This window comes from Lipotes vexillifer, unplaced genomic scaffold (assembly GCF_000442215.2).
Source record: "Lipotes vexillifer unplaced genomic scaffold, Lipotes_vexillifer_v1.1 scaffold714, whole genome shotgun sequence".
Classification (NCBI taxonomy): Eukaryota; Metazoa; Chordata; class Mammalia; order Artiodactyla; family Lipotidae; genus Lipotes; species Lipotes vexillifer.
This window is the reverse complement of record NW_006794736.1, coordinates 719,060-782,279: the sequence shown is the minus strand read 5'-3', so window position 1 is coordinate 782,279 and position 63,220 is coordinate 719,060. Positions and strand designations below refer to the sequence as shown.

Below are 63,220 nucleotides of genomic sequence, written 5' to 3'. Positions count from 1 at the left end.
GTGTGTGTGTGTGTGTGTGTGTGTGTGTGTGTGTGTGTGTGTGTGTGTGTATTTGTGTGTGCATGCGCACACGCACGTACACATGCTTTACCCTTGAGATGTTAATCTCATATATAAAAAAATGTTGAAAGAAAGATTTAAAAATTCATTTTACAATAAGATAATTAACTCTAAAAAAACATACTGGAAGAGAATCTGCAACAAAGGAGCTAAACCCGATTCCTGAATCTCTGATGGCTTCCTTTTATCCAGCCATGCTTATAACACACAATATAATCAGAGAGAAAAGAGTAGCCAATCAAGAAAAACAAGCAGTTATCTAATTTGTCCAAATAATTCCTTACAATGATATATTTAAATCAAATATGTTGACATCATGTAATCTGGGGTTAGACTGCTTTTGTTCAAATCTGAGATCTGCTAATTACTATGTGAAATTAGGCTAGTTACTTAATCTATTAATTGCTCAGTTCCTCATTCTTAAATGAAGTGGACACCTACTATTCAACCCAGCAGTCCCATTCCTAGGTAATAGCTCAAGAGAAATGAAAACATATGTCTCAATAAGTATACACCCATACAAAATAATCTGACACAAATACTTATTGTGGTTTTATTTGTAATCACTAAAAAACAACCCAAAAAGTTTATTAATTTGTGAATGGAAAAACTGTGGTACATCCATTCCATGTAGTACTACTCAAGAATAAAAACAAATGAACATTTGCAATAGTGTGGATGAATCTGGAATACATTATACAAAATGAAAAAAGACAAAATAAAAGGCTGTATGTTATATGATCTTATTTATGTGTGGTACTATGGAAAGACAAAAGTGTGAGGGCATAATACAAATCAGAGATTATCATGGGCTGTAAGTGAGGAGAGGGTATTGACTCCAAAAGGGGAGGAGGGAACATTTGGGAGGGAACAAAAGTGTTGATAAGAGTATGATCACATAATTTTATGCATTTATCTAAGTTCATAGGACTGCACATTAACAAAGGTGACTTTGTAGGTTATACCTCAAAACACCTAATAAAAGGGGACATGATAGAAGTACCTACTTCATCAGGTGGTTATGAATATTAAGAAAGATGATGCATATAAAATGTTGTAGGGTTTGACATATTAAGCACTCAACAAATGCTACCTATCATTATTGCCCTACACCTAATTCTTCAGAATTGTAAGGTGAATATTTTACTAAGTGAAAATTATTCCTAAATTAAAAAGTCACTCTTTAATAGCCTTTTATGAAAATTGAGGTTTCTTTGGTTTAATAATAGTCTGGTTTATAGTAAGGCCCACCTGTTCCTATCACATTAAAAAATAACTGCCACACTCTCAGGGCTGTGTTTTAAAGACAGATTCACGTACTGAGGCTGCCCATGAGTTTTCGTGCCAGATGAGATCTAGTTATGAACAGAACTAAAATGAGAGGGAAATTTGCTTGCTTTTCAGAGCTGTCCAGTTTTTCTTTCAGTCCAGAGACCAGGATCAGGACATGTTTTCCATTTCCCCAAGGCCTTGCTCTCTTCTGTCTCTACCTTCTCAGCACCTTCTCTTGACTCCCTTCTTCCATATCCCAGTCTCCACATCTACCCAGTTCTGCACGAGTTTTGATTTGCTAAGCCAGTCAAGTCATTCCATCTCCTTTACACAATGCCTGGTTCAGAGGTGGGTGTAACCTGATATTCCCCAGCCATAGGTAGGGATCAGAGCAGAGTGGAGCGTAGCACAGTAGTTGTTCAGTAGTTGTGGGAAGAGCTCTCTCTCTCTCTCTGTCTCTAAGTATGGTAATGTGCACAGACAGATCCTGCAAGTACCCCCACGTGGGAAGCCAGCTATGAGATGAAAGCCAGCCTAACTCCAATCTTTATCATTTCAGTGACCAATAAATTCTCTTTGTTGCTTAAGCCATTTGGAGTTATAATCCCTTTTACTGGCAACTAAAAGCATTTCAACCAATATATTTCCCTTTCCCATTAACAGTTCAGTTTTCCAAGTCCATTAAGGTTAACAATGGTTTGGAGCCCAACTAATCTGCTAATATATATATTAAGCCCTTAGTGGCATGTAATACACAGATTCTCTCAGATACACATGCACATTTTAATAGACCATTTAGAAATCATAGGGGTTTTTTGTCAATGAAAATTGCACAAAAGGAGGTAGATCTTATATACATGTTTTTTTAAAAAATCATGGAAATTTTCTGAAAACTCTCCACAAATATTGATTTGTAAAAATTTTCTTTGGGGCTTCCCTGGTGGTGCAGTGGTTGAGAGTCCGCCTGCCGATGCAGGGGACACGGGTTCGTGCCCCGGTCCAGGAAGATCCCACATGCCGCGGAGCTGCTGGGCCCGTGAGCCATGGCCGCTGAGCCTGCGCGTCCGGAGCCTGTGCTCCGCAATGGGAGAGGCCATAACAGTGAGAGGCCCGCGTACCGCAAAAAAAAAAAAAAAATTTTTCTTTGGCTTATTGTCCCAATTACAAAGTAGTACATCTGTAGTTCTCTAACTCTGCTTCTTAACAACAAATGGATGTTGGATAGATTTTAAAAAGTGTACAATTTCTTTGGCTTATAAAATAAATAAAGTTACCTAGAATTTGGACAAGGATGTCTGAATTGAATGTAGAGATTGTAGAGATTGTGAGCTAATTTCGCTTAATATTTCTTTAAAAACTCTATAAACAGAATGAATTCTCTTAAAACTTCAGAAAGAGTACATCAGACACCTAGCACAAACTCCAGTACTTTTCAGAGTGGAAAAACAAAAATTGAGAGGAGTAATTTCCATGGATGAAAATAAAATAATTTATTTACTATAAAGTGTTGCCCTAGAATTTTCCAGAACAATTGTTTGCTTGTTTTTGTTTCTTTTCATTATAACTGTGGATTGCAGAAAACTGTATGATCTAACAGTTGTGAGTTAAGTTTTATCTGGGAAACTTACTGAGGACTGTAGCCCAGGAGACAGCCTCTCTGCTCTGAGGAACTGCTCTGAAGGGATGAGGGAGGAGCCAGGATATATTGGAGTTTTTGCAACAAAAACCAGATGGTTGGAACATCAAAAGATTACTACTATTCACAAAAAACAGAAATCTCAACTTAATGATTTTAGTGCTTTTGTGTGTATGGGAAGATGAAGGAGTTAGGGCTCATTGAATTTATTCCTTAATGTGCATTTTAACTATCTAAGGATAATATCCAGAGTGCAGAATGTTTCCTGTTTTTCTGCATCCTGAATTACTGTCAGGGTGCATTGTTGGGGGGTGGGGTGGGGGGGTGACTGCAGTGGCTGATGGGTTGATGGAGGGAAATTATTCCTTATTTACTGGAATGGCAGGCAACATTCCTTTTCCATATAACTATTTTATGCCCAAAGTCATTACATTCTGTCATTCCTGGATTTTCATCAAGATCACTATATATACAAAGCTTTCTTCCCCTTTACCTTACTTATACTTGAAATCTCATAATTGGAACTTTTCCCCAATTTTTGTGAATGATTTTTTCATTAGGAAGTGAAAATACCCTATGAAATAGTTACCACTTTACTTTCTTACTAGTTTTTAAAAACTGGCTCTAAGAAATTTAAACAACCATTTCTTTAAATCAAGTTTTAAGAGGAGTAATTGAGGATAAGTGAAGACAATGAACAAAATAAATATCACTACTAAAATATATCAAATCAAACTGGCTCATCCTTTCTTCATTTCCACCATACACACTGGTGATTCCCATATAACAAGTCTTCTATTACAGGACATTCTCTCCTCTCCCAGTTTCAAAATAACCAGTAAGAGTCTAATATGACTCTCAATTTAAGGGAAAGAAAAAGACAAATTTTATCCCTATTGTATTAGAGTAAAATATATGCTCAAGGCCACCTACTTAGTAAGAAACACAACAGGAAATAAATCCTGCTTGCCTGATTGGCATATAATCTACTCCTAGATTGTGAGGTATAGACAGAACCATGAAAACATTCTAAGAAGGGAAAGATAAACTGTCTAGCAGTGTCCCCAGGGTCTGACTGCCTGGGTTCACAGCAGGGGTCATCCATGTGCTGTCCTGGGACATTAGGTAAGTAATGAATGTCTCTGTCTGTCTGTTTCCACATCTGAAAACAGAAAGAGTACATGGCTGTGAGGAAAACTAGATGATGTATATAAAGGACATGACATAGTACCAGGACATAGAAAGCACGCAATACGTATTAACTATTATTATTATTATTAAAAGACTTCAAGTTGGAAATGTGAGCTGAACTGGATGTGCCCTGTCTCACCCCCCTTTCCTGTTATGAACTGAATCCCCCCCACCCCCGCAAAAATGTATATATTGAAACTCGAACACCATATTTGTAGACAGGGCCTCTATGGAGCTAATTAAGGTGAAATGAGGTCATAAGAAGAGGAAGAGACTAAAGAGCTCTCTCTTTCTTTCTGAGCACACAGAGAAAAGGCCCTGTGAAGACACAATGAGAAAATATCTCTCAGCCAGCCAGGAAGAGAGGTCTCACCAGAAAGCAACCCTGCCAGCACCTTGATCTTGGCTCCAGGTTCCAAAACGATGAGAAAATAAATTTCTGTCATTTAAGTGGTCCAGTCTGTGTATTTTGTTATGGCAGCCCAAGCAGACTGAGGCACTACCCATTCTTGCTCTATCACTTCAGAGACTGGAATTTTTAACAGCTTCTTCCCCACCATTGTGAGGCCAAAGTCTCTGACAAAATGCTGCCGTAAATTTATGTCTTACATTAGGGCTGGCAAACTCTTTCTGTAAAGGACCAGATAGTATTTTAAACTTTTGTAGGCCACATGGTGTCTGTCATCACGACTCAACTGTGCTATTACAATGTGAAAGCCACCACATATGATACATAAACTCTGAATGGGATTGTTCTGATAAAATTTTATTTATAGACACTGACATTTAAATTTCACATAAGGGTCCTCCCTGGAGGTCCAGGGGTTAGGACTCTGTGCTTTTACTGCTGAGGGCCTGAGTTCAATCCCTGGTCGGGGAACTAAGATCCCACAAGCTGCTTGGTGTGGTCAAAATAAATAAATAAATAAATTTCACATAAGTTTATTTTTATTTATTTATTTATTTTTATTTATTATTTTTTTTGTGGTATGAGGGCCTCTCACTGTTGTGGCCTCTCCCACTGCGGAGCACAGGCTCTGGATGCGCAGGCTCAGCGGCCATGGCTCAAGGGCCCAGCTGCTCCACAGCATTTGGGATCTTCCAGGACTGGGGCATGAACCCACGTACCCTGCATCGGCAGGCGGACCCTCAACCACAGCACCACCAGGGAAGCCCAGTTCCAATTATTTTGAAAGAACATGACTCAAAATTATAAAGTACAAAAAGCACAGATATTTGTTTTCCTTTCTTTCCAATTCATCCACATCTGTTCAGTTAGAGTCATCATTATAGCTCTTTATCACCTGTCCCACTTTTTCTAGGTTGTCCATCCTCGGTCTGATCTTCATCACTTCCTACATGAATTAATGCAATATCCTCCTAGTTGCTTGCCTTTCTTCCTACCTTCCTATTTATTTTCCTTCTCAAATTCATCCTCCTCAGTACAAATTACTTGGAAAAACCTTTCACCTAGGCATTTAACACTCTATCTTTATGCTTTGACTCAGGATCTCCCTCCCACCTGGAAGTTTTACTTATCACTTCTGCCCACATAGAATTCTACCCACCCTTGAAAGTTCATCTCAAATATCAGCCTTTCACTGAAACCATTTCCAATGCCCCTAATCCATGTGACTACCCACTTCTTTGCATCTCCATGGTAGTTTGTTTCTTGCATGTGCCATTTATAAGGTCTTATGGCCTTGGATATATTTTTAATCTTTCCCTTGGTAGATTCTATATTTCTGGAGTCACACACTTTATTTCTTAATTTTCACATTCTCAGTCTCACACAATAAATGATCAAGAATAAATGTCTTTTTCATCAGTATGTTCTCCCAATACAAAGTTGATCTTTCTTTGTTAGCTCAGACATTAAGCAAGATTCTTTTTGTGTGAAAAATCACTGTGCTTGACTCACGGATGGAATACCTTTTGGGATAAAGTGGTAAAGCTATTGAATAAGTTTTACAAAAGCTATCTGGGCAATAGAGGGAAATGGAAGAATGACACATAAATAGGGGGTTTAACAGGGGGCAGAGCAAAGCAATGATCAGAGATTGATCAGGGACTGATCTGAGAAGTCTTCTTTAAGGACCTAAGTCAGGGTCTCATATTCATTTCATTACTTAATATAACTAGAGGCACAATTCAGCTGGAGTCACAATAAATAATTTATAGTTAAAATGTTGAAAGTAAAGAATTTGGTGTTAATGGAGTTTTTATTCACTCTTACAATTATTGTTTGAAGTTTTTTTTTTTTTTTTTTCTGAAAAGCTAAGATCCTATTAAACTAAGGACCACAAAAAGTCAAAAATGAACATTACGGGTATTACTAGTTAATGTTAATTCTTTTGGACTTCATTTGGAGCAGGGCCTGTTATTTATGGATACTGTCTCTCTGCTGAAGTCATTCATCCATTATCACTTGTCATTCTCATCATCCTACCATAGACTGGGCAGGCATTGTTGTCAGACTTAATCCAGTAGATGAAGTGGTGCCACTAAAAACAAACAAAAATGTATGTGTGCTAATTTCAGACTTTTAGTTAGAGAAAGGAAAGGTGTTAGGTTGAAAGAACATGTAGAATGGGATAATGCATTTGAATAGAAACTTCATTCTTTTTAAAGATTTTTATTTATCTGGGTTATCCTTTTGTTTTGGCTTGGAAATTTTCAAAGTATTTAACAAAAGACTGATTATATGCCTGACTATATGGAGTCCCATGACTGAAGAAAGAAAGCCAGTGTGAGTTTCTGCTCCCCAGAGACTGGAGATGGGTTTGATTAGCTATGACATTTTGAAGGTTGTGAATGGATTTAGAAGAATAACATAATGGACACTGATTATATTTTGAATTAGCTGCCAAATGATTATAAATTCAAGCACCGTCAATCAATTTATCTCATTGTTTTAGAGGCCAAATGAGTGGAAATATTGCACTAATTTGTTTAAGTATAATTTACATTAGGTTTGTCAAAAGCATATGATCAAAGATATTAACTATAACTTTACACATATGTAGACACAGCAACTAAATAAGAAACTGATATTTTATCTGTCATATAGATATTTTTCCTGTTTCTCGAGATTTGGAATGGTGAATGTCATGTGGATCCTGAATAAAATTGACTGGTGGGAGGGAGGGAGACAAAGAGGGAAGAGATATGGGAACATATGTATATGTATAACTGATTCACTCTGTTATAAAGCAGAAACTAACACACCATTGTAAACCAATTATACCCCAATAAAGATGTTAAAAAAAAAAATTGACTGACTAGATACTTGGATATATTAAAGATCAGATGTTTTCTACACTATGTGTAAAATAGACAACCAACAGCACAGGGAATTATATTCAATATTTTGTAATAATCTATAAGGGAAAAGAATCTGAAAAATTTGTATATGTATTCATAATTGAATCTGCTGTACACCTGAAACTAACACAACTTTGTATATCAATTATATTTCAAAAAAAATAATCAGATGTTTCCTCCACCTCATAGTCTGACTTTTTGTTTATGTATCACAGAATAAGAATGTTGTTTGACAACTCCATTACTAAAAGTAGCGCTGCCCCATTAAAAAGATCTAGAAATAAACCCCAGAAGATCTACTCTTAATTATTTACAAAACTGAAGCAGTTTGAAAACAGTGAGTTACTTATTGAATCTGCCTGGACATCTGGAAATTTCCCAAGATGTGTTCGTGTATCTTGTTTTGGCCTACATGGCTGCCTTAGCATCCTCCTGAATTTCAGTTCACTGGGTGAGTATTGTGGCTTCTCCCTCTAATTTGGCCAATTCACAGAGCTGCCAGCTGGTAGCTGGCCTGGCCCTCAGGCTGTGGTGCTCATTACTCAACAGAACATTCACAGAACACCAAGTTCAGACAAGGTGACTCTGTGCTGTGATAGGGTAAGACAAAATAGGACAGCCATGATCACATGTGAGCACAGCCCAAAAAAGCATACACAAACACATAATGACCAAACCCCCCCTCTCCCAACTAAAGTAAGTGACTGTTGCTCCTTTACCAGTTATGGCCTTAGTTCTCCACCTCTCCTCCTGTTCCATGATACAAACTACTGATGCACCCAATCATAGACTGATGCTCTCTTTCTAACAGCATCCAAATCAGAGAAAAGAAAAACAAAAAACAAAAAACAAAAAAAACTGCTTCCTTAATACCTTCTCAAAATTACCTATTACATGCCCAAATTGTATCACTAATCCCTCCTGACACCCTTGAGACAGCCCTCAGTTGTGCAGGGTGTACAGTCTTCTTTTTGCAACAAAGAATAAACTCAGCTTTGTTTACTAATGAGTGTGTTTTTTGGTGGTCAGTGGCAGGCAGGCATTGACAATTTATTCATTGATCATTTCCTACATGAGTTCTATAATCATAGTGCTCTGGTAGACACCATGTAAATAAAAAACATGAAGATGTCCTTGTTTGTATGTTGTAAAAAGGCATACAGAATTTTAGAAAAAAGAATATTCTCAATGATTCCTCTATGTTAAGCAGTATATTAATCATTTTATGGGCATTAACTCAGCGATCCTTACTACAGTCTCAGAAGGATGGCAGTGCTGCTATCTTTATTGTGCCCACTATAAAGTTGGTCTTACAAGAGTTATAATTTCCACAGTCCCTGTGGCAGAGATGAAAATTCACCATTCAGATCACCTGCTGAGGGGGCATAGTGGACTGACAGCCTCATCTGCCACTCCCATGATTCACCACTGTGTTGCCATCAACAACAGTGGTGATGTTGTTGGTGATGTTGAAATGCTTTTCCCAGCTGCCCCCTCACATGCAAATTAGAGGGCAGTGGGAGTATGAGTGTTGGACCATTCCTATAGGACAGAACTCCTCTAATGGACAGCTGTGGCTCAAAGACTTCCCATTGGCCTAGCCAAACCTTTCTCAGAACGGATCAGCAGTCTGAGGCTCTTCCTACCTAATCTTTCCTTCCTGCCTTTCTATTTACAGGCATCAGATCTGCATTGTGGTCTAAAATATCTTGCTGTCTCTCCCTTGTCTGTCACAGGTGTTTCCCCAATACATCTCTTACACATCTAATCTCTTCTTGACATCTACTTCTTGGACAACCAGAACTCACAATCACTCAAAGTGTAAGCAGAGGAGTTAAATTTTAGTATTGGATAGTATATTCCTGTTCCTAATGTTTTTAAAAATCAGTGAAAAACTGAGGCCATTTTAACTGCCAAATATTGAAGGATGACTTTTAAGATGTCAAAAGGGGAAATTTAACTAAGATAGTGCCCAAATATTTTGTAAAATTTGTCTGAGATGTGCCATGCTTAATTTCATTTGTGTGACATGGATTTCCTTCTTTAATCTCTCCCTCATTTATTCCCAGGACTTGGCCTTGCTTCTTGCATCTGATACCTATATTTAGGTTGTGGATTTCCATATTCCATTAGCTCTGACCAGATCTTTCTTCCAGTCTGTAAAAAATCTTTTATCCTTCAAGACACATTTAGCTTCTTGAAGGAGCAGTATTGATGCATCTGAAGGCTTAGTCTGGGTTCCTCTTTTCAATTCACTCATAGCATTTTGTGTTCATCACACATGATGAAGTTCAAAAGTTCTCCTACTTTATCTCTCTTAGTATCAACAAGAAACGATATGTTTTTAATAATCACAGCTCCTAACAGTTTCTGGTGTAGCATTGTTGATAAACATATTATTATTAAATGAATGCATAAGTGAAAGAATGAATAACCATTGATTAATTACTCTGATTCACCTCTGAATTTCATATTTCTGCATGTACTATATGGTCTTGGTTCCAACCCATGTGAATGTCTGGTATTTCCTCTGCTGCTTGCTACTGTACTGGCTCATAAAATTTAACAGTCATATGCTCTATTAGGTCATAACTTGACAAGCCCTTTATATCTTGACAGTTTTTTCTGAAAAATTAAGGTATTCCTGGATATTACATTATGCATATATGATAACAAGGGATGTAAGTCCCATGATGACAAGTGTTTACTTTATCTGTCCTGTCCATGTTCTATATCCAGCACTTGACATGTTTTAGGAATTCAGTTAATGAACATGATATCAGAGTACATAGAATGCTATAAAACACAGCAGAAGGTAAGGTTAAGAAGATGAGAACTTATATAGATTCCTTGAAGGGATAGAGGCTTGACCTTTAGAGAAGGAGCAGGTGAACTTAACTACATAATTATAAATTATTGGAAACTCTTGAGCACTGGAGAGCTCTAACAATCACACAAACGTTCATTAATGCCCAAATATTCATATACAAGCCTCAGGGATGACAGAGCATAACATACATGACCTCATCAAATTTCAACCACTCATGAGTGTGCTGTGAATTACTGAAGCAGCCATCTTTAGCTCAAGCAGTGAGATTTTTAAAATCCAGAATCCGGATGGGAAGACAGTAAAGTAAATGAAATTTGAAACTGTTCTGTGATTAAACTCCTATATTGCAGTGCATCCAGTATGGTATGTGGCTGAAGTCCTGGTAAGCACTACTTCATTGCACATTATCCATTTTATGACCCCCACAAAAAACGCAAAACCGCTATCTAGGTGAGGTAAATGGAACACACTGGTTGTTATATTTAGTAAAGAATGGAGTTGATGTGGTTAATAGATTTAAATATAAATAACAACCTCTTTCATGTCAAGGGGATTCTATGAAGAGAATTAACTATTTATTTATAGGACAATAAATTTTGAGATGTACTTAAAGTCGGGAGTATCTCTTTTACGTGGTAACATTTCCTGTGATAGTCATGGGTCTACAAAGTACCCAACAGAATACGTAGATTAAAATTTAATATAGTTGAAATAAACATGTAGCTCTTTGGCCAAGACAAAGCAAACATGACTGTGAAATCTTGTTGCTGAAAAATAATACAGGCTTCCTCATGGCAGGAGAAAACTGATGAGAAGGATTTTGAATAAAATCCTTATTAACATTTCTACTCAGTAACAATGGGCTTTCTTTATGGAGCCCATAGGTAAGTAGAAACATGCTAATACTTTTGATGGTCCTGGTGGTAAATTGTTCTGACTAGCCTGCTTTATAGACAAAGTCAACAATATTTCAGTTATTTATTTGCTGCTCCAAAAGAATAGGCTCATGTTGATCTAAATAAACAACAAAAAAGTATAATAAAAATTTAAAAGCAGTTCTTGCCCCAGGCCTACTTCTTGATCAGAAAAGATCTTTGTGCTGCCCCAAATCTCTGACTTACATTTAGTCATTCAATCACACATTTGTCAAATCCTTCCTGATGGCCCAATAAGTGCCTAGCAAGTGGGAGGTGACAAACTTCAATCTGGAAGGGAAGTTAGATAAGACTCCTCAAATTGTGAACATGCTTCTTCGCTTACACAAGCTGCCTCACCTTCCTCATAAACAAGTGTCCTGTTGAAACCCCAGTGCAGGACCAACTGAGGTAGGAGCAGTCACATAATAGGGAAGAAAAAGGATCAACAGTTCAAATTAGAAGCCATCTGGACTCAAATTCTCAAAACCACCTTGGACAAACAAATCCTGAGCTGTTGTACTCAGGGCATTTGCTTCTGGGGGTACAGATCAAAAGGTCCAATGATAACTTGAAGGCTCTCAGCTTCAGTTGAGGAATAAAAAACAGGATTGTTTTTACAAATTAGCTATCAAATTGGAGTTATTAAAATAAAATTTTACCAAAACAACAACAATACCACAAAACACTTCTGATTATCAATCTGAAGCAGAGATTGGGGCTCAATAAACAGACTAATCCAAAAAAATTACCTACATTATACCTTTTAATCACCACAATAACTTGGAAACTGAGAAAGAGTAAAGTTCAATACCTTGCCCCAGGTCACAGTACTAGGAAATCCCAGTACTGGGATCTGAGCCAGGGTCCACCTCTGCTGTATCTTGTGATATTCCAAGGGAATATGTGTAAGACTCATGAATAAAATTTATACAGAGATGAATTTCAACTCAAAATATATAAAAAAAATTTGTAGTAATTATGGTGCTGCATTAATTGAACACACAGATTCTTGATGTAGTGACTTCATGTCTTTAGATTTTAGGTCCTGGGAGTATTGAAGAAGAAATTAACTAGTCATCTATCACAAATAGTATATGTGGCCTGAACTGTGTTTCTAAAGACTGTAAATTATTAAATCATTTAAATTTAAAATATTCTTGTCTCATTTTAAAACCTTAGCTCCAAGGAGCAAAATTCAGTCCAAATTGCTTACATATAGTTTAATTTATCATAAAAAATTATAAGAACAAAAAAAAAGTCTCATGGAAGCCAATAGGTAAAAATACAGAAAGGTCCCCAGGTGAATGAGGATGATGTCCAATTCCACTCTTGATAGACAGGCATATATTATATATATACGTATATATGTCTGTCTATATTACATATATATAGTAAAATAAATATATATATTTCAAATTTATTTAGCATATGTATGTCAATTTTATCTGAATAAATGTTTAAAAAGGTGAATTTTATCTACCCTAGAAATAGTAATACAAATTTGTTTTTCTAGATCTGCATACATAGGCAGATCTATCTCTATCTCTATCTCCTTCTCTATCTCTATCTGTTACTCTATCTATCTAGAGAACTCCATGTATTGGCACAGGTTACCAAATGTGGTCCCTGACAGGGTCTTATTCTCATCTCCTGAAACATAAACCTACAGTTACCTTTGTGTTGCTGGATGGCAGCTCAGGTACCATGACCATAGAGTAACAAGGAGTTAGGGAAATACACATCCCTTCCTCAGTTGAAGTCATGTATCTACCACTGGCAAAACCATTGGTCGTTGGAGTGTAGGGTCACCTAATATTAACATGGCTTTCCAAAATCAGTACACCAACCAGGAATGAGCTGGGTGTGGGGAGTCCTTACAAAGTAGCGTATATGTGCTAGAGAGATTCCTAACTGAAGCTCAGCTTAGTCAGTACTCACACTCTTTATCTCCCTGTTCTTTCAAGTCTCCTCAATACTCTATTCCCAGTCCAATTAAACCTCTAAATTCTAAAACTCTAAATTCCTATTGCAGAAAAGTAATTCAAGTGAGGTAAGATAATTTTTTTTTAAATTTATTAATATATTTTAACATCTTTATTGGCGTATAGTTGCTTTACAATAGTGTATTAGTTTCTGCTTTATAACAAAGTGAATCAGCCATTATTTGATTAGAAGTTATCATAAATTCCAATCATTGTTTCTTTCTATCCCTATTCAATGACATCAGCTTTGCCTCAGGATTAAACCAAATTGCCTCAGGATTAAAAAATAGATCTTACTATTTAACCCCTATGAACCTGAGTTGGGTAGAGAAAAAAAAAAATTCATTTTATGTAGAAATAATGTGATATTAAACCTTCTCTGCATATGCATGATGTTACTATTCAATTTTTAATCTTTTGGTCACCAGCATTCCTCCAAATGGTGACTTTCATGTGAATCTGCTAGACCAGCAGGTTTTTGCTTTTGTTTTTTTTTAAGTGACAAATTTACACTGTCATCCCAGCATGACAGATGAGTCATATGATTTGAGTTCTTGTCCACAAATGGTCAGTGACAGATGTCATAAGTAAGTGATGGAAAAGATTTACATCAGTGCATGTGTTTTGATCAGACCCAAAACATCAAGCAGATTGTCTTAAATTATTATACTTACCCTCTCTGCCATAGGCCTTTGTGTGTGCGTGTATTCACGTGGTTCTCTACATTCCCTAGTACTTTTTCTTCTTCATAAGTTGCCATTTTGCTTTCATTTAAAAAGATATGTTTGCTGGATATAGAATTATAGGTTTAAAGTGATTTTTATTAGTTTTTTTTTCCCCTAAAGTGTTGTTCCATATCTTTTTTAATTGCCTTGTTTTTTTTTTTTTTGAGAGTTTTCTTTTTGTATATTAAAACTGAACTTGTAATTTCCAGTCTGACATACAAAGAGCTTGGATCCTAACAGAAACAACAACAAAAAAGCTGAAAAACTAAAAATCAACAACTCTTCTTAGATCCAACAGAGAATTAGGGTCATAGAACAAGTGACTGAAAACTGGAGAGATAGGCAGATATAGAGAATCACATTTTACCAAGAGCAGAACCACTGCTGGAGGGATACTTAAAGGGTAGTTGACTAACTGCTGGAGACTGAATATTGACTAGCTTGAGAGAGAAAATTTTATGGAGGCCTGACTTTAGAGACATCCCCACACATTTGTGAGTTTTACCTCTAAGGGTTCCACCAGATTCTGTAAAGATTGGAGAAAAACTCCCTCCTACTTCCAGCTAGAAGAAAGGAAAAGTAGCTATTGTGAAATAAGCCTACACTTTTCTATATTCCTTGATAAATGCTTGCCCTCAAGGGAAACTATTTTATAAAATCTAATCAATGTGTGGGAATGGAAATATCCAAGTCCAGCCCCTTCTAGTGTTCCTGTCTTATCTAAAGAGTACAGTAGACAGCTGACAAGTACTTAGAAAGGTCACAGCACAGGTGATAGGATAATAGAATATTTCCTTTTCCCTTACATCTTATTATCACAACAATAAGGCTCCTGCATAATAACTGGAGAGTACAGCTGAAAAAAAATTCAAGACTCAGACCCTATTTATGAAGTCCTTAGAAAAACACAAAGATGGCAGGGGAAACAAAAACTAGGCTACCAGAGAAAACTTGAGCCTCTGACACTTATGGCTATAGCGAACAATAAACAGAACCTATCTCCCAGCCAGACAAATATAAAAACATACAATAAAGACCTATTTACCTTGGTTCCTTTTACCTGCTATATCATGTATAGCTTTCAACAAAAAATTACAAGTCAAGCTAAAAGGCAAAAATACAGTGTGAAGATATAGGGCATACATTAGAACCAGAGCCGGATATGACAGAGATTTTGAAATTACCAGACCAAGAACTTGAAATAACTATGATTAATATGCTAAAGACTATAAAACATGGATAATGTGCAAGAATGGATGGGTAATATGCCTAGAGAGATGCAAACTTTAACAGAGTATCATAAAAAAAAAAAAAAAAAAACCTGCTAGAAATCAGAAACACTCTGACAGAAATAAAGAACGCCTTTGATGAGCTCATAATTAGATTGGAAACAGGCAGGGAAATAAACAGTGAAGTTGAGGATATAACAACAGAAACTTCCCAAAGTGAAATGCAAAGAGAAAAAAAAAAAAGAATGGAAAAGATGGAAAAGAATATCTAAGAAGGCTGGAACAATTTCAAATGGTGAAATATATGTTCGATGAAAATATCAGAAGAAGAAAAATAAAAGGATGCAGAAGAGGGCTTCCCTGGTGGCGCAGTCGTTGACAGTCCGCCTGCCGATGCAGGGGACATGGGTTCGTGCCCTGCTCCGGGAAGATCCCATATGCCATGGAGCGGCTAGGCCCGTGAGCCATGGCTGCTGAGCCTGTGCGTCCGGAGCCTGTGCTCCGCAACGGGAGAGGCCACAACAGTGAGAGGCCCGCATACCGCAAAAAAAAAAAAAAAAAACCTAGAGGTAACATCATACTTAATGATAAGACACCAGTTGTTTTCCCCTTACAATCCTAACTAATTCAAAAAGACAAGAAAAGGAAATAAAAGACATACAGACTGGGAAGTAAGAAATAAATCTTTTTTCACAGATGATATGATTGTTTATGTAAAAAAATCCCAAAGAATTGACACACACAAACAATATCCCCTTGAACTAATAAGCAGTTATAGCATAGTTGCAGGATATGAGGTCAATATATAAAAGTCGATTTGTTTCTTATATGGCAGCAATGAACAATTGAATTTGGAATTAAAAACACAACACTGTTTTCATTAGCAATAACAAAAAATTGAAATAGATATAACTCTAACAATATATGTACAAATCACAGAGCTGTATGAGGAAAACTATAAAACTGATGAAATAAATCAAAGATCTAAATAAATGGAGAAATATTCCATGATCATGGATATAGATACATTGTTAGGAGTCTGTTCTTTATAACTTGATCTATAGATACAATACAATCCCAATCAAAAACCTAGCAATCTATTTTGTGGTTATCAATTAACTAATTCTGAAGTTTATATGGAAAAGCAAAACCCCAGAAAAGCCAAGACAATACAGATTGTATGAATTCAAGACTTATTATAAAACTACAGTGATCAAGACTTTGTGGCAATGGTAAAAGACTAGACAAATACATCAGTTGAACAGAATGGGGGTCCAGAAATAGAATCACACAAATATAGTCAACTTATATTTGATGAAAGAGCAAAGGCAGTTTTATGGAAAAAGGAAAGTAATTTTAATACCAGTAAACCTGTAAGACTAAACAAAATATTATAAATTATCCATTCACCATTTGTTAACAAGATACCAAAGAAAAATATTTAAATATTGATTTGCCTCTTCTAGTAAGAAAAAATACATATTTTGAATATACTTCCAATGCAACACTTATGCTTGAGATATGGTGATGTCACTTCACCATATCTTGTGAAGGGACTTAATGTCTAAATTTTATGATAGTAAAATTGGCCTGGTCTGGCATTTTTGCTGCTATGCAAATAAATTGAACTTTCTAGAAGTGGCCCTTTAAGGCATATTAATCCCTCCTTGGTCTTAATCTTGCAAATGAAATACCTACTGGTTAATGTATATTTGCAGACAAATGGCTCACCTAGTAGATAGGTAACTGAGAGCTCAGAGAATTTGATTAGGAGTGTAGTGCTACATTAAAAAAATACATTTTAATTCCATATGTGTATACACTCAGTATAAGTAATCAAAGCAATAAGAATGACTACTATGTATTGTATCCCATAATTCAGATATTTTGTTCACAGTTGACATATGTTGTCATATTTAATATAGAAAAACACCATGGGATAGGTATCACTATCTGAATTTTGTGAATTAGAACTCTAGCCTAATGTAGGTTAAGCTCCAAAGTCCCACAGGAACTAATAAGCAGAGGAACAAGAAGCTGAACATAGATTATTATTTGACTCTAGTTGATGCTCATAATCAGTACTATAATCAGTTAGAGAAAATTCTATTGGAAGAAGGATGTTAAAAATAAAGCAATGTTCACCATATTAGCTATTTACACAATAATTCTGCATAATTAGAACTCTATAAAATTTAGTGATATACAACAATAAACATTTCACTCATGTTTCTGTGGGTCAACTAGAATATGACTAATTAAGCAGAGATCAACTTTGCTCGGTTCCAAGTTGCATGTTAGATCATAATCTACTTTATGTAACTCTTGTCCTCATTAGGATGGTGAAATGCAGATAGCTAGAAAAATTAAGCACTGCTGCGCAGCTATTTGGAGCTTCTCTTTGTTGTCCATTCCATTGGCTAAAGTAAGTTACTGGCAAAGCCCAAAATCAAAAGCAAAGGAAAGTATACTTTCCATTGTGGTCAACCAGAAGGAAATGAGTATTTGCTATATAATAATCTAATCACACACACACACACACACACACACACACACACACACACACACACACACACACTACCATCACCCAATCCTCTAGGTACATATTGCCCATGGGTGCCATTTTCTTTCTAATCAAAGAGTCATTGCTCAACTAAATCACCCAATCATCTTCCACTGTCTCCCTGGCATTTAGTTAGCTTCTTTGAGAGTCCAGATTCAACAACCATCATATTTATAATTTATTTTTTTAAAAAAGAATAAATATGTCCTGCTGGGCTTAATTACTCATATTATAGTTGAAGAAGAAAAAATTTGATACCACTGGAGAGATATTAAAGACACTAATGACTTAATTTTATAACTAAAAAATAAAATTTAAAGGAGTGGGGGTGAAGATAGATTCACCCTGAAGTTGGAGTAATTATTTAAAGCCAGAGATATAGGATGTAATATTTTTGGCTTTTTAGATGTCAAAACTGTCTCCTCATAAGCACAAATAAGCATTGCCATATTTGCTAATTGATACAGTCTATGTAATTTGATAATGTGATCATTTTCTTTGCAGGATATTGGCTTTGTGGTGCCAGACTAAAAGATATATAGGTATGGGGTCACTCAAACCAAGAGGTAGGGGTAGGGATTCATCCATTTAAGACCTTTAAGAACTGACTTCTAAATTAATATATAATGCCTGTGTGTGTTCCTAACACCTAAATCCAGAAGGGGAATAGTAATTTTAGGAGATTACACACTCAGGATCACAGCATGATGAGCAATCCTTTCTCAGTAATAGAAATATTTGCTTTATAAAATCACTGAATGGTTTTAAAAGTCACACCAGTGGCAAACCAGTTTGTCTTATGTGAGTGAGAGTCAATTTAGAAAAGCTGCCTGTGCCTTCCACTACCACATGTCCTGCCTTAAAATTTATTTCTCAGTACTCAAAACAAACACTTGGGAAGATTCTGAGATGATCAGATAAGTTCTCATTTTTCATTGCCAGCTGGATGCAGAATCCAAAACAGCACTATTTCTTCAAAAATGCTTTCCTGGAAAACAGAGAGTTGGGGTTGAATTGAGGAATGCTCTGATTTAATGCTTACTCTGATCTCATCATAATTCCAACCAATCTAAGGCAGGGAAGAGAAAGGGATCCTTTCTAGACCTCAGAATTCAGTCTAAGCTTAGTCATCAACCATATGATATGGTATAGATTCAATTTATGAATTTTTAAAATTTTGTTATTCAAAACAAGGAAGTTGCTAAGGACACTTGTCACTGAGTCTGCCATTCTCAGGCTCTATGCAAGACTATAGTAAAAGCATATGAAAATGAACAATTTTTTTGTGAGGTTATTGTAATGATGAAGACAGGACAGGATTTTGCTTAGAACAGACTGAAACTTTGTTACTATCTACTCTGGAAAGAGGAAAAATTAAAGTTTATAAAATTATGAAGGAGACCAAGAGTATGGACATGGCATTATGGAAGTCTGAAAGACGTGATAGGGAGGCAGAGAAAGAGATGCATAGCTATTAATACTTAAAGGATATAAGTTTTACCTAAATTATATGCTCTACCAAGCAGCAGTTACACACATAAAATTTATCATACAGGGAGTTCAGGCTGTCATTATAAATTACTAAGAATAACTTGCCTAGGTTTGTAGCTATTTTAGAATTCCTTCTGAGCAATTGTTTTCATCAAGTCAAAGATTCATGCTTCAGTATTTACTCCCCATTGACCCTCCTCATCTCCCCAGCACCACCACACTTGTACCTTATAAGTAGTGTCATGTAGTAATAATCTGAAATCCCTATTGTGGTTGAACATTGTACATTAATCTTTTACTGATATTATGATCAACAATACAGTGTTTTCTGCTCTATGGATGCAGGACATGGGGGAGAGCCTTAAATGTTAAAATGTGTATCTAAGTATGTAAGATGCTTCCAGCATCAAAAGAAACAGGAAGGGGTAAGGACAATGTGAATCAGTTCATGACTTGGTTGGCAAAAAACAAACAACAACAAAAAATCTCCACAAAAAACACATTTCTGGAGTCAGCAAGATAGGGATATAGGAATTTCTAGTACTCGTCTCCTCCCAGAGATATCATTGAAGAGATATCTGCCCATGAAAATGCCTTCACAGGCACTAAGGATCCCAGGAGTTAGGGATTACTTCACTTGGGTGGAGCACAGATAACAGACACATTAAAGAAAGTAGCAAAGATAAGTTCACATTACCTCTGTGACCCCCACTCCGGACCCAGTCAGCCGAGCATGGAGAGAGACACCTTCCACTTTACCTCACTGCAAGGAGCCCAGCAACAGGCCTGCACCAGCAGCACTGGCTCCTATGATGTCAGGCCCCCATAGTTCCAGGGCCCAGGTGGTCTCTTGTGGTCCTAAGCTCACAGCCTACCACAGTACCAGGCTGACCTCCATGGACCCAGCCTCCAGACCAGCTCCCAGAGACCTAGAATCCTCTTCTGTCTCAGTGCTAGGCCTGTCCTCATGGACCCAGACTCCCGCCTTGCAGATGCAGGCTTCAGACCCACCCTAGAGCTAGGCTGGCTCTCAAGAACCCAGGCTCCCAGCCTGCACCAACACCTCCCAGTCTGCCTTGCAGACCCAAATGCCATGGAGACCTAGAGTAATCAAAATAGTATGGTACTAGCATAAAAACAGACACATAGATCAGTGGAAAAGATTAAGACCCTAGAAATAAACCCATGCATATATGGTCAACTAATTTTTGACAAAGGAGCCAAGAATATATAATAGGGAAAGGCTAGTCCCTTCAATAAATGGTATTGGCAAAACTGGATAATCACATGTAGAAGAATGAAACTGGGCCACTATTCACTCAAAATAGACTAAAGACTTACATGTAAAATCTAAAACTAAACTCCTAGAAAAAAAGCATAGGAAAAAGTTCTCAGCCTTGGTGTTAGCAATGATTGTTTTACATATGACAAAAGTGCAAGCATCAAAAGCAAAAATAAACAAGGAGACTATATCAAACTAAAATGCTTCTGCAAAGCAAAGTAAACAATAAATTAAGAGGCAACCTACTGAATGGGAGAAAATATTTACAACCTATATATCTGAAATATAAAGAACTCATAAAACTCAATATCAAATAAATACATAAATAAAGTAATGTAATTTAAAAATGGGGACTTGAATAGGTATTTTTCCAAAGAAAACATATGAATGACAAACTGGTACAGGAAAAGTTCTCAGCATCACTAATAATCAGGGAAATGCAAATCAAACCACCAGATACTATCTTATACCTGTTAGCATGGCTATTATCAAAAAGACAAGATTGGCAAGGATGAGGAGAAAAGACATCATTTATGTACTTTTGGTGGAGATATAAATTTGTATGGCAACTCTAGGAAGCAGTATGAAGTTTCCTTAAAAAGCTAAACATACATCCAAACATCACATTCTGGTTATATATCCAAAGGAAATGAATCAGAATCTAGAAGAGATATCTGCACCTCCAAGTTTAGTGCAGCATTAGTCACAATAGTTAAGACATGGAAACAACCTAAGTGTCCATGGACAGATGGATGAATAAAGAAAATGTGAAATATTTATCTCTCTTTATCTACATAGATATAGATAGATATAGGTATAAATACACACAATAGCTTGTTCTGCCCTAAAAAAGAAGGAAATCCTGCCTTTTTGTGACCATGTGGATGGACCTTTAGGGCATTATGCTAAGTCAAATAAGTCAGGTAGAAAAGGCAAATACTGTATGACCACATTTATACATGGAATCTAAAAAAGCTGAACTCATAAGTAGTAGAGTCTGAGGGGTGGAGGAAATGAGGAGATACTGATCAAAGAGCAGAAACTTCCAGTTACATGATGAAAAAGCAGTAAGACTCCAAGTTCCAGATAAAAGCTCTCAGTCTTTACAATTATAACTCCTGGGAGCCTCCTATATTCCTTCACATATATTCCTCCCATAATTATTTCCACAGCTGCAAAATGGATCTTTGGCCAATAAATGCTTCCTCCCTATGGAATGAATTTCCTTTTCCTGGTGTTTCCTATCAAGATAAAGTCTATTTTTTTCTTTTCTTTCCTTTTTTTTCAGATACCACTGAAATAATGGGTTAATATAGAAGGTTTTGTGTACATAATAAAAAGAGGTAGTAGAAAGCTCCCTGAAATTTGAAGGAAAGAACTTGGAGTGCCCTTTACATGCTATGTAATTAAGGAAGACAATGTCCTCTTCTGTTTAAAGAGGACAATAATACTGGATCATTTAAACTTCCAATTTGTTCTTCACGTCAAATAAACTAACCAACCTTCTTATTTTTTTGCATTTTCTACAGTAAGTGTTCATTAATTGATTATAAAAAAGCATTTCTAAAAATAGCTCAAATGCAACCTCCACTCAGAAGGCTTCTTTAGACTTTCCAACTCATACTCAAATATTCCCACATATCCCCTCATTCAGATTTGGGGCACCATTGATGACAAGCACATTTTCTCTTCAACCCTGCATTTCCTCCCAAATCCACAGGGCCCAGGATGAAGAATCCAGTCTTAAGTGTACATGCCAAACAAAAAGTACACTCACCTACTTTAAAAAACACCCAGGATGTTTTGCCTTGAATTTGAAGCAGCACGTGGCCTGGTCCATTCTGGTTTCAAGTTCAAAGGTATCAGGCAGGTCCCTGATTTAGCAGCTAACTTCTTTCAAGAGCTCCTTGGTCCCCTCAGACATGGGAATCCTGCATTTCTGGGGGATATGCTACTCCATCTTTGCGTTATCTAGCAGCATCTCACCAACAGGGAGATCTCGGTCAGGACCTCAGGAGTTCCTTCTTGATCTCAGAGTCAGTGAAAGTGATTCTTTCTATCATTGCCCAGATGATAATGCCCAGGGCAAAGATGTTGGCCTTGGCTGTGTAACATCCCTCCTAGAGTTCACGGGGTTATTTAGAAATCTGAGCTGCAGGCTTAGGGAAGCCAGTATTTATCCACATTCACATTTGTGTTGTCTTGATTTTCCTCTTTGATTTGGGGAGGTGGGAGAGAGGGAGCCGTCCACCACAGACTTTGCTTAGTTCAAAGTCTGCCACCTTGAGGATGGGGGTGCCAGACCTCTCTGTGTCGAGCTTGTCCTCCAGCTTTTATCCCTGTGCAAGATGTAGTCTGAAGGCACTGGTGGTCCTGAGCTGTAGCATGAAGCTTTGTTGGTGGCTGGGTCCAGCCTCCAGGACAGGACAGACTGATTCAGGCCTCCATGTTCACGTAAGTCCATGACAAGGCAGAGGTAGCAATGCTCCATAACCCAGGAGGCTTTCTTCTTTGACAGAGGTCTCCAACAGGCGCAGATAAAGCTATGCACTCTTGTAGCCACTGCTCACACATGTACTGGTCAGTCACACTGTGTGACATACTCCTCAAACTGCACCAGGTTCTGGTGGTACCGCTTGAGGCTGGTCAGGGCACAGAATTCTGCCAGCACCTGCTCCGAGTTCTCCAGGCTGTCACAGCAGATGTTCTTGACCTCTGTGAGGACCTCGCTCTCTCCTAATCCACACAGTAGCTGCTGTACCTGATCTCTGCCAACAGGCTGTAGTGCCCACCAAGCTGCTGCCCTCCACCACCGTTGTGCCAGCTAGACTCGCCTGGGGCCTCAGCCTCCACTGGATGCAAAATTTCATGAAAAGATATGTTAAATTAAAGAAAAAGAATTTTTTAAAAGTTCATTCTTTATTAGCCATAGCTTTCATGACAGTGTGAGTGTAATTTTAATATGAATTAAAAAATATGAGTTATAGCTCTGCAAAGATGATTAAAATCATCATTTCCATTTACTTCTATCTAAGCCCTATTGTAGCATGAGGAATCCCACCTGCCTCATTCCTTCCTACTTGAACAGATGGATCATAAATGTGTGGGCTCACTGAGGTACATTTAGTCCCATCCCATTACACCTGCTGGCCAAGGGAGAGATACAAAACAGCCACTATCCAGTTCATAGATTTATAACCATCCAAGAGAATGTTTCTGCAGGCCTTGCTGGCTAGTTGGGTTTGTCCTTGGTTTGTTCCCAATAATATACAAGTCAATTAATAGTAATTGCTGACCATTAGGTATCACATGTATGCAGGCCTGAAGAACTATATTATGCCTATGAGTAGATGAAGAAAATGGATCCCTAATATGCAAAACGTGAGGAATATATACATATTTTTAAATTCTTAGTTTGAAAAAATGGTCAAGAAATGGGTTTTGTTGAAAAGGACCATAAATTAATAGGGTATGTGAGATAGGCAAGCTCATTTTCAGGGATTCTGTGTAATTTACCCCCAGGAACATCATTTGCATGTGAAAACATGTATTCATAAGTATGTTTATGGAAGTTTACCGTCTGTCATGGATGACAAATGGTTGGAAATAACCAAAATCTGTATCAACGAGGGACTGGATAAATAAACTATGGTATATGTATACAATAAAAAAATATGTTTATAGGCTTCCCTGGTGGCACAGTGGTTGAGAGTCCGCCTGCCAATGTGGGGGACACGGGTTCGTGCCCCCATCCGGGAAGATCCCACATGCCGTGGAGTGGCTAGGCCCGTGAGCCATGCCGCTGGGCCTGCGCATCCAGAGCCTGTGCCCCGCAATGGGAGAGGCCACAACAGTGAAAGGCCCGCGTACAGTAAAAAAACAAAACAAAACAAAAAAACTATGTTTATGTCAATGATTATGAGTGAAATTGAAGTTTGTGACAGGCAAATTTGTCAATGATATATATTTGACTGAAAAGGTATATTGCATAAATTGTCTACTATAGTACAACTAAGTTAATACTTGAAAGGCTGTATGTGTGTGTGTGTGTTAGTAGATATCAAGAATTCACCAAAATGTTAATTACAATGAAATTTTGGTGACTTTTTATTTCTTTCTGTCTTTGTTTTTCTATCTTCTCTGTGCTTTCTGGTATGCTATTTACATTATTTGAGTATATATCACATTTACCAGAAATGACAAATCTCATTTTAAATCATGCTAGACTATATCTCTGTATATGAGGAACACGGGCATTTTAATTCATTCATTCAACAGTTCCAAATGTCTGATATGTTGTAGAGGCCAGTTTCCTTATTATTCCTTAAACCTGTCATGGACTAATACAATAGAATGAACCATAACAAAACGTGTGAAATACAATATAAATGAGTAGCTGAAACCATGATCACACATATTTAGGTGTCATGGAAATATTCAGTTGCTATAAAAAAATGTCTACAGTCTTACACTCAGTTTCTACATTTATCTAATTGCTAACTGGTAACACACAGTTTTTGATTCAACCCAAGTCTGCAGATCACACTTAGAGAGCCACTGCTGTAGAAAATATGGTAGTGATTAAGGGAATCAAAGAATGACATTAAAAAAAGACCATTTAATTAATGAGGATAGGCCAGTCTATGCTGAGTTTAAAAATAAGCCATAAAATCCCAATGGCTTAAACTCATTTCTAATGATGATTTCTCAATCATTCAGAGCCCATTGTGGTTCAAGCCATGGTGCTCTATCTTAGAGCTCATACCACCTGAAACACTTAGCTTCTGGATCCTCATGACAGAGGGAAAGACAAATGAAGGAGGAATAGCAGTTCTTTATTACCTCTGATGGTAAGGAATGCATGCCATTGCTGTTCTCAGTCCATTAACCAGAATTAGTCATATGACTGCAAACTAAGTACAATTTAGGCTGAGATATATGAGAAGAAGTAGATATTTAGTGAGCATTAACTTCATTGAGAAGTTGTTCACCTGAGTTACCTGGCACTGTGAAGATCATAAAGATTATAAGGGAGTTGAGACTCAAACTCAGGGTTTTTTTGTTTGTTTGTTTGTGTTTTTAATAGTGATCTTGGGGTCTTCTTATTTATTTATTTTTATTTTATTTATTTTTGGTTGTGTTGGGTCTTCGTTTCTGTGCGAGGGCTTTCCCTAGTTGTGGCAAGTGGGGGCCACTCTTCATTGTGGCGCGCGGGCCTCTCACTATTGCGGGCTCTCTTGTTGTAGAGCACAGGCTCCAGACGTGCAGGCTCAGTAGTTGTGGCTCACGGGCCCAGTTGCTCCATGGCATGTGGGATCTTCCCAGACCAGGGCTCAAACCCGTGTCCCCTGCATTAGCAGGCAGATTCTCAACCACTGTGCCACCAGGGAAGCCCAAACTCAGGTTTTTTTAATTCCAAATTTAACATATATTTGTGTCAATCTAGATAAACGAGGTTATGCTGAGTAAAAAATTAATGCCCCGATCTCAGGAGCTCAGCACATGATGTTTATTTCATGTACCATTCAGGGTCTTGCAGTCTCACTGTGTGTGTGTGTTTCCAGGGTGACAAGAGGAAGAGAAGAAAGTGCTGAGAGAAATCACACCTATTCTCTATGTTCTGGCCTAGGATAGATACTTGTCATTTTTTCCTGAGTCAGTTGGCAAGAACTGGACACATGAACATGCCAGTGCAAGAATACTGGGCTTTGAGGGAAAGGCACATGTATGTTTGGCAAGCAGTGTATGGATATATGCATATTCTGTAACATTCAACTAAATCAAACCAGCTTTCAATCGTTACTTACAGTTTGGATATTTCTTTTCAATAGCAGGTATTTTAGAATGGTTAAATAGAATCTGTAAAGTTCCTTTGTTCTTCTTTATCTTTCACCCTTGCAAATTTATGTATCTACCAAAAGCCAGTTCAGCCATTTTTCCCTAAATTGTTAAAACCTGTTGGGGGGGGAAATCATTCAAAACTGTAAATAGTTATTTGAAAGGGAAATAATAGTCAAATTTGTCAACCTAAAAATGTGTATAGATTTATCCTCATAGTACCTTCTTTAGGTTTCCAATGATAAAAATGAAAACAGTGACATGCCTAACTATTGTTCTCCTTTTTCATCAACAAAGAAATGTATCATTCTGTTTGCTCTAAAGTGGACTAGAAAATATATGTGGGTACTCACTTATCAGAAAATACCTTTATCTGAGTCAGGTTGTATATGACATTCATTCTTGGAGAACCCTCCAAAAATATACTCAAAGAATGTATATTTTAATTAACTGAAGAGTAGAGAGAGTGATTTGTTCCAGCTGACATGGACTTTCACCAGTGTGAGACAGGAGGAAAGACTGGTGATGTCTTCAGACAACCATTAGCCCACGAGTGTAAGAATCAAAGCCATGTGTTTGAGTTAGATTGAAGTCATCACAAAGGCCTGTTCTTTACTTAAAATATCCATATTTCATCAGAAAATATGAATTCAAAAATAAAGGTAAGCTGTAGGAAAATGGCACCTGAAGTTGTAACTATGACAACAGATCACATAGAACTTGTCAAGACCTTGCAAAAGAGGGTTTTGGCTTTCAGTCCTCCTTATCAAAATTCTGTCTGAGGTGACTTCCATCTGTCTTGGTAGGTATGTGGATAAAATTACCAGTTCTCTATTAGCATATGTTTTAAATCTCAGATGTTTGTTTATGGGGGAAATTAATGTGGCATGAAACTTGCAATTAGTTTTTTATACTGTTAATGACAGGTTCCCATAAAATGCCTTGCATTGAAATATGGAAAGTAATGGCATTAATAAGGTATACAGATGCTCAGACTCAGATCTGAAAAAAAAAAAGAAAGCCAAATCAGTAGAGTTTACTGGTTAAAAATAAAGCCATATGACAGGATCAGTAGGAATTTTGCAATTGGTTATCTATTTAGTAACTTGAGTATCAAAGAGTTATTTCTGGCCAAAGTCTTTGATATAAATTGGCCCTCCTGCTTAAATAATGGGAAGGTTACTTTTACCTGTCCATGTGTATATTGTTATGGTGAGAACTTTGGTTTATATTCTATTGAAAAACTACTCTGGACTTGGTTTGAAAGATAGACATATAAGTACAGCCTGGTTCCTGCCCTCTAGAAGACAGGTTATAGGAGTGGTTCCTATATGTCATTGCACATTAGACATACCTGAGAAGCATTTTCACAAATAGAGAACCCAAGGACCCTCCCATCATAAATTCTTACATAGGTTGTAATTCATTAACCCTTTTTCTTTTTTTAACATCTTTATTGGAGTGTAATTGCTTTAAACTGGTATGTTAGATTCTGCTCTATAACAAAGTGAATCAGCTATACTATACATATATCCCCATATCTCTTCCCTCTTGTGTATCCCTCCCTCTCACCCTCTCTATCCCACCCCTCTAGGTGGTCACAAAGCACTGAGCTGATCTCCCTGTGCTATGCGGCTGCTTCCCACTAGCTATCTATTTTACGTTTGGTAGTGTATATATGTCCATGTCACTCTCTCACTTTGCCCCAGCTTACCCTTCCCCCTCCCTGTGTCCTCAAGTCCATTCTCTACATCTGCATCTTTATTCCTGTCCTGCCCCTAGGTTCTTCATAACCCTTTTTTTTTTTTAGATTCCATATATATGTTAGCATATGGTATTTGTTTTTCTCTTTCAGACTTACTTCACTCTGTATGAGTTAAGTTTAGACACCTGCATTTTTTAAACTTCCAATATCTGAGGTAACTAGTCAATTAACTAAAAATTGAGAATCCCCACTAATCTAGTTCTTTTTGTATTCTTTGAATGTACTATCATCTTCATCTGAAATATTTCCTATTTCCTCTTCAATTTTCCACAACACAGACAACTTAAAAAAAATAAGTAAAACACCTTATTTGACATGTCTTCATGAGACTTCTGAGTTCAAAACCTCCAATAGTGACACTTCCTGATCACTGTTCATTTTATAATGATAGAAAGACAATATACAGATAATTATTAGCTCTTTCTATGCATTTTCCTATATTATACATTTCATATAATTGGAGCCACACAGTATGTGGCCATTTTTGTTGGGCTTCTTTCACTGTGCATAATTTTTTTTTTTTTTTTTTGTGGTGCGTGGGCCTCTCACTGTCGTGGCCTCTCCCGTTGCAGAGCACGGGCTCCAGATGCGCAGGCTCAGTGGCCATGGCTCACGGGCCCAGCTGCTCCGCAGCATGTGGGATCTTCCCGGACCGGGGCACGAACCTGGGTCCCCTGCATCGGCAGGCGGACCCTCAACCGCTGTGCCACCAGGGAAGCCCACTGTGCATAATTCTTTAAAGGTCCATCCACATTTTAGCATGAATCAGTATTTTATTCACCTTTGTATAGCTGAGTAATATTCCACACATTCATTTAGCCATTCAGCAGTTGAACATCTGAGCTGTTTCCACATTTTGGATATTAAGAGTAATGGTCTTATGAACTTTCAAGTAATTTTTTTTTTACATCTTTATTGGGGTATAATTGCTTTACAATGTTGTGTTAGTTTCTTCTGTATAACAAAGTGAATCAGCTATATGTATACATATATCACCATAGCCCCTCCCTCTTAAACAACCATCCCATATGGTATTTGTTTTTGTCTTTCTGACTTAGTTCACTCTGTATGACACTCTAGGTCCATCCACCTCACTACAAATAGCTCAATTTCATTTTTTATTATGGCTGAGTAATATTCCACTGTATATATGTGCCACATCTTCTTTATCCATTCATCTGTCGATGGACACTTAGGTTGCTTCTATGTCCTGGCTATTGTAAACAGAGCTGCAATGAACATTGTGGTACATGTCTGTTTTTGAATTATGGTTTTCTCAGGGTATATACCCAGTAGTGGGATTGCTGGGTCATATGGTAGTTCTATTTGTAGTTTTTTAAGGAACCTCCATACTGTTCTCCAGAGTGGCTGTATCAATTTGCATTTCCACCAACAGTGCAACAGGGTTCCCTTTTCTCCATACCCTCTCCAGCATTTATTGCTTATAGATTTTTTGATGATGGCCATTCTGACTGGTGTAAGGTGATACCTCATTGTGGTTTTGATTTGCATTTCTCTAACAATTAGTGATATTGAGCACCTTTTCATGTGTTTGTTGGCCATCTGTATGTCTTCTTTGGAGAAATGTCTATTTAGGTCTTCTGTCCAATTGTGGATTGGGTTGTTTGTTTTTTTGATATTGAGCTGCATGGGGTGCTTGTAAATTTTGGAGATTTACCTTCCTCCTTCATCTTCTGTGTATTTCTCTGTCTTCTCATTTTGTTTAAGTTACTGTGCTTGGGGTTTCCTTTTTGCAGCCTGCAAGTTCATAGTTCTTATTTCTGGCGTCTGCCCCAATTGGGTGAGGTTGGATCAGTGGCTTGTATAGGCTTCCTGGTGGGGAGGACTGATGCCTGTGTTCTGGTGGGTAGGGCTGTATCTTGTCCTTCTGGTGGGCAGGGCTGCATCTGGTGGTGGGTTTTGGGGTATCTGTGAACTTAGTATGATTTTAGGTAGCCTCTCTGGTAATGTGTGGGGTTGTGTTCTTGTCTTGCTAGTTGTTTGGCATGGGGTGTCCATCACTAGAGCTTGCTGGCCATTGGATGGAGCTAGGTCTTAGTGTTGAGATGGATATCTCTGGGAAAGCTCTCACCAATTAACATTACATGGAGCCGGGAGGTCTCTGGACTTGGCTCTCCTACTTCGGAGGTTCAGGCCTGACACCTGGCCAGAGCACAAAGACTCTGCCAGCTGCATGGCTCAGAAGAAAAAGAAGAAAAGAAAAAAAAAAAGAACAGACATAACCCCCACAAAATTGGTTAAAGCAAAACTAAACAGACAAAAGAGAAAAAGGAAAAGAGCAACCCAACCAGTAAACAAACCCACAAATGAAAACAAGCACTAAAAACTAAACTAGGATAAACATAAAACTAAAAACAAATCAAACGCTGAAAGCAAATCCCAAGTCCACAGTTGCTCCCCAAATCCCCCACCTCACTTTTGGGAACACTTGTTGTCTATTCAGGTATTCCACAGATGCAGTGTTTACCAAGCCAATTGCGGGGATTTAGTCTGCTGCTCCTAAGCCTGCATGGATAAATTTCCCTTTCTCTTATTTGTTTGCACAGCTCCTGGGGCTCAGCTTTCGTTTTGGCCCTGCCTCTGCATGTAGGCTGCCCTCAGACATCTGTTCCCCTCCCAGACAGGAGGAGGTTAAAACAGCGGCTGATTAGGCCTCTCTTGCTCACTCTGGCTAAGGAGAGGGAGGGGTACGGTAGTCACAGTTGGAATGCGGGGTGTGCCTGTGGTGGCAGAGGCCGGCGTGAATTTGCAACAGGCTGAGGCATACCGTGTGTTCTCCAGGGGACGTTGTCCCTGGATCATGGGACCCTGGCAGTGGTGTGCTTGTGGGTAATGACCTGTGCTTGCACACAGGATCCTTGGTGGACGTGGCGGCAGCAATAGTGGTCCATGTCCACCTCTGGGGTCCAAGATGATAGCCACAGCTCATGTCCATCTCTGGAGCTTGCTTAGGTGGTGCTCTGTCATCTGTGGGCACATGGAGCAGGAAGCCACATTCCTCATGTACCCTGAGACAATGGTCTCTTGCTTTTCCAGCAGGTGCAGACTTTTTCCCATACTCCCTCCTGGCTAGCTCTGGCGCTCTAGCCCCCTCAGGCTGCCTTCATGCAGCCAACCCCAGTCTTCTCCCTGGGGTCTGATCTCTGAAGCCCAAGCTTCAGCTCCCAGCCCCCTCCTGCCCTGGTGGGTGAGCAGACAAGCATATCAGGCTGGTGAGTGCTGGTCAGCTCCTATCCTCTGTGTGGGAATCTCTCTGCTTTGCCCTCTGCACCCCTGTCACTATGCTCTCCTCTGTGGCTCCAAAGCTCTGCCCCGTCCCTGCCAGTGAAGGGGCTTTCTAGTGTGTGGAAACCTTTCCTCCTTCACTGCCCCCTTCCACTGGTGCAGGTCCCATCCCTATTCTTTTGTCTCTGTTTTTCCTGTTTTCTTTTGCCCTACCCAGGTACGTGGGGATTTTCCTGCCTTTTTGGAAGTTTGTGGTCTTCTGCCAGTGTTCAGTAGGTGTTCTGTAGGAGTTTTTCCATGTGTAGATGCATTTTTGATCTATTTGTAGGGAGGAAGGTGATCTCCATTTCTTACTCCTCCACCATCTTGAAAGTCTCTCCAAGTAAATTTTTTTGGTGTGCATATGCTTTCATATCTCGTGTATGTACCTAGGAATAGAATTGCTGGGTCATATGGTAACTCGGTTTAATCTTCTGAGGAATTATCAGACTGTTTTCCAAAATGGATGCATCATTTTACAGGCCCACCAACAGTATGTTAAAGTCCCAATTTATCTATACCCAAGACTTCTAATTGTTTGCCTTTTGTAATAGTCATTCCAGTGTATGTGAAGTGGTATAACATTGCACTTTTGATTTATATTTCCCTATTAACTAATGATATTGAGCATCTTTTAATGTACTTATTTGCCATCTGTGTATCTTCATTGGAAAAATGGCTATTCAAATCCATTTTACATTGGGTTATTTATCTTTTTATTATTGTGTTGTAACACTTCTTTATATACTATGGATGCCAGATTCTTATCAGATATGTGATTTGCAAATATTTCTTCAATTCCTGAAGTTGTCTTTTTACTCTCTTTATATTGTCTTTTGAAGAACAAAAGATTTTCAATGTGATTGTCTAATTTATCTACTTTTTTCTTTGGTTGATTTTTTTATGTTATATATAAGAGACTACTGCATAATCCAAATTCATGAAGATATATATGTATTCTTCTAAGAGTTTCATAGTTTTATCTCTGAAATGTAGCTCTTTGGTTCACTTTTATTTGAACTGTGTGGGTTGTGAGAAAGGAGTCCAACTTCGTTCTTTTGCACGTGGATATCCAGGTGTCCTAACATACATTTGTTAAAACGACTATTTTTGCCGTTAAATTTGGTCTTAGGCTGTTTGGATTGCTATGACAGAATACCATAGACCTGGTGGCATAATAACAAGAGAAATGTATTACTCACAATGCTGTAGGCTGGGAAGTCTAAAGTTAGGGTGTAGCAGATTCAGTGTCTGGTGAGAGGCAGCTTCGTGTTCATAGATGGCCATTGTCTCCTGTAACATCATTCAGTGGAAGGGGCGAGAGAGCTCTCTGGGGTCTCTTTAATAAGTGCACTGATCCCATTCATGAGGGTTCCATCCTCAGTATTTAATCACTTCCCAAAGGCCACACTGCCAAATGGCTTCACATTGGGCATAAGTTTCAACATATAAATTTTTTAGGAGACACAAACATTCAATGGATAGTAAATTTTCTTGACAACATTGTTAAACAAAAATGTATATGTTTACTTCTGGACTTTCAATTCTGTCCTGTTGTTCTATATGTCTATCCTTATGCCAGTACTACATTGTTTTGATTACTATAACTTTTTAGTAAGTTTTGGAATTGAGAAGTGAGAGTCCTCCAGGTTTGTTCTTTCCAAGATTGTTTAGGCTCTTCCAGGTCCCCTATACAAATTTTAGAATCAGCTTATAAATTTCTGGGAAAAAATGGTAGCTGGGATTTTGATAGAATTGAACTGAGTCTATAAATCAATTAAGGGAATATATCATCCTAAAAGTTAAGGCTTTCACTCCATGAATACAGGGTGTTTTTTCCCATTTATTTAGGTCTTATTCAGTTTCTTTTAATAATGTTTTGTGTTTTTCAATGCATAAGTCTTGTACTTTTTTTGTTGTTGTTAAATTTATACCTAAGTGCATTATTCTTTCTGATGCTCTTATACATAGGTTTATTTTCTTAATTCTATTATTGGATTGTTCATTGCCAGTGTATAGAAAAAAAATCTTAAGAAGGAAGATAGTCTCTTTAAAGCCTCTATCTTCAAATACAGTTGAACTCTGAGGTGCTGAGGTTTAGTACTTCAACATATGAATTTGAAGGGGACACAGCACAGCCCATAACACTACCTTTAGGCAAACCCATTTGCTGACTTATCATGGACAAGTAGTGTGAACAAAACTTTAGTACACTTTTGTGCATGTTGAGTGACTAAGATTTGAGAGTTTTAGTTACTGTAGCATAACCTAGGGAATTCTGAATGACATATCTCACTCATTAACAGTATTTTATATATCAGTTTGTACAAAAGAAAAAACAATGAGTAAACCCCACAATGTTCCTGCTCTAATGGAACATAAATTTTAGTGTGTGGGAATAAGTGATAAACAGAAAAAGAACTCAGAGTAAATGAATGACAAGTTAAATGTTTTTATTAACTAATCTGGGAAATCAATTCATATAATTCATGTAATTTAATAATATATATAATATTACAATAATGCAATCCATATAAAAGTATTTTAAAACTAACTGAAAACTTATTAGATAGGTATTTACATTGTTTCCTTTTATTATAGTAAAAAGTATATTTTATACTTTTAGAACCTCATCCATGGCAAAGCTGAGAGCCAGAGAGCTTAATTAAATTGTCCAAGGTCACACAGCTAGTAGACAGAAAAAAATAGCCTTGTAAAAGTAATTCTGTTCCCAGAACTTGCATGTTTTTTTGGAAGTTCATCATTACATTTTTGCTTGATTGACTCAGATTTCAATTTTTAAAAAATAGGATTTCTTTGATTCATGCCTTAAAATCCCAGAAGGTAGGTGAACTATTCTGTCCATGAGGAACAACTGTTTCCTTGTACCTTGCTTGATTAAGCATATAACTGAGTCTTTTATTTCTTATCCTTCAAATATTCATTTTCTGGTATGAGCTAAAGAACATAATGTGTCTAATCTATATATATATATCTTGTAATAGGTGGATATTAACTTCTTAAAGTATAATTCCAAAAACCTCAATTGAGGGGAATTTTTTTTAAATCCTGAAAAGTTAAGGCATTTATAGAATTCAGCATTGTATAATTATAATTAGCCTGATTTATTTTAAAATATGCATATTAAACCAGATATTGGCCTTTTTCTGTTTGTGTCTCTGGAATTGACTGTTTTTCTTTGCTTCTACCAAAAGATTTAATTATGGAATAGTGATAATCCTATTAATACATGTGGATACCTTTTATGAGATTAACAGGTACCTTCTCTGTAGTATTCAATTACATGTTTTCCAAAGAAGATTTTGCTCTTACCTGTGAACATCTTGTATATGGTAAATATCAGATGATAGGACAACAACCTGGCAGAATATTGATTCAAAGAGGTCAGTACAATATAAAGAATAGAGTCAATAGTATTTCATGAAAGAGATAAAAAGTAAATTAAAAGGTATGTTTTCTGGAATTGGACTTTGCATTAAGAATTCTATAGAGAATATGATAGTATTACTGTAGAGGTCAAGAAACAAAAATCATAATGAATTAATACAGAAATTCCAAATTGCTAACCTTGAGATTACCCCCTACACCTCCCCCCAAAATAAGAGTAAAATTTGTATTGATTTAATATAAATTGGTATTTCCTGGGGTTGAAAGATTAAATCTAAGACTGAAGAGATACAGTAGAACTTAATAAAGACCTTAATGTTTTACTACCTGAAATAATTTGTAAATTAAAGTATAATATTTCCATTTAAATTTGATTATCTTTTACTATTCTGGAGTAGGTTTATTTTCCTCCCAAAATTTTCTCTGTGTTTAAAGAAACTAAGCTGTGATCATCATCACCTTATCATATTTTCTACTTCTAATTTCTTCCAGCAAGTTTTCAGAGAAGTTGGTTGGCCATGGGTTCCCTCTTCCAGTATCTCTGGAACTTTCCCTTAGAAGAAGTATCCATAAACATCTGAGGTCTTTGAGAAACCTGTTAGCCTAGAGGTTTTGGAGCTACATTTGAAGGCTGATTGATGAGTTCTATCACTTTATTCCCCTGTAATTTTCTTGGGCATTAGAACACACACACACACACACACACACACACACACACACACACACACACACACATTTTTTAACATGAAGAATCTTTTCAGAAATTGACACAGTATTAGTTTGATATATATATATATCCACTTATATTACCTCAGATAGATTGAACCATCTAAAACCCAATTTCTTTTTATATATGAATATAAATGTATATTATACATAATCAAATATATATTGATTATTTTGGTTGGTGTGGCTAACTCCGCAGAAACAGAGACTTAGAGAAGTTCTTGAGATTTATACTGTCAAATGTTCTGCAAATGTCTTAGGCAGTCAAATAAGTCAAGTCTCTGATAGGTGGTGCGATTTCATAGAAATGATGTCATGAGTTTTATCCCTTTTATCCTTCCCTGATTAAACTGTCTTAGTTTGTGGAACCAGTTAGGTCTTTTGAAATCTTCAGAGTCTTTCAAAATGACTGTATCAAGCTCATGTGCTTCTTTTGAGTTACTAGAACCTACCACATTCTTTTATTTATTTCTAGATCTGATCTTCTCTTCCTTGTGAACCCTACCCCACAGACTAGCTGAGAAAGTTATATTTCCCAATCTAAACGTATCATTCCTTCCAGTTTAAAAAGAAAATCTCTTTCAGTTTAAGTATTTACCTTCTAAATATTCAAAATATTTAATAATATTCTAAATATTGAAACGTCCCTTATCATGTATAGTTTAAATAATCTCTTATAGATGATTTAGTGCATTTAGAAAAATTATTCACCCCTGAGTTCTGTCTTCTTTGAATCCCCTTTGTGGAAGCATAGAATCTGAGTATACACAGGGATTTAATATATTTTGTAGTTGTGAGAAGGGGCTCTTACAAGAATGCAAAGTTTTCTGGGTCTTCACTGTTCTCTGTTGCATATTGACTAAGCGAAGGCCCTCTTTCAGAAGTGATAGCTGAGGTAACATTGCAAGGTGGCATGCTGGAACCTAATGCTGTAGTACTTGGTCCAAGCAGTTTCTCATGCTTGCTAAGCCACTGAAGGTGTTCAGAATATGTCACCCCAAATGTCACTTTGGCATATTGATTATTTTGAAATAACGGCACTTAAGAAACAGTAGGTGTAAGAAAGAAAGGGTCAGAAACCCTCCTTTGTCTTTCTGAAAGAAGGAGATAAAACTCCAGTGTGAAATGTATGCTCCTTGTACCAGGAGGTAGAAGACATTCTTATCACAAGAGACAGGGAATTTGGGGCCAAGAAATCTGTACAAAGTTTGCTAAGCTAACCTTTGTCTTCCTATTTACAGTTTCCACCATTTACTACCCCAGCCCAAACCTCTTTGTTTTGTCAGTTCTTCACAAATTTATTGTTTCTTTGCTTAAAAGGTGTAAAAGCTTCCTGCTCTGGTCACTTCCCTGGATCTTCATTCTCTTGTGAAGGCTCCCACGTGTATGTAAAGATTTGATATAATTTGTATGCTTTTTTTCCTGTTAATTTATCTTATATCAATTTAATTCTTGAGAACAGCCAAGAGACCTAAAGAAGGTAGAGGAGATTTTGTTTCTCCCCTACACCACAGACACCCTGGTTCCTGGGACCAGAAACTGAGCCTCAGACTGGCACTCACCAAAGCACTTAGGAGCACTTGGGGTCCAGCACCACCTAGGCAGCTGAGGAAAAGCCAGGAAAAAGGCATCAGACTCATCTACACAGGCATTTCACAATTAGAGCCCAGGCCACTGCTCCTCACTTCCTAGGAAGTAATCACTAGCAGGCTTTCTCTAAGACTTGGGTGCTTTGGTCTCAGACTTCCCCCAGCCATGTGGATCTTCCTCTCCCCTTTCCCAAGGGGAAAGGGGAACAAGCTCTCCTTCTTCTTCCCTCAAATCTCCGACCTAGAAAAAGCAGATTCTTTATATATTCCATGTCATCTCCTGGGTCTTGTCTTTTCTGGAAGGTATAAACTCCAAGGCCTAATATGGCCTGGGTTTTGTGGCATTAAGTAGATTTCAAATTTAGTATACTTTCTCTTACTGTAAAATGCTGGCATTAAAAAAAAACAAACAAACTATAATTTTCCTAAAAGCAGACAAATCAGTCAGCTGCTTAGTAACCTCTTTGTTCTAGAGGAAACTTCCATCTCCTTCCTAGGGTAATAGCTCAGTCTTGGAGCATAAGGCTCTGAGAGAACATGGTTCATTTGTTAAATGAAGAGGGTGAGCAATATTTAGAGTCAAAGTGACATTGTTAAGACACTAAACAAGTTTGCACATATAAAAATTATCTTGAATAATTCACTAATTTAGGTTTTTGTGGATATAATTCAATGGAGGATGAATAATGTTTGAAATTATTCTTATACCAAATAAGTATGTACATGTATTAGTTGTGTATGATTTCTATGATAGCATGTTTAATGGAAAAAATACAGACTGGGAAGTGTATGACCTGCTTTGCAGTTATGTATAAGGCCAAATCTCTGCTAACTCTTAAGAGCTGATGATTCCATAAAACACTTTTTAAAAACGTTTTAATATGAGCTTATGTGAATAAAGTTGCTTTTCTTCCATTTAACAGTAGGTATTTTTCCCCTTATTCCAGTCTTGCATCAGGTATGTTGCATGTAACAGGTCAGCTGCATTTGGCAATGAATTGGCTGCTGTGTCAGACTTAATTGCATTTTACCTTTTACCATATGACCATGCACACAATGCATGATATGACTCTGTTCCCCAAAATTGATATCTGTCAGCAGATATTTTGGAAGGTTGGGTTATAAAAGAACTAAATAGTGAATTCTGAGTAATTGTGATGCTGGGAACAGAATAATGCATGCAGTTTGTCTGCTCCATGGTGATTCAGCAAATTTGTTTGTCTCCACTCATGTTCCATTAATTTTTTTCATAAAATGATTGAAACACAGGGATATACCCTTAGCCAATGTGAAAGTAGAAGGTAAAAAAGCAAAAGGATATGCTGAGTGACATTGGTCATTAGCTGGAAAGACAGCACAATATTGTAGCAAATTTTTGTAAGTGATTAAATTGGTATCTTCATCCATCAACACACCATATTTCTGGAATAAATTCAATTGTATTGGTACGTGTCACAAAAAAGGGTAAACACATTTCTCTGACCTCTGAAACTGCAGGGCACAGTTGTACCATTTCAAGATGGAAAGCATTATGGTGGTTATATGGAACGTCATCTGTCAAAAGCTGTTGAGACTTGAGCAAATCACTTGATCTTGAGTTTTAATTTATTTTCCATCACTCCTCTCCTTGAGTTATTACTCTGTTCTGGTCGCTTCCATGTTTAACATGGATTATTTTCGTAAGAACCTTAAAATACAGGTGCATGGTGTTTTCTCATTCTGCAGACAGAAAAACTGAGTCAAGAGAACATATGTCTGCTGGCCAAGGGCATATAATAAATAGAAAAGCTGGATATAAAGACAGGCAGTTTAGCTTTCAAATTCATGTTTTCACAATCAATACTTTAACCTCAATGATTTCTGCTTATTTCAATATTCATTTGGAGAATGGACACCAATATTTTGATAATAAGTCTTGCTACAGTGTCAGAACAGCTCAGGTACAGAGGCAAAAAGACTTTGTCTATCCCTGGAGGCAGGCAAATTACAGCCCTGGGGCTAAGTCTGCTCCAGTATCTGTCTTTGTAAATAAAGTTTTATTGGGACACAACCATGTCTATCTGTTTATATATTATCTGTGGCTGCTTTTGTGTCACAATTGCAGAATCGAGTATTTGTAACAGAGATTGTATGGGCTGCAAATACTGAAATATTTACTATTTGTCTCTTTGGAGAAATATGATGACCATTGGCAGTCTGTAGACTTTATTGCTCTCTCTTGAATAACTTGAAGATAACTGAACACCTCATACTTTAGAATGAACAACCTGTCTCATTCTAGCTTTCAGATGCAGCAGCAAGATTTCTAGCCCCGGATGACGTAATGGGTTATTAGAAGTATCCAGCAGGCAATACGTACATCACAGTGATGTTGTAGATATTAAGTATAATACCAGGGCTAGGAGGAGACGGAGATGGGAATCTGTGAAGGTGGATTCATTCATATATTGACACAAATCATTTAGGAGGGCCTAATTTGTGAAAAATTTTTGCAATGAGCATTTAGGGCAAAGTAGTGAAGGAGAAACAAATGTCTCCTGTATTCTTGTGGCTTAAAGACGATTGCTGATGAGGTCATACCTAAGCCTGAAACCATTATTGATTTTAGGGTCAACATGTTAATTTACATGTATCCAACATTTTTTTAAAATGTGTGCATATATTAAACTATTTAAAATGGAACATATTAGAAAATATACACCAACCTATTGTACCAAAAATCACTGTATGTACATTTCATATGTGCATTTATTAGCAATTTTAATACATATATTAAAGGAAGGAAAAATAGCTAGGGCAGTGATTCACTGATCAAGAGCTTTGATGCAATCACATATTTTTCTTGTTAATATAAATAAATAAGCTTGTCTAATAAGAAACTAAAAAAAAGAAAAAGAGATCACTAAAAACAAGAATCTACCTTTCCATTATAATCCCCGGGGCTGACCATAGAAATAAATGTACTCCTTATGTATTCATTCACCTTGTGGAAGCTGTGCTAAATCCTTTCCTCCCTTCTCCACTCTGCATACCCATTAATTAGCATATTTCCCTTTATAGCTACTCTGGATTCTGCTGTCTGCCCCTGTTGTTCACTGTTCCAGCTCCTTTTGCCTGCTCCCCATTCTACTACCCTACTGTTCCTGAGGCTAGGATTTCACAGGGAGTATAAAAGAAACTGGAGGAGAGAGAGCACACCATACCAGTCAAACTCAGTGAGATAGAATTATAAGATTAGTGGCTGAGAGTATGCAGTGGAGGCTATATATCTGGGCCGAAGCAAAGAATTTGATGAAGTGTCTCATGAAGTTTCACATAAAATTGGTTCAAATTGCTTGGAAAAAGAACACTTTCAAAATGAGAACCTGAAAGGGCCTAAGAGGCAGAAATGAAGAGCTTCAGTCTGAAGTATGTGGAGTTCACAAATATCTGGGCTTGCATAAATTGGTGGATCAGGGGATTCAAAAGTATTTTAGCAGTGATGTAGGAAAGAGAATGGAAATTGGGTTTATTATGTACCAAGATTTCAGAGAATATAATATAGTTCCACAAATTTCTCTCCAGCTCTGGCCCTTCCCTACTAAAAATTATAATCATTATTTTCATACAGACTAATACCAAAACCGTTGAAGTTCATGAGGAATGTAGATAAAATTAAACCAAATCCAAGACATAGACAAAGCTTTTTTTCTCTTTTATATCCAAATGACTGCATTAGGTACTTTTTTCTTCAAGATTCTGACTGTAATACTTTACTACTTCAGGTCTAAATATCCTTTCCCTCTCCGAATTGCCCCATTGCTTCATTCCATATTCCTTATCACTTTTTAGTCTTTATAGACTTGATTCCCCAACCAAATTCATTCTCAGCATCTCCTTCTCGCCAACTGGTGTCACCTGGTCACTCAATTGTAGCCCACTTTATTTATTCTTATTTTGCCTGTGTCACATGACTTGTGGGATCTTAGTTCCCCGACTAGGGATCGAACCCCGGCGCTCGGCAGTGAAAGCGTGGACTCCTAACCACTGGACCACCAGAGAATTCCCAATTATAGTCCACTTTAAACTCAGGACTACTTCCCAAGCTCCATTTTTGCTGTCTCTGCTGATAAGAAACAGCACATAACTCTCCCTGAAGGAAGACAATAGATTCATCTGAAACCATAGTTCTCAAATGCTCATGAATGCCTGAATTACCCGGAGAGCTTGTTCAAAAACCCATGACTGGGTTCCGTCCTAGAGTTTCTGATTCAGGGTTTCTGAGGTGGAGACTGAGAATTTGCATTTCTAACAAGTTTCCAGGTAATGCTCATACTTCTGGTCCGGGGACCACATTGGGAGAACAGCTGCTCTAGAACTCCAGGCTCTGTTCTCTTCCCTCACCCACACTCCTCATACTTATCTGACAGAAGTAACTTGTGAACTCCGAGAATATCAGCCCCTTTCTTGAAATTCTCAGGCAGAATTAAGAACAAACTTCTTCCCGTATAAGAACTCTAATAATGAAGCTCAGTTTCTAGTTTCAGTCTCTTCTCCTGCTAAAGCCCTTGGATTCCAACCACCCTATACCATATATATATTAGCTAAACCAAACTATTTTTGAACCTCCAGAGATCTCTTGCCTTTCTTCCTGTTTTCTCTGCACATACTGATTCCTTTTTTTTGCCTGACAAAATGACTCTCAAGCATGGATTTATATAGACAATGTCACCTTCCCTGCAAATCATTCTCACTTTCCCTGAAAATATCAGGTGTTCATTTTCTACAGATCTTGCATTTACATATTTCAGAGTACTTGTGCAATTGCTTTCTTGATTGTCTTTCTCTAGTAGGGGGATATATGTTCCTTGAGTATGCTAAGGTGGATGGTTTAATAGTGAATACACAATCCCACAGCATCTTGCATAAAATCTGACACATTTTTGGTTTCCTCTCTCTCTCTCTCTCTCTCTCTCTCTATATATATATATATATATATATATATATATATATATATTTAAATAAATTATTTAAATAAATGATTCCTCCTTTATGACACTTCACCCTACATCTTCTCTGTAAGCCAGATCTTTCCTTTCTTTCTGATGCTTCCACTGTACAACTTAAATTAATCAATGCATTATACTAGCACTAGTTATAGAAGGCAGATGATTTTTTCCTATCTTTAAAAATCCTGTTAGAAGTGTCTTAGCCTCACTCACTCTGTGATGAGTCAAGCTTAGAATAATAACATGGTAATACTTTTTAATAATAACAAAAACAAACTAAACATATGATATTTATTCTATTGCCTTCTTTTTATGTGTTTGGAGATATTGCTCCCAATTAATTTCTCATGAACCCTGAAAACAATTTTATCACGTGAGTGCTGTTATTAGTTCCAAATTACAGATGGAGGAACAGGGAGATTAAATATTTTTTTTCAATATCATACACATTGTAAATGGTAGTTGATGATTTTAGCTGAAGCAGTCTAGTTTCAGTACCTTGGATTTAAGTGCTATGCAAATATGTTCACAGACCCATGCTTGCAGATTAATATTATTTCAATATTTGCAAGACTCCTAGAACATTCATGCATTTTTGAATATAAAGTAGATTTCTCTTAAGAAATAATTTGTCCTACACTTTGTATGAGAGAAATAAATTATCCAGATTGTACATTATGGAGTTTCTCAGTCTCAAGAAATTTTATTGGTGGCACAGTGTGATAAATCTGTGAAACAGGACCATGTTCACGATCCTCATTCTTCAGTTAGAATTTCTAGTTTTGTTAGAGGAAAGGGATAAGACAATTCCTCCTTTACTGCCAGAATCCAAAAAATAGAAAAGATTCTGGAAGACCTAAAATAGATTTCCTGATTTAGAAGATCCTAGAAGTCATAAGCTAGACTGAATGAGTACAGTGGGACATAGGCTAGAATGAGAGGGTGCTAGAAAATAGGGTATTCAAATGGAGAAAATCCTGCTCAAATGATGATCTTGATTAGGACATAGGAGCTCATTAAGTTATCCAACAAACTATATTCCTTCACAGCAAAATTAGAGATTGACCTTACTTTATGTCTTTGCGACCATTTTACTACATCATATATGTTATTTGTATTCTTCTCTTACACTATATAGCAAAGAGCTTGATACTCTTATCTCATTAATGCCATCAATATACAAAAAGTAGCAACACTAGTCTCTTTTATGTAATCAAAATTATATTTTAAAAAAATGTTCACCTCTGTTCAGTTAAGCTCATTCCTATGAATATTTGTAGAGTACTGTGTGTAAAACTATGAACCAGGCACTTATCACAGATGTGTGGATCAGTAAGACTCAGTCTTAACCTTAAAGAGCTTAAAATCCGAAAAAGAGGATGTTAGTGGTTTTGATGTACTTTAACAAAATTTCAAACCCAGTCAACTGCTAGAGCCCAGAATCTAAATCACTGCAGTAAATGGGAAAAATCCTTGCAAAGGAGACTGGCATGAATAAAGCATATTACGAAGATTAAATCAGGTGGCAATATTGAGGAAAATTTAAACTAAGAAGTGTCTGCAGAAGGTGTGAACTAGAAAGAGGAAGTGTGGAGCAGTGCTTAAAAGCTCAGGTTTTCTTGATTCAAATCTGAATCTACTTTCTTGCTATGTGATTTGGAACAATTTGTTTAACTATTCTGAGTTTCATTTTTCTTACTAGTAAAATGCAGAAGAGACCAATGTTACTATGATTATTCATTGAGACGATGCATGTGAATTACTTAACAATGTGCCTGGCCTTAAACAAGTGCTAAGTAGTTAATTGTTAATATGATTTTATTATTATTTCTGTTATTTGGTGTGGAGAGAAAGGGGGAAAATTTATGAGAGAGATTACTGAAGGAGAACAAAAAATACAACTTGCTGGCATGTGGAGAGAGGAGAAAGAAAGGGATATCAAGGTGACTAAAATATTGATTCTGGGTAAAGGGAGAAGAGCCTCATTAGTAGAAATAAGAACCACAGTGATTACTACTTCCTAAACCATCTCCTGACAACAGAACTAACAATAGCAAAATGCAAAGAAGATTATTTATTTATTTATTTATTTATTTATTTAACATCTTTATTGGGGTATAATTGCTTTACAATGGTGTGTTAGTTTCTGCTTTATAACAGAGTGAATCAGTTATACATATACATATGTTCCCATATCTCTTCCCTCTTTGTCTCCCTCTCTCCCACCCTCCCTATCCCACCCCTCCAGGCAGCCACAAAGAACCAAGCCGGTATCCCTGTGCCATGCGGCTGCTTCCCACTGGCTATCTACCTTACGTTTGTTAGTATATATATATGTTCATGTCTCTCTCTCGCCCTATCACAGCTCACCCTTCCCCCTCCCCATATCCTCAAGTCTGTTCTCCAGTAGGTCTGTGTCTTTATTCCTGTTTTACCCCTAGGTTCTTCATAACATTTTTTTGTCTTAAATTCCATATATATGCGTTAGCATATGGTATTTATCCTTCTCTTTCTGACTTACTTCACTCTGTATGACAGACTCTAGGTCTATCCACCTCATTACAAATATCTCAATTTCGTTTCTTTTTATGGCTGAGTAATATTCCATTGTATATATGTGCCACATCTTCTTTATCCATTCATCCGCTGATGGGCACATAGATTGTTGCCATCTCCAGGCTATTGTAAATAGAGCTGCAATGAACATTTTGGTACATGACTCTTTCTGAATTTTGGTTTCCTCAGGGTATATGCCCAGTAGTGGGGTTGCTGGGTCATATGGTAGTTCTATTTGTAGTTTTTTAAGGAACCTCCATACTGTTCTCCATAGTGGCTGAACCAATTCACATTCCCACCAGCAGTGCAAGAGTGTTCCCTTTTCTCCACACCCTCTCCAGCATTTATTGTTTCTAGATTTTTTGATGATGGCCATTCTGACTGGTGTGAGATGATATCTCATTGTAGTTTTGATTTGCATTTCTCTAATGATTAATGATGTTGAGCATTCTTTCATGTGTTTGTTGGCAGTCTGTATATCTTCTTTGGAGAAATGTCTATTTAGGTCTTCTGCCCATTTTTGGATTGGGTTGTTTATTTTTTTGTTATTGAGCTGCATGAGCTGCCTGTAAATTTTAGAGATTAATCCTTTGTCAGTTGATTCATTTGCAAATATTTTCTCCCATTCTGAGGGCTGTCTTTTGGTCTTGTTTATGGTTTCCTTTGCTGTGCAAAAGCTTTGAAGTTTCATTAGGTCCCATTTGTTTATTTTTGTTTTTATCTCCATTACTCTAGGAGATGGGTCAAGAAGGATCTTGCTGTGATTTATGTCATAGAGTGTTCTGCCTATGTTTTCCTCTAAGAGTTTGATAGTTTCTGGCCTTACATTTAGGTCTTTAATCCATTTTGAGCTTATTTTTGTGTATGGTGTTAGGGAGTGATCTAATCTCATACTTTTACATGTACCTATCCAGTTTTCCCAGCACCACTTATTGAAGAGGCTGTCCTTTCTCCACTGTACATTCCTGCCACCTTTATCAAAGATAAGGTGTCCATATGAGTGTAGGTTTATCTCTGGGCTTTCTATCCTGTTCCATTGATCCATCTTTCTGTTTTTGTGTCAGTACCATACTGTCCTGATTACTGTAGCTTTGTAGTATAGTCGGAAGTCAGGGAGCCTGATTCCTCCAGCTCCGTTTTTCGTTCTCAAGATTGCTTTGTCTATTCGGGGTCTTTTGTGTTTCCATACAAATTGTGAAATTTTTTGCTCTAGTTCTGTGAAAAATGCCAGTGGTAGTTTGATAGGGATTGCATTGAATCTATAGATTGCTTTGGGTAGTAGAGTCATTTTCACAATGTTGATTCTTCCAGTACAAGAACATGGTATATCTCTCCATCTATTTGTATCATCTTTAATTTCTTTCATCAGTGTCTTATAATTTTCTGCATACAGGTCTTTGGTCTCCTTAGGTAGGTTTATTCCTAGATATTTTATTCTTTTTGTTGCAATGGTAAATGGGAGTGTTTTCTTGATTTCACTTTCAGAATTTTTATCACTAGTATATAGGAATGCCAGAGATTTCTGTACATTAATTTTGTATCCTGCTACTTTACCAAATTCATTGATTAGCTCTAGTAATTTTCTGGTAGCATCTTTAGGATTCTCTTTGTATAGTATCATGTCATCTGCAAACAGTGACAGGTTTACTTCTTCTTTTCCAATTTGGATTCCTTTTATTTCCTTTTCTTCTCTGATTGCTGTGGCTAAAACTTCCAAAACTATGTTGAATAAGAGTGGTGAGAGTGGGCCACCTTGTCTTGTTCCTGACCTTAGTGGAAATGCTTTCAATTTTTCACCATTGAGCATGATGTTGACTGTGGGCTTGTCATGTACGGCCTTTATTATATTGAGGAAAGTTCCCTCTACACCTACTTTCTGCAGGGTTTTTATCATAAATGGGTGTTTAATTTTGTCAAAAGCTTTCTCTGCATCTATTGAGATGATCATATGGTTTTTCTCCTTTAATTTGTTAATATGGTTTATCACATTGATAGATTTGCGTATATTGAAGAATCCTTGCATTCCTGGAATAAACCCCACTTGATCATGGTGTATGATGCTTTTAATGTGCTGTTGGATTCTGTTTGCTAGTATTTTGTTGAGGATTTTTGCATCTATGTTCATCAGTGATACTGGCCTGTAGTTTTCTTTCTTTGTGACATCCTTTTCTGGTTTTGGTATCAAGATGATGGTGGCCTCGTAGAATGAGTTGTGGAGTGTTCCTCCCTCTGCTATATTTTGGAAGAGCTTGAGAAGGATAGGTGTTAACTCTTCTCTAAATGTTTGATAGAATTCGCCTGTGAGCCATATGGTCCTGGGCTTTTGTTTGTTGGTAGATTTTTAATCACAGTTTCAATTTCAGTGTTTGTGATTGGTCTGTTCATATTTTCTATGTCTTCCTGATTCAGTCTTGGTAGTTTGTTGCATTTCTAAGAATTTGTCCATTTCTTCCAGATTGTCCATTTTATTGGCATAGAGTTGCTTGTAGTAATCCCTCATGATTTTTTGTATTTCTGCAGTGTCAGTTGTTACTTCTCCTTTTTCATTTCTGATTCTATTGATTTGAGTCTTCTCCCTTATTTTCTTGATGAGTCTGGCTAATGGTTTATCTATTTTGTTTATCTTCTCAAAGAACCAGCTTTTAGTTTTATTGATCTTTGCTATTGTTTCCTTCATTTCTTTTTCATTTATTTCTGATCTGATTTTTATGATTTCTTTCCTTCTGCTAACTCTGGGGTTTTTTTGTTCTTCTTTCTCTAATTGCTTGAGGTGCAAGGTTAGGTTGTTTATTCGAGATGTTTCCTGCTTCTTAAGGTGGGCTTGTATTGCTATAAACTTCCCTCTTAGAACTGCTTTTGCTGCATCCCATAGGTTTTGGGTCGTTGTATCTCCATTGTCATTTGTTTCTAGGTATTTTTTAATTTCCTCTTTGATTTCTTCAGTGATCACTTCGTTATTAAGTAGTGTATTGTTTAGCCTCCATGTGTTTGTATTTTTTACAGATCTTTTCCTATAATTGATATCTAGTCTCATGGCGTTGTGGTCGGAAAAGATACTTGATACAATTTCAATTTTCTTAAATTTACCAAGGCTTGATTTGTGACCCAAGATATGATCTATCCTGGAGAATGTTCCATGAGCACTTGAGAAAATGTGTATTCTGTTGTTTTTGGATGGAGTGTCCTATAAATATCAATTAAGTCCATCCTGTTTAATGTATCATTTAAAGCTTGTGTTTCCTTATTTATTTTCATTTTGGATGATCTGTCCATTGGTGAAAGTGGGCTGTTGAAGTTCCCTACTATGAATGTGTTACTGTCGATTTCCCCTTTTTATGGCTGCTAGTTTTTGCCTTATGTATTGAGGTGCTCCTATGTTGGGTGCATAAATATTTACAATTGTTATATCTTCTTCTTGGATCGATCCCTTGATCATTATGCAGTGTCCTTCTTTGTCTCTTCTGATAGTCTTTATTTTCAAGTCTATTTTGTCTGATATGAGAATTGCTACTCCAGCTTTCTTTTGGTTTCCATTTGCATGGAATATCTTTTTCCATCCCCTTACTTTCAGTCTGTATGTGTCTCTAGGTCTGAAGTAGGTCTCTTGTAGACAGCATATATATGGGTCTTGTTTTTGTATCCATTCAGCCAATCTGTGTCTTTTGGTGGGAGCATTTAGTCCATTTACATTTAAGGTAATTATCGATATGTATGTTCCTATTCCTATTTCTAATTTGTTTTGGGTTCATTATTATAGGACTTTTCCTTCTCTTGTCATTTTGTCTACAGAAGTTCCTTTAGCATTTTTTGTAAAGCTGGTTTGGTGGTGCTGAACTCTCTCAGCTTTTGCTTGTCTGTAAAGCTTTTAATTTCTCCATCAAATCTGAATGAGATCCTTGCTGGGTAGAGTAATCTTGGTTGCAGGTTTTTCTCCTTCATCACTTTCAGTATGCCCTGCCACTCCCTTCTGGCTTGTAGAGTTTCTGCTGAGAGATCAGCTGTTAACCTTATGGGGATTCCCTTGTGTGTTATTTGTTGTTTTTCCCTTGCTGCTTTTAATATGCTTTCTTTGTATTTAGTTTTTGACAGTTTGATTAATATGTGTCTTGGCGTATTTCTCCTTGAATTTATCCTGTATGGGACTCTCTGTGCTTCCTGGACTTGATTAACTATTTCCTTTCCCATATTAGGGAAGTTTTCAACTATAATCTCTTCAAATATTTTCTCAGTCCCCTTCTTTTTCTTCTATTCTTCTTCTGGAGCCCCTATAATTCAAATGTTTCGTTTAATGTTGTCCCAGAGGTCTCTGAGACTGTCCTCAGTTCTTTTCATTCTTTTTTCTTTATTCTGCTCTGCAGTAGTTATTTCCACTATTTTATCTTCCAGGTCACTTATCCGTTCTTCTGCCTCATTTATTCTGCTATTGATCCCATCTAGAGTATTTTTCATTTCATTTATTGTGTTGTTCATCATTGTCTGTTTCATCTTTATTTCTTCTAGGTCCTTGTTAACTGCTTCTTGCATTTTGTCCATTCTATTTCCAAGATTTTGGATCATCTTTACTATCATTATTCTGAACTCTTTTTCAGGTAGACTGCCTATTTCCTCTTCATTTGTTAGGTCTGGTGGGTTTTTATCTTGCTCCTTCATCTGCTGTGTGTTTTTCTGTCTTCTCATTTTGCTTATCTTACTGTGATTGGGTTCACCTTTTTGCAGGCTGCAAGTTCGTAGCTCCCGTTGTTTTTGATGTCTGTCTCCAGTGGCTAAGGTTGGTTCAGTGGGTTGTGTAGGCTTCCTGGTGGAGGGGACTAGTGGCTGTGTTGTGGTGTATGAGGCTAGATCTTGTCTCTCTAGTGGGCAGGTCCACGTCTGGTGGTGTGTTTTGGGGTGTCTGTGGACTTATTATGATTTTAGGCAGCCTCTCTGCTAGTGGGTGGGGTTGTGTTCCTGTTTTGCTATATGGTTGGCATAGGTTGTCCAGCACTGTAGCTTGCTGGTCGTTGAGTGAAGCTGGGTGCTGGTGTTGAGATGGAGATCTCTGGGAGATTTTCGCCATTTGATATTATGTGGGGCTGGGAGGTCTCTTGTTGACCAGTGTCCTGAAGTTGGCTCTTCCACCTCAGAGGCAGAGTCCGGACTCCTGGCTGGAGCAGCAAGAGCCTTTCATCCGCTCGGCTCAGAATAAAAGGGAGAGAAAGTAGAGAGAATTAGTAGAAGCAGAAAGAAAGAAAGAAAGAAAGAACGGAAGGAAGGAAGAAAGAAAGAAAGAAAGAAAGAAAGGAGGGAGGGAAGGAAGGAAGGAAGGAAGGAGGGAAGCAAGAAAGAAAGAAGAAGAGAAGGCAAGAAGGCAAGAAGGAAAGAAAGGAGGGAGGGAGGAAGGAAGGAAGGAAGGAAGAAGGGAAGGAATGAAAAAATACAGAAAGAAAGAAGATACAGTAAAATAAAGTATAATAAAGTTATTGAATTAAAAAATAGTTATTTAGAGAGAAAAAAAAAGGGACGGATAGAACCTTAGGACAAATGGCGGAAGCAAAGCTATACAGACAAAATCTTACATAGAAGCATACACATACACCCTCACAAAAAGAGGTAAAGGGGAAAAAATCATAAAACTTGCTCTCCAAGTCCACCTCCTCAATTTGGGATGATTCGTTGTCTAAAGGAGGGAAGGAAGTAAAGAAAGATAGAAAGAAGGTAAAGTATAATATAGTTATTTAAATTAAAATTAATTATTAAGAAAAGAAATTTTTAAAAAATTAAAAAAAAAAACAATGGACAGATAGAACGCTAGGACAAATGGTGGAAGCAAACCTATACAGACAAGATCTCACACAGAAGCATACACATACACATTCACAAAAAGAGGAAAAGGGGAAAAAATCATAGATCTTACTCTAGAAGACCACCTCCTCAATTTGGGAAGATTCGTTGTCTATTCACGTATTCCACAGATGCAGGGTACATCAAGTTGATTGTGTAGCTTTAATCCGCTGTTTCTTAGGCTGCTGGGAGAGATTTCCCTTTTTCTTCTTTGTTCTCACAGCTCACAGGGGCTCAGCTTTCGATTTGGCCCTGCCTCTGCGAGTAGGTCGCTGGAGGGTGTCTGTTTTTTGCTCAGACAGGTCGGGGTTAAAGGAGTCGCTGACTCGGGGGCTCTGGCGCACTCAGGCCAGGGGGAGGGAGGGGCACGGAGTGCGGGGCAGGCCTGCAGCGGCAGAGGTCGGCGTGACATTGCAGCAGCCTGAGGCCCGCCGTGTGTTCTCCCTGGGAAGTTGTACCTGGATCCCCGGAACCTGGCAGTGGTGGGTTGCACAGGGTCCCCGGAAGAGGGGTGTGGATAGTGACCTGTGCTTGCACACAGGCCCCTTGGTGGCGTCAGCAGCAGCCTTAGCGTCTCCCGCCCGTCTCTGGGGTCCGCGCTTTTAGCCGCAGCTCGCGCCCGTTTCTGGAGTTCCATTTAAGCAGCGCTCTTAAAACCCCTCTCCTCGCGCACCAAACAAACAAAAGAAGGAAGAAAAAAGTCTCTTGCCTCCTCTGTAGGTGCAGACTTTTCCCCGGAGTCCCTCCCGGCTGGCTGTTGTGCACTATCCCCTTCGGGCTATGTTCAAGCCGCCAACCCCAGTCCTCTCCCTGAGCTCCGACTGAAACCCGAGCCTCGGCTCGCAGCCCCGCCCGCCCCGGCGGGTAAGCACACAAGCCTCTCAGGCTGGTGAATGCCGGTCGGCACCGATCCTCTATGCGGGAATCTCTCTGCTTTGCCCGCCGCACCCCTGTTGCTGTGCTCACCTCCGCGGCTCCGAAGCTTTCCCCCTCTGCCACCTGCAGTCTCGGCCTGCGAAGGCGCTTCCTAGTGTGTGGAGACCGTTCCTCCTTCACAGCTCCCTCCCACTGGTGCAGGTGCTGTCCCTATTCTTTTGTCTCTGTTTTCAATTAATTTTTTCTTTTGCCCTACTCAGGTACGTGGGGAGTTTCTTGCCTTTTGGGAGGTCTGAGGTCTTCTGCCAGCATTCAGTAGGTGTTCTGTAGGAGTTGTTCCACATGTAGATGTATTTCTGGTGTATCTGTGGGGAGGAAGGTGATCTCCACGTCTTACTCCTCCGCCATCTTTCCCCCTTCCCCCAAGAAGATTATTTAGATTCAGCCTTTCATTATCTCCTTTTCAGGCCCACCTGGGAAGCATTGAACTCCCAATTTTGGAAGAGCATAGCAAAGTTGACAACAGAGCAACAAATTTTTGCTTATAAGTGACTCTTTGGGAGTGAAAGTCATGGTGACCAAGGAAGCCAACAAAAAATTATTTTTTTATTTACTTTTTCAAAATAAGTTTCATCTATAATGTTTCTATTTTTCTATCTTTCTTATCCATTTCTAACCAGTTATATTCCCAGATTTTGCAATTCCAATCTCAAAATATTCTTCCCCAAATGTGTTATGTTGATTTATATATCCTGAAAAATTAAGGATTATAGGCTTCTGATTACAACTTATTTTGAATAGGTGGCAGTTTAGATAATGCTTAAAAAATTAAAAAGATAACCATGGCAACACATTTTATATCTTGAGAAAAAAAGACAAAATCAATGTTTCAGTGATTTTGTGACTAAATAAAAACTGAATGATTCTTAGCTATTGAGTAGTATCAACTTCCCTGAGTCAAAGAGAAGAAATGCTGGCCAATAGAAATTTTATTCTTTCCAGTTTATAAACCTGGTGAACACATAGGAAGGCTTACTAACAAAGCTTAAGCTTTCTTCCCTATGAAATTACGTGGGGTTGATTGTATAAGCTACAAATTAAAAGGTTAATTAAAACTATAGTTACTCTCGCTACACAGAGCAGAGATATAATTTATAATAATACATATGTAAAAAAATAAGTTTATAAGGATTGTGAAAAAAACTTCTGTATAATAAAGTGGCACTAAGAGAACATAAATTCTTTCCTCAGCATCCATCCATCCTGTGCCTGTCCAAGGATCACCCAGGCCCTGCAGACTAACCTTCCACTCTGGAAACCAGGAGTGGTGATTAGCCCACATGGTGACAGTACTTGATTAGAAAATCTTTCTGGACATCTCCTTTGAGTACTTTAAAAAATGTCTGCTGGAGATCTTCCCCGAGTATCCCATGCTGAAGACAGGTCTTACCAACTGAACTTTTTAAGCCTGTGCCTCTTAGAAATCCAGGTTCTTTTGTCTGTTCCCTCATTCTGTAAACTGTTATTGTGAAGAAGCTCTTCTCTACACATGGCCAAATGTCTATGTGCTCTATTTTCACCTATCTATTCAAGACTTTTTCTATGGATTAGGTTCTTTATTTATTATATGTACTTTGTTTTTTTTGCTAATGGTTTTCTTCTGTTGGACCTTGATTGTCCCATCAACTTTTAGCATTCCCAAACCTGTATTTTTTCTTGCCCCTAGATTACATCTCTACTGGATTTGTATTTTCCCTAGGTTCAAATTGTCTAGGCTCTTATTTGGACATGATATTTTTTTAAGTATGTAAGAGCTATCTTACTCAGTCCCTTTCCCACAAATTCACATTAGCTCCTCCTTTAGCTAAATTTGTTTCCTTAACACTTTCAGGATGATATTCTGAGACCTATTAAGCAAAAGTATATTGTCAGGATTTAACTCTGGAAAATAGATTTAAAGATGGCTCAAAACTGCTTCATATAAATGAATTAGCTTTCTAGTTTTCCAATACTAGATTTCCTGGAAACAAAATCACATTAAGGGACAAATCATCACAGAGCCAAAGGAAACAAAGATTAGATATAAGCCTCTTCAGAAGCAACAATATTTCAATATTAATAACGGATCTTAAATTTAGATACAGTGAAGGCTCTGACATGACTCAAGCCTTTCTATTTGAGAGATGTGGACAAATAATATATACTGATCCTTTAAGAACCCCTGAAATTGAAGAATTTAAGCAGGCAGTTGTGGCCAGATATTATTTTTGATTCCTTGGTAACTATATGTTAGACACAAAGCACAGAATTTCTGTGAGAATGGGGTGTGAACCTGTGTGTGTCCTCATGTATGTGCTAAGGAGGGAGTGTGCAAACATGCCCTAACAAGGACAAATACAATTCCACGTAGGTTAAATTTGTTAAAATTTAGAACTGTGCTTCCATTATCAATATGCTCTAAGCTTTAATTCTGGGTTTGGGTTCTTCTAATAAGTCTAATCTCAATGAACAATGCCAGAAATTTCAACAGTACATTATCTTAATTTCATGTGAAACTTCCATCTTGGTTAAAATGAAATTATTTTTAAAGAACTTTGTGTATTTAATTTCAGATTATTTTATGGGATTAACTGAAAGGAGAAGGGAGAATGGAGTGGAGGACACTAGGTATCTTATATTTTGAAGAAACAACAGGAGGAGAAGTAAAGAAAATGGAGATCCTGGCTTTATGTGTGATTTTCAACAAGACTCAATTTCTCCTACCTCTTTACCTCTAAAAAAAAAAAAAAAAAAAAAAAAAAGGCTGCACTTTGAAAAATGAAATTACCAAGTAACTGTTTTTGTTTCTTTTCCAATCACCAATTTCTTCTCCTTTCCATGTCCTAGTGCTAAGATCCCAGGGTCTGTTTAATTTTTGTAACAGACTCTGTGTCATTTGAGTGAGTCTGTTGCATCACTGAATGTCTCAAGATTTAGAATATAATTTATTAAATTAAACTAAAATTTGACTGTCTCTATCTAGTTCTTTCCTCTGAGGCAATTCAGAGCAATCAAATTCCTGTACTTGAGAATTTTTCAAATAATTGATGGAAATGTTGTGTTATCATCTAGATACTTACTATTAATATTTTACTGGGTTTAACATGACACTAAAATCCAGGTTGACAGACTCTTCACCAGTATTTTTAAAATAAGTCTATTATTTTGGCAACATGTGGATATTACCCTATTGGTTCCTGAGATGAGAATATTTCCTTCTTCAGAACTTCTGCCTAAGAGAAACATAACATTGAAAAGATTTAAAATTTGAGTAGAACCTTACATGCTGTGGAATCATCAAGGGAAGCAGTAAATTAAGTTTTTCAAATATTAAGGAGATTATTGAATTGGAAAAAATAACATATGGTCAGAAAGTCCAAAGTGATAATTTTGTTTATTGGCCACTTGAAAGCAAAATTCAAGGCTAAAACTTAAAACTATCTAACAATATTCTGTCTTCTAAAGATTAATTTTATCAACCAAATTTTGTGGGAAAAATATTTTTTTAGAAATAAGATGACTTTGTTTTGGCTTAGGTTATTGTTTCATATATCTTCTCATGACTTCCCATGCTATTTTTATAGATCTTATTAAGTTTCATCTCTGTCTATTTTATCATTATTTTATGGATTTTATTTTATGGGTTTTGGCATAGTTATTGAAGAAGTAGAGACTATAACAATCACTACACTTATAGAAAAACAGTATCATAGATTAGACAATGGGTGTGGACATGTTAAGAAATCTAGCAATCAGCTATTAAAACAAACAAATTTAATCTGTTCATTCTCTTAAGAAGAGCCTAGCTCTGTGTTTTCAATATTTAAGAATCGTTTGAATCAAGAATATGAAGAATTTTTATACCCTTTTTTGCCAAACAAACTTTGAAAATATTATCTACCATTTTGTTTAAATGCCTAGATAAATATTCATGTGAAGTTAAGATTTCTTTTTGACAAATGACAAACAAAATTATAGACAACTGACAGAGTAAAGGAATATATTTGTGTCTAAAACCAATAAAAAATAACATCTAGAATTTACAGTAAACTACTAAAATCAACAAGAAAGAAATACAAAACATCCAATATGAAAAGAGTGGAAGAGTTTAAGTGGGAAATTTACAGAAGGGAAAATAAACAGCCCTCATAGTGTTAGTCACCTTGATTAAAAAATAGTCTGTTGATGGGCACTTGGGTTGTTTCCATGTCTTAACTATTGTAAATAGTGCTGCTATGAACATTGGAAAGATATTCATAAAGGAATATTACTTGGCCTTGAAAGGATGAAATACTGTTATTTGCAGGAAAAGGGATAGACCTAGAGAATATTATACTTAGTGAAGTAAGTCAGAGAAATACAACTACTATATGATATCAATTATATGTGGAATCTAAAAATAATACAAATGAATCTGTGTACAAAACAGAAATAGACTCCCAGACATAGAAAACAAACTTATGGTTACCAAAGGGGTAATTTGCCATCCTTTAATTTGTTCCAAATTAGAGTATGGGATTAACAGATACAAACTACTATACATAAAATAGATAAGAAACAAGGATTTATTGTATGGCATAAGGAATTACATTAAAAGCACAAGGAATTACATTAAATATCTTGTAATAACCTATAATGGAATATGATCTGAAAAACTAACTGAATCACTTTGTTGTACATTTGAAACTAACACAATATTTTAAATCAACTATACTTCAAAAAAAAGGTACAAAAAAGTAGTCTGCCATAAAATGTGTGTGTGTACATACACACAAACATATATAGATATATATTGGGCAGGAAGACATAAACCTGTCTTTGTTCATAAATGACATGTCCATCAAATAGAAAATGCAAAATAATTGACAAAAAAATAACCCTCATAGAACTAATAAGTAATTATAGCAAAGTTGCAAGATAGAAAGTTAATGTACAAAAGTCAGTTGTTTTTCTGTATACCAACCATGGAATAAGGAATTTGAAATTAAAAACACAGTACCACTTATATTAGCACTCCCCCCAAAAACTAAATATTTAGCTATAAATATGACAAAATCATATAAGACCTATATGAAGAAAACTACAAAATTCTGATGAATGAAATCAAGGAAGAAATAAATAAATGGGGGGATATTCCATGTTCATGGATAGGAAGACTCAATATTGTCAAGAAGTTGGTTCTTTTCAACCTGATCTGTAGATTCAATGAAATCCCAATGAAAATATCAACAAGTTATTTTATGGATGGATACTGACAAACTGATTCTAAAGTTTATATGGAGAAGCAAAATACCCAGAATAGTCAATACAATGTTAAATGACAAGAACAAAGTAAGAGGATTGATCCTACCAAGCTTCAAGACTTACTATAAGCTGCAGTAATCGAGACAGTGTAGTATTCCAGATAATGGAATATTATTCAGCACTAAAACAAAATGAGATATGAAGCCATGAAGACTTGGAGAAACCTTAAACGCATAATAATAAGTGAAAGGAGTTGATTTGAAAAGACTCCATGTCAAATAGTATGATTCCAACTATTTAACACTCTGGAAAAGGCTAAAATATGGAGACAATGAAAAGATCAGTGGGTGGGGAAGGGGGAAATGAATAGATAGAACACAGAGAATTTTTAGGACAGTGAAAATAGCTTATTTGATAGTATAATGATGCATAAATGTCATTATACATTTGTCCAAACCCATAAATTGTACAAAACCAAAAGTGAACCATAATGTATACATGGACTTTGGATGATAATGATGTGTCAGTGTAGGCTTATCAATTATAACAAACATACCATTCTAGTGGGAGATGTTGATAAGGGCAGAGGCTATGAATGTGTGGGGGAAGGGAGTATATGGGAAATTCCTTTAGGTTTACCTCAATTTTATTGTAAATTAAAAACTCTAAAATATAGCCTTTAAAAAATTAGTTTGGGGCATGAGGAATATAAAATGTAAAATAGGAATATAAAATATTCAACTTAATTTATCATTAGATAACTGTAAGTTAAAATGATCATGAGGTATTACTATATACCCATTAGAGACAAACATTAGAAAGTTAAATATACCCAACTCTTGGCAAGAATTTGGAGCAACAGGAATACTTGTGTATTGCTAATGGTAGTGATATCCGGTGACATTTTGTCATATGAGGAGTATGTATACACCATGATAGAGCAGTCTCAACCTTAGGTGTGTTCCAGGAAATACTTTCACATAGTAATTTGTGATGGATATATGCAGGCAAGGATGTGACGCCTAATATAGCAAGGAATTGAAGGCAATCTAGATGTCTACCACCTGTGGAATAGCAAATAAGATTCAGGAATGAATGGAATGGAATCTTGTGGAAGAATGCAAATAAATGAGCCTGATAGACATAGGGCAATGTAGATACATTTTTGTAAAATGTATTGAAGGACTAAAGTAAGAAGACAAGATTTATAGCACATAATTCTTCCTGTAAATTAAGCAAAAATATTAATGCCATATATTTTACAAATATCCAATGGAATGAATTGGTGCTTATACAGGTATGTGTCAGGGATGAATGGGGGTGGGGTTCTGAGAGGTAGATCAAAAAGTAGACAAAGATAGAGATAAGATATCGATACAGATACAGATAGAGACAGACAGATAAAGATATAGAGATGGAGTTAGTAGATAGAGATAAAGACTGAACTAGCATCAGATACTTATAAGCATAGTGTACCACATGCTGCAAATTATGATTAAATCAATGCTGTGTACATGAAGGGGAAATCAAAAAATCCTCTTAGAATGAGGAGCCAAGAAAACTACTTTTCTCTTCATGAAGTATTGGGTTGGCCAAAAAGTGCCTTTCTTTTTTAAGTAAAAAGAAAAGACACATTTTTTCATTTTCACCAAGAACTTTATTGAACAATGTATTCACCCTTTTGTTCCACTATCTTTTGCCATTTTTTCAGGCAACTCCTTAATTCCATCTTCCCAAAACTTTTTATCATTTTGAGCAAAGAACTCTTCCTGCTGCCTTTTACAGTCTTCCAGGGAAATGAATTTTTTCCCATGAAGAGAATTTTCTAAAGACTGAAATAAATGGAAATCCAAAGGTTAATGTCTAGTGAATATGGCAGATGAATCAGAACTTCTCAGTCAAGCTGTAACAGTTTTTGCCTGGTCATCAAAGAAACATGTGGCCTTGCATTATCCAGATGAAAGATTATGCATTTTCTGTTGACTAATTCTGGAATCTTTTCACCAAGTGCTGCTTTCAGTTGGTCTAATTGGGAGCAGTACTTGGAATTAATCGCTTGGTTTTCCAGAAGGGGCTCATCATAGAGGACTCCCTTCCAATCTCAAAATGTACACAACATCGCCTTCTTTGGATGAAGCCCAGGCTTTCGTGTGGTTGGTGGTTGTTCATTTCACTTGCCCCACAATCTCTTCCATTCCACATTATTGTACAGTATCCACTTTTCACCACCCGTCACAATTTGTTTTAAAAATGGAAATTTTGAGACCTTCAAGATGGCGGAGGAGTAAGACGTGGAGATAACCTTCCTCCCCACAAATACATCAGAAATACATCTACATGTGGAAAAACTCCTACAGAACACGTACTGAACACTGGCAGAAGACCTCAGACTTCCCAAAAGGCAAGAATCTCCCCACATACCTGGGTAGGGTAAAAGAAAAAAGGAAAAAACAGAGACAAAAGAATAGGGACAGTACCTGTACCTCTGGGACAGAGCTGTGAAGGAGGAAAAGTTTCCACACACTAGGAAGCCCCTCACTGGTGGAAACAGAGACAAAAGAATAGGGACAGTACCTGTACCTCTGGGACAGAGCTGTGAAGGAGGAAAAGTTTCCACACACTAGGAAGCCCCTTCACTGGTGGAGACAGGGAGGTGGTGGGGGGAAGCTTCAGAGCCATGGAGAAGAACACAGCAACGGGGTGTAGAGGGCAAAATGGAGAGATTCCTGCACAGAGGATTGGTGCCAACCACCACTCACCAGCCTGAGATGCTTGTCTGCTCACCAGCTGGGGTGGGTGGGGTCTGGGAGTTGAGGCTCCAGCTTCGGAGGTCAGATCCCAGGGAGAGGACTGGGGTTGGTTGCATTAACACAGGCTGAAGGGGGCTAGTGAACCACAGCTAACAAGGAGGGAGGCCAGGAAAAAGTCTGGAACTGCCTAAGAGGCAAGAGACAATTGTTTCAGGGTGTGTGAGGAGAGGGGATTTGGAGCACCACCTAAATGAGCTCCAGAGGTGGGTGCGAGCCACGGCTATCAGAGTGGACACCAGAGACAGGCATGAAATGCTGAGGCTGTTGCTGCAGGCACCAAGAAGCTTGTGTTCAAGCACAGGTCATTCTCCACACCTCTCCTCCTGGGACCCTGTACAGTCCACCACTGCCAGGGTCACATGACCAGGGACAATTTTCCCGGGAGAATACACGGCACACCTTAGGCTGTTGCAACATCACACAGGCCTCTGCCACAACAGGCTCTTCCCACATTCCATACCCCTCTCTCCCCCTGGCCTAAGTGAACCAGAGCCCCCTAATCAGCTGCTACTTTAATCCCATTCTGTCTGAGCAAAGAAAAGATGCCCTCAGGTGACCTACACACAAAGGTAGGGCCAAATCCAAAGCTGAACCCCAGGAGTTGTACGAACAATGAAGAGAAAGGGAAATTTCTTCTAGCAGCCACAGGAGCAGTGGATTAAATCTCCACAATCAACCTGATGTACCCTGCATCTCTACAATATCTGAATAGACAGTGAATCAACCCAAAATTGAGGTGGTGAACTCTGGGAGCAACTGTAGATTTGGGGTTTGCTTTCTGCATCTAATTTCTTTCTGGTCTTATGGTTATCTTAGTTTAGCATTTAAGTTTATTATCATTGGTAGATTTGTTTATGGATTTGGTTGATCTCTTCCTTTATATATATATATATATTTTTTTCTTTTTCTCTTTTTTGTGAGTGTGTATGTGTATGTTTCTTTGTGTGATTTTGTCTGTATAGCTTTGCTTTTACCATTTGTCCTAGGGTTCTGTCTGTCCAATTTTTTTGTTGTTGTTGTTTTTTGTAGAGTTTTTAGTGCTTGTTATTATTGGTGGCTTTGTTTTAGTTCTCCTCTTCCTTTGTGCTTTCATTCTTTTTATTACTTTTTAATTTTTTTATTTTTAATAATTTTTTAATTTTGACTATTTTTTAATTTCTTTCTCTTTTTCTCCCTTTTCTTCTGAGCCATGCAGTGGACAGGGTATTCATGCTCCCAGTGGTTTCAGGCCTGTGTCTCTGACGGGGGAGAGCTGAGTTCAGGACATTGGTCCACGAGAGTCCTCCTGTGTCCATGTAATATCAAATGGCGAAAGCTCTCCCAGAAATCTCCATCTCAATGCTAAGACCCAGATCCACTCAATGACCAGCAAGCTATGTTGCTGAACATCCTGTGCCAAACAACTAACAAAACAGGAACACACCCCACCCATTAGCAGAGAGGCTGCGTAAAATCATAATAAGTTCACAGACACCCCAAAACACAGCACTAGACACAGTACTGCCCACCAGAAAGACAAGTTAGAGCCTCATCCATCAGAACACAGGTACCAGTCCCCTCCACCAGGAAGCCTACACAACACACTGAACCAACTTTAGCCACTGGCAGCAGACACTGAAAGAAAGGTAACTACAAACCTGCAGCCTGTGAAAAGATCCCAAACACAGTAAGTTAAGCAAAATGAGAAGACAAAGAAACACAGAGCAGATGTAGGAGCAAGGTAAAAACCCACCAGACCAAACAAATTAAGAGGAAATACACAGTCTACCTGAAAAAAGTATTCATAGTAATGATAGAAAAGATGATCAAAAATCTTGGAAATAGAATGGAGAAACTACAAGAAATGCTTAACAAGGACTTAGAAGAACTAAAGAGCAAAAAAATATGATGAACAACACAATAAATGAAATTAAAAATTCTCTAGAGGGAATCAATAACAAAATACCTGAGGAAAAAGAACGGATAAGAGACCTGGAAGATAAAATAGTGGAAATAACTATTGCAGAGCAGAATAAAGAAAAAATAATGAAAAGAAGTGAGGAAAGTCTCATAGACCTCTGGGACAACATTAAGCACACCAACATTCGAATGATAGGGGTCCCAGAAGAAGAAGAAAAAAAGAAAGGGACTGGAGAAAATATTTGAAGAGATTATAGTTGAAAACTTCCCTAATATGAGAAAGGAAATAGTTAATTAAGTCCAAGAAGCACTGAGAGTCCCATACAGGATAAATCCAAGGAGAAACAGGCCAAGACACATATTAATCAAACTATCAAAAACGGAATACAAAAAAACTCTTAAAAGGAGCAAGGTAAAAAAACAAATAACATACAAGGGAACCCCCATAAGGTCAACAGCTGATATTTCAGCAGAAACTCTGCAAGCCAGAGGAGAGTGGCAGGACGTGGTTAAAGTGAAGAAAGGGAAAAACCTACGACCAAGATTACTCTACCCAGCAAGGATCTCATTCAGATTTGATAGATAAATTAGAACCTTTACAGACAAGCAAAAGCTAAGAGAATTCAGTACCACCAAACCAGCTTTACAACAAATACTAAAGGAACTTCTCTAGGCAGGAAACACAAGAGAAGAAAAAGACCTACAATAACAAGCCCAAAACAGTTAAGAAAATGGTAAAAGGAATATACATATTAATAGCTACCTTAAATATAAATGGATTAAATGCTCCAACAAAAAGACAGACTGGCTGAATGGATACAAAAACAAGACACATATATATGCTGTCTACAAGAGACCCACTTCAGACCTAGGGATACATACAGACTGAAAGTGAAGGATGGAAAAAGATATTCCATGCAAATGGAAATCAAAAGGAAGCTGGAGTAGCAATTCTCATATCAGACAAAATAAACTTTAAAATAGAAGGACACTACATAATGGTCAAGGGATCAATCCAAGAAGAAGATATAACAATTGTAAATATTTATGCACCCAATATAGGAGCACCTCAATACATAAGACAAATGCTAAGAGCCATAAGAGGGTAAATCAACAGTAACACAATCATAGTAGGGGACTTTAACACCCCACTTTCACCAATGGACAGATTATCCAAAATGAAAATAAATAACGAACACAAGCTTTAAATGATACATTAAAAAAGATGTTCCTAATTGATATTTATAGGATATTCCTTCCAAAAACAGCAGAACACACTTTCTTCTCAAGTGCTCATGGAACATTCTCCTGGATAGATCATATCTTGGTCACAAATTGAGCCTTGGTAAATTTCAGATAATTGAAATTGTGTCAGGTATCTTTTGTGACCACAATGCTATAAGACTAGATATCAATTACAGGAAAAAATCTGTAAAAAATACAAACACATGAAGGCTAAACAATACACTAGTAAATATCCAAGAAGTCACTGAAGAAGTCAAAGAGGAAATCAAAAAATACCTAGAAACAAAGGACAATGAAAACAGGATAACCCAAAATCTATGGGATGCAGCAAAAGCAGTTCTATGAGGGAATTTTATAGCAATACATACCTACCTTAAGAAACAAGAAACATCTCAAATAAACTACCTAAACTTACACCTAAAACACTTAGAAAAAAAACCAAAAAAAACAAAGTTAGCAGAAGGAAAGGACTCATAAAGATCAGATCAGAAATAAATGAAAAAGAAATGAAGGCAAACACAGCAAACATCAATAAAACTAAAAGCTTGTTCTTTGAGAAGATAAATAAAATTGATAAACCATTAGCTATACTCATCAAGAAAAAAAGGGAGAAGACTCAAATCAATAGAA

General features: G+C 37.3%; 1 pseudogene; it reads right to left on the bottom strand.

The window, feature by feature from the left end:
• Positions 1–22,279: 22,279 nt before the first annotated feature.
• Positions 22,280–31,061, bottom strand: LOC103083450 (serine/threonine-protein kinase 35 pseudogene; annotated as a pseudogene).
• Between the last annotated feature and the right edge of the window lie 32,159 nt (positions 31,062–63,220).